At 36.9% G+C, this 72,089-nt stretch overlaps 5 protein-coding genes, 1 non-coding gene and 2 pseudogenes across 7 annotated transcripts; 4 read left to right on the forward strand and 4 right to left on the reverse strand.

Moving 5' to 3' along the window:
• The first annotated feature begins 3,930 nt into the window (after positions 1-3,930).
• LOC143621091 (ethylene-responsive transcription factor 12 pseudogene) lies at positions 3,931-4,507 on the forward strand (annotated as a pseudogene).
• Positions 4,508-7,035: 2,528 nt separating this feature from the next.
• Positions 7,036-12,654, forward strand: LOC143621169 (uncharacterized). Its single transcript, XM_077092677.1, has 4 exons — positions 7,036-7,344; positions 10,180-10,660; positions 10,776-11,961; positions 12,042-12,654. The coding sequence occupies exons 1-4, from the start codon at positions 7,077-7,079 to the stop codon at positions 12,069-12,071; spliced, it is 1,965 nt and encodes a 654-aa protein (XP_076948792.1). The 5' UTR covers positions 7,036-7,076; the 3' UTR covers positions 12,072-12,654.
• Positions 12,655-19,585: 6,931 nt separating this feature from the next.
• On the forward strand, positions 19,586-22,433 carry LOC143621170 (dormancy-associated protein homolog 1-like). Its single transcript, XM_077092678.1, has 3 exons — positions 19,586-19,745; positions 20,725-20,923; positions 22,180-22,433. Exons 1-3 carry the CDS (start codon positions 19,664-19,666, stop codon positions 22,214-22,216), a joined length of 318 nt encoding a protein of 105 aa, XP_076948793.1. The 5' UTR covers positions 19,586-19,663; the 3' UTR covers positions 22,217-22,433.
• Positions 22,434-23,982: 1,549 nt separating this feature from the next.
• LOC143621092 (putative E3 ubiquitin-protein ligase RING1b) lies at positions 23,983-29,886 on the reverse strand. Its single transcript, XM_077092615.1, has 9 exons — positions 29,826-29,886; positions 26,784-26,842; positions 26,445-26,526; positions 26,243-26,363; positions 26,101-26,142; positions 25,482-25,970; positions 25,227-25,337; positions 24,950-25,132; positions 23,983-24,158 (listed from the first exon to the last, which is right to left on the reverse strand). The coding sequence occupies exons 3-9, from the start codon at positions 26,498-26,500 to the stop codon at positions 24,123-24,125; spliced, it is 1,038 nt and encodes a 345-aa protein (XP_076948730.1). The 5' UTR covers positions 26,501-26,526; positions 26,784-26,842; positions 29,826-29,886; the 3' UTR covers positions 23,983-24,122.
• Positions 29,887-53,922: 24,036 nt separating this feature from the next.
• LOC143621171 (dof zinc finger protein DOF1.4-like) lies at positions 53,923-55,814 on the forward strand. Its single transcript, XM_077092679.1, has one exon. It carries the CDS (start codon positions 54,269-54,271, stop codon positions 55,235-55,237), a length of 969 nt encoding a protein of 322 aa, XP_076948794.1. The 5' UTR covers positions 53,923-54,268; the 3' UTR covers positions 55,238-55,814.
• Positions 55,815-59,329: 3,515 nt separating this feature from the next.
• LOC143621093 (putative disease resistance protein At4g19060) lies at positions 59,330-61,086 on the reverse strand. Its single transcript, XM_077092617.1, has 2 exons — positions 60,709-61,086; positions 59,330-60,194 (listed from the first exon to the last, which is right to left on the reverse strand). The coding sequence occupies exons 1-2, from the start codon at positions 60,808-60,810 to the stop codon at positions 59,424-59,426; spliced, it is 873 nt and encodes a 290-aa protein (XP_076948732.1). The 5' UTR covers positions 60,811-61,086; the 3' UTR covers positions 59,330-59,423.
• Positions 61,087-61,908: 822 nt separating this feature from the next.
• Positions 61,909-61,980, reverse strand: TRNAW-CCA (transfer RNA tryptophan (anticodon CCA)). The gene has a single exon. It is a non-coding gene; the product is annotated as a tRNA-Trp (tRNA).
• A 2,007-nt stretch (positions 61,981-63,987) lies between these two features.
• On the reverse strand, positions 63,988-66,476 carry LOC143621094 (uncharacterized; annotated as a pseudogene). Its single transcript, XR_013151452.1, has 2 exons — positions 66,137-66,476; positions 63,988-64,943 (listed from the first exon to the last, which is right to left on the reverse strand). The product of XR_013151452.1 is annotated as an uncharacterized LOC143621094 (transcript).
• Between the last annotated feature and the right edge of the window lie 5,613 nt (positions 66,477-72,089).

Below are 72,089 nucleotides of genomic sequence, written 5' to 3' on the forward strand. Positions count from 1 at the left end.
TCACACTTGTTACTATGTTAACACACCAACCGTAAGACTAGACCCTTAACGCTGAGACACGTAGCGTTAGTAAATGCGTTATTCAAAAAGCTCGCAGCTCGAAGTTCAAGCTTGAATAAAAGTAGCTAAAAGAACTTGATTTGAAGCTGTCTGAGCTCTTGACTTTTGTTTGTAACCGAGTTGAACTCGATGACTTGATTTGTTGACTCGATCTTATGCTCGTTTGACTTCATAATCGAGCTCAAACTCACCTTGTCTCGACTCCTGAACTGCCCTATCGACACGGTTTAAATATACGCATACATGCACAATACTAAGGCTATGTGTAGCGGAAGGGCTACAAAATGAGGCGTTTTGCATCATGTGGCGCCCGATCAGCAATATATATATATATATATATATATATTTCACACACACATAATAATAATAATAAAAAATAATAAAAATAAAAGAAACACACATACAGGCGAGTAATATTCATCCCCCTTCTCGCCCCAAAAATCAAAGGGGGGGGGGAGGAGAGGCGGTGTTCACGGTCTACTTCGCCCTACTTCACCCTATTTCTCGCCCACCCGCTACACATGGTATATTGGTCTGATGTAATATCAAATTGTACGAATATAATAAGTTGGGTTGGTTGGTTGTGTGGTTAGTGTTGGTTTTGTTAGGTTAAGTTGAATGTTTGTCCGAATTGAATTAAAAGTGGGTTGGATACGTAAGCTAACGAGTGGAGTAAAGAGTGCGTGTAGAAAAAGTCATGTGACGCTTCGTTGATAAGTCCTATCAGGCGGCGGCTGCCTCCGCAAGGGGTGGTCCCCCCACTCACCTACTTTTTAATAATAATAATAATAATAATAATAATGTTACCATTCACTAAAAGCTTATAAAATCTTCTGTCACAATACCCGACAGATATCTAGATTTTATTTATATTTAATATTAAGTGTGTGCATCAACAAGAAGAAAAAAATAGGTTGGGAATCGAAATAACCAAATTGAAATAAGGGAACCATAACCCAATTATTGCATAGTAGCACGAGGTTTGAGTTATATAATATAGACTTTGATCTCTTACATTTTTTTTTGAGAGATATTGACAATAAAATATTTGAGCTAGACTTGTACAAAGTTATCAGTTTAAATTCTGAGTTTATCCGGGTTTCAGTTATTTTCGTGTGTTACGTTAGTGAGTTCTGCTCTTATGATGACACAACGACTGTTAAGTGGCAGACGATGATATAATTTTTCTGGGAAACGCATAAGCCAAACAATGAAGCCAGCGTCCGTTCGATTAAGACAACATAGTCCGCCGAGATTGGGTAACGAGACTCTCAAAATGGCCGAACATATAAGAAAGTTATCGTTCTGAAAAAAGAAATAAATAACATAACCAAAATAAAACTGATGGTTTGATTTTATGTTTTTCAAAAATCAAGCTTTTATTTCGGCTTTGTTTTGCGTGTAACTAATACAAAAAAAATTCGAACCAGACTTAATAGGATATTTTCTTTTAATTTTAAGAAATTTATAATAGTTAAATATTTAGTTTAACCTAATATATTATCCCCAAACATATAATTATTAATTAATAGTTGACTAGCAAATAAATTTAGGCCAAGCTTCATTTTCTCTGGGTAACGTCTTTTCTTTCCAATACAAAACCGAAAAACCAATTATGAATGATTTTCAAAGACTCAAAGACCATCAATTTAATTTTTTATTCGGTTTTAACTTAAAACATACCGATACAGACTGATCCATACATCAGTAAACTAAATTTCAACAGTAAATGTAATTTCAAAGTGACGTAAAGAACATCTTTATCTAATGTTTTTAATTACTTAATTTCTGACACCCTTTGTTATACCCATAAACATTGATTTCATTGATTTTTGCATAATACTATAATTATTTGTAAACTCATATTGTTTGAATTTTAAAGATGTACTTGACTGACGTTGGCAATGAAACAAAGTCCGGAGACACTGATGGAGCTTGTCTTTGACCAGTGTTACATTTTGAAGCTACCCTTTTCCTGTGACGGGTGAAACTTGTAAGTGTGAAACAGGTAAAAAAATGTTTTCATTATTATATTTAATAATAGCTCATTCATGATGCAATATATAATTTATTAGATATTAGATATTTGTTATAAATATATGATATTGGGTTCTAAACGTCTAAATAAATTAACTTGTTTTACAAGATTCATGAAGGTTTTCATACATTTCTTTTTTTAAAACATGTCAATTATCATGTTAAGGATTATGTATTTGTGTGTTAATTAAAACATTAATGAACTATTGATAATTTTTGTTTTAATACACATGTATTATTATCGTGTCAAGTTAACTTGTTTATAAATAAGTCTGTGTCTAGCACCACAAGTAATCGTATATTGTCGTGTCTGACATGTCATGCCAGTTCAACCTTTGAAACAACGAATCACTAGTTTCTTGTGTATATTTCTTATACCATCTTAAAGCATATAATTTAAAAGAAAAAGTTGATCGTCTGATCAAATTTTGTGTTACCATTACTCCGTATATTCATTTCTTATAATTTTATGGGTAAAAGAAAAAGAAATTATAATAAAAACATAAACCGCATCGTAGAAACATTTTGTTTACCGTCTACCAAACTAGTTGAACACAATAAGTAATATTCTTACCTTTGAACCTAGTGTCCTAATCTATAATACGTACATACCACATATATCTTTATGTTATAGTGTTTTAGAATTAGTTTTAACTTTTAAGTGTTGGTGGTTTTTCTTAAATTATATGGTATATGAAATACAACACGAATGTACTTGCTACTTAGTATAGAAGCTAAAGCTACAAAAATAGGTTTTGGGAAGGACTTCATCGTACCAAGATACCACAAACTCTATGTGTATAAACTATAAACTCAGGTTAGGAAGAATGCAAAATGATAGTTGAGGTACTAAATTGCCCTTTTGAGTGGCACATGAGAATACTTAACATAAAGGTACTAAAATTGTTGGACCCAATAAATAATAGTTTTTACCTAAGGTCCCAATCACCAATATAATATGTACATAACGCATAGACGTATAGGTAATCAATTACTTTGTTTTGTAGTAAAATCTATGGTGTTTTGGTGTGCTAACAATTTATTGGGATATTATGATTTTGACCAAACACTAATCCCTTGAGTTAACCAACCCAAATCCATCACAAACAATTTATAAAGTGTCTAAATATCATGTCACATGTCATGTTAATATTACTATTTACTAATATATATAAAAGAAAACTTTGGCGTCGTAAGTGTTTGATTGTATTACTTGGCGACACCTTAATGGTCACTCTAACTTTTTTATTGTTTATGTTTTTGTTTTTTAGTTCTGGTAACATAACAAAATTAACGTAAATCGATCGAATGCCAATTTGTTTTTTTGGTTTTATTCCGGTATCGTAACAAACGTGACGGTTGTCGACCGAATTCGCGTAGACTCACCATATATTGTTTTAGTTCCAGGACTGCAACGAACGTAACGAAAACGACCAAATGCCAATTTTTTTATTTAGTATTAATTATCGTAACAAACACGGCGGAGACCAACCGAATTTGCGTAAACTCGTCACCTCAACGCCCAAGATTGACAACGTTCATGACCAATTTATGAGTCAACCTCAACTTTTATACTTTTTTTTGTTTTAGTTCCGATATATAAAACACGTAAGCGAAACCGAATAAATTCGCGTTGACTTGCTATCTCAACGCCCGAGGCCGAAAATATTTGAGTTTTACTAACGTCCGGATTTTACCAACATGTCCGGCGCAACGCACCGGGTGACACACTGGTTATTATACATTCATACATTTATTAATCTTATTACTCAATGATACTCACCAACCCACCCACCATTTTACCACCTATATATTAACCACCCTTCTCCTTCACACCACCCTCCAACTCTCACTCTAAAACCCTCCTTAACTCATCTTTCATCCTTCATGTCAACACCATCCCACTCACACTACCGAGGCGTACGAAAGCGCCCATGGGGCCGTTACGCCGCCGAGATCCGCGACCCATGGAAAAAAACCCGAGTCTGGCTAGGCACATTCGACACACCTGAGGAAGCCGCATTGGCCTACGACGGCGCCGCACGGTCGCTCAGGGGTCCAAAGGCAAAGACGAACTTCCCAACACCTCCACCGTCCCCGCCGTCTTTGACTTTGGACCTGAACTACCTTCCACCACACCTCCACCAGCACCACCACCACCAACATATTAGGTGGATGGCCCCACCACCCACCAGACATGTTTTGGTTCACCACACTGGTGTGGTGAACAACGGTGGGGGTCCCGGTGGGAGGGTGGTGGAAGAAGGGGGCTTGGATGGGACCACGGTGGGGTTTTTTGGGATTGTGAGACGTGGGTTGGGTATAGATTTGAATGAGCCTCCTCCGTTGTGGCTTTGAGATTTGCGGTTTTGAATCGGTGAAAAGTAGAGCAGAAGTAACATTTGTCGTTTAGAAAAAAAAAGTTGTGAGATGCAATGTAGGTCTTTATTGTTTTATTTTATTTTTATATTTTGTTTTTAGTGTATGAAACATGAAAATCTTTGTTAATATGAAATCCTATTGGTATTTTTATGCATAGGTGCAATTTTTGGGTGCATTTAATATATGCATTGTCATTACTTATTACTCATTAGAAGTAACATTGTCATTAACATAAAAAAATGGATGTGAGATGCAATGTAGCCCTTTTATTATTATTATTATTATTATTATTATATTTTTATTTTTATTTTTATTTTTATTTTTATTTTGCTTTTAGTGTATGAGACATGAAGCTCTATGTTAATGAGATTTAATTGGTATTTTTATGCGCAGGTGCATTTTTGGGATACGTTTAATATTTGCATTGCAAGTGTATATGGTTATTATTATAGGTTGTAAAGTGTAGTTATATTTTATGTTATTTGGTTCTTTACATCAAAACATGTTTTTAAAAAGTCAACAAATGAACTTGTCTGTTGACCAGTTTCATTTGATTTAATGTTTTCAAAGTGGAAGCAATAATTAAACGGTTTGAAAATGGGGTGCATATTTTATATTTTATAATTTTATGTATACATGTTTGTGTAGATATTTTATAGCTATCTTAAAACCAAATATAAAACTGCATTTATCTTGTGAACCAAATATATAAAGATTTTGGAGGTGCCAATAGTTCTTAAATTATGATTAAGTTAATAAGGGTCAGGTAAATTATTTTTTGGAATTAACAGAGGCCCATTTATACACAAAAAACTAGAACCGAGTTAATAAGTTAACTTACAAATTAAAAAATCTAGAAATTGTTTTGTTAAATAAAAACAGTTTAGATTTTATTAGAAAGCCCAAACAACCCTTTATAACTAATAAGCCCAGTCTAAATTAGGCCCACTTATAACTTCAAGTCAAATTGACCACATGTGTTACAAGTTACAACATTACACAAGGCAAGCAATATTAATGGATCATTTAGTATTCACATAGGGCGTTTTTTTAAGCGTTGGTGTTTAAATTTCTTTATCAACTAATTCAATCTTATTCTTGTTTAAAACACCATTTATTTTGAAGAAAATATTCGTCAAATAAGATTATATTTGCTAAATAACGAATTTATATGACTCACCAAAACAAAATCACATGACATAACTCATGTCTGTTTTACCTTGCTTATGAAACCATAACTCATTTTCATCTCTTATGTTCTATCATGTCTGATAATAAGTTGGTTTATATAAACTCACCATAAGTTGCTAGCCAATACATTTCAAAATTTTAATTATAATTCAATTAGGAAACACAACCAACTATGACCTACTTTTCAATATTAGTTTCTCAAGTTCACAAACTTGTGACTTGGAGTCAATCCAACTATAAATAAACCCATGGGAAATCAACAAAATCGAACAAACCAGTGCGAAAGCTGACCCATATGATACTCATAAACAAACTGAACAATTTATTACCTAACTATTGTCTCGATACTTTGTAGTTGTTTTATTTATTTTTCTTCTTATAAGCAGGGTTGTAATTGAGCCAAGTCAATCCAAACCACGACGAGCTAGTCTCGAACTTAAACAAGCTAGATCGAGCTCGGCTCCTTTAAAATTTTTTTAAATACAATAAGACAAGGGATGTTATACACAAACACCACCTCCAAGGTGTCTATACATGTTTATACGACTCGTATAGTGTTGTGATTGACAAGTGTACATAAGGAACAAAAAAAACAATTATTTTTCCAGCCTATACGAGTTCTATACTGGTCGCATAGATTTATACGGGGCACCGGAAATAGAACACAAAGACACAAGCTGACATAATTCAGATCTTATACGACTCATATAAGCCTCAAGCAGTGTCTGGATAACCAAGGCAGTGTTTGCACGTGACCTTATAAGATAATAGTAATCAAAATAAATGCACATTAAAACATATTTATTTAGCTGAAAACCTTTATATAACAAACATAGAAGAAACATGTTTAAGGGAATTTAGTTACAAATTCAATCACAATAAAAAAAGATACCTTTTATAAGCAGGGTTGTAGTCCAGCCGAACCACGCCGAGGAGGCACCATAAACAAAACACAGAGACATGCCGGCATAAACTAACACAATTTAGGTTTTATACAACTCCTATAGGTCTCATGCGGTGTCTGGATTAGGGATGAGCTCGGTACTGAAAATATCGATCATGAAAATTGTAAATTCTTGATACCGGTACCGAAATATTCGGTTCGGTACCGGGATAGTAACGGTACCGAAGGTAAAGTACCGATCCCAAAACTCAAAACTTGATACCAACAGTACCAAATCGGTACCGAAATTGCTCATCTATCGGTACCGATTTTGCAAATCCCGCTCGTGTTTGCATAACGCAAGCTTAAGAAATAATAAATCGAAATAAACGCATTTATCTGAAAACCTATATATTTAACAAACACAGAAACAAACTGATTTGGGGGAATTTATTAGTTACAATTACACATTCAATCTCAAATCAAACCCTCTCAACCACCACCACAACGGCCACCGCTTCCAATGCCTAGCTCCGCCGCAGCTTCTCCACCGGCCGGCAACCGATCGGCAACGGCATCGGACTCTGAGGAATACGAGTACGAAGAAATCGAGGTGGAAGAGGAGATAGAAGTCGAAGAAGAAGTATCCGAAGAAGAAGAAGAAGAGTATGAAGAAGTGGAAGTAGAGGTAGAAGAAGAGGTAGAGGAAGAAGAAGAAGTAGAAGAAGATGATGATGAACAACACGAGCCGGATGTGCCGCTGTCAATCGAAAACCTAGAAAATGTAAAAGGTGAGCATCTGACCTAATCTGTTATGTTATATTATTTGATTGAGCTATGGTATTGGATATGGATTATGTTTTGTGAATAATGCATGTTAATGTGTGTTTAGTTTATGTGATTAGAGCATTTTAGGTTTATGACATGGTAATTGATGATGCTGAATGCTCATTTGTTTATGAATTAGGGCATGTGTAGTTGTAAGTTTGTTATAGTCAACTGACAAATCAGGAAATGCTGCAAACTAGAAAAATTTGAAAATAATATCATAGGTATCAAATGCGATAGGCTCACTCAAGGCGCAAAGGCTTCGCCTGGGGCCTAGGCGCAAGGCGCTAAAACAACGAGTGCTTGACAAAAAAAAGCGCATTTGAATAATATATGAAAAAGAATACTATTCTTCAAATAAAAAAAAACAAAAGCTATTATATAACATTTAAATTATAATATAGTACCAAAAGTTCTAAACTGGTCATGATTGAAATGTAATTTCGAAACTTTAATAACAAAATGTTCTCATGTTCCTGTCGTAGATAATGCTGGCTTTTATGTTCTCATGTTCCTGTCGTAGATAATGCCGAAGTGCTCGCCTAGGAAGTAGAAGCGCATTTATTGAGCATCGCCTGGGAACTAGAAGCACATTTATTGAGCCTCGCTTGAAAATTGGGCATAGGCGCAAGAAGCGAGGGGTTTTAATAGCTATGAAAAAAATATGAAAAAATTGATAATAGTGCCAAGTGTGTAACAAGTTTAAAAGATCTTAAAAGTTCTATGAAAAAAAGTAAAATGTTGATTTTGTTAGACAATATGTATCATATTTTTGATGTACCAGATTTGGCATCAAGAAATTCAAGTGTAGCTCTTTTCTTTTTTGGATTTGCAATAATATTGTGGTCTAGAGTTTTTATGTTATTTGAATGTTCAATTGAGCTTATATTATGTCTATATGTTGGAATGTTGTTGGCTAATGAACTTAGTGTTCTTTTTTAACTGTCTTAGTGGTCAGGATTACTAGAACCTGCAGAATGTATGAAGCTAAGTGGCCCTAGATATGTAGGTTTTTCATGGAATTCTTTTATTGGTCATAAGTGGCTCTAGAATCAGGTATGAAGCTAAGTGACTGTTAGTTTATTTGGTGGGCTTGTATCTATTTCAAGTGAAGCAATTACAAACGATGGAAAGGCTTTAATATATCTGTAGTTGTGACTAATAGGCCATCATTTTTTCTTATCTTATTTTTCATTAGATAGTGGAAGAAATGCAAGTGTCAAAATCTAGGAGATTGGATGCATAATGCTGATTTCACAGTCATCTGTGAAAATATGGTGTAGCTTTCTGATTTGGCATGAACTGCACACAAGGAAAACATAGTGTATTATATAGAATCAAATTTCCAATTGAGAGAGATGAGTAAATGTATAACCCCTAATAAGTAACACAGACAATGTAAAGAAGTTATAAAGGGTTCTTTTCAAGGGAACTTTGTAAAGAAACAAAGAAACAGTTATCAATCATGTGCATACTATAAACCCAATCTGCTTTAATGCTCAAAGAAGAAAACTGAAGGAAATAAAAGAAAGAAGCAAAACACAATGCTTTATAAACATGATTATACTGTTCAACAGAAGTAATGGCTCAACTGGATCGTGGCTATACAGTCACTTATCTCTTAATCAAAACAACCAGATATGTGTTGTTGTGTCTAAAATTATGCCTAGCTACGTACAACTGTACAAGTATAAGAAATTCTACAAAACCTGACTTAGCTAGAAGTAGCTGAAGTAACCAGCAAAACATTAAATGACACAAATATACTACAGGGTTTAAGGGGGAAACCATCAATTCAAAATAAACGATGTTAAAAATCGATGAATGAGAACACGTAACTAATAGTTATGAAATTGTACAATTATTTGGCATCAGTAAATGATGGGATTTAATTTGATAAAGCTACAAAATACCTAAATGAATTCATACAAAACCTGACATCATTGAAAACTTGGGTTACGTCCTTGTATGCAACAAAGTTACTAAACAAACAACAGAAACAAACGTACCCAGTAAATCCCACTCTTAGCAAGCTGTAAACGCACAAGCGAGCGCCACACGTAGATGCAAGACGAGGAGCTCTTATAACTTTGGCGAGGAGAGGCAAGATTCAGTTTTTCAGATTTTCGTTTTAACCATTTGGTTGGTGATAACCAACATTGAATCTTGCTTAATTTTTGTTTGAATTTTTTTTTTTTTAACTTTTGGTATTTATTTGATGATTTGAATTACCAATTCTATATATATACAGGCTGATATGTAGCTAGTTTATGCTTTTTAATGAGTTGTTTTAACAGACGAGATTAAACAGTGTGTGATTTTACTGGTATCTGAATTTCTTTGACTAAGTTGAATTAAATGAAGTGCAACTTTTGACAATGCTAAGAAATCAGGTGGTGTACACATGTGCCGACATCAAGACATAGGAATTAAGAACTGTGTCCTGTGCTATTTTAGATACAAATTAAGCAAGTGTGTAGGCTGTAGACATTGATGGATATTCTGTGGAAGTCATTAAAAGTTCCATTGGTGTTGAATTGTAAGTTTTATAGGATGACAACTAGATCTGTTTAGGCTGGGAGCATACGGCAAGATGCAGTGACGCACCGATGCAACTTATGTCATGGGCTTTACTTTGTAACTATAATAAGTATTAATATTAATGTTCCTTTTATGCATGTCTTAGATATGCTGTTTTATTAGGCTTAACTTTATTATTAGGAATTAGGAATGTTGGTCGGGATCACGAACTTGGAATCCGATTGCTGATAATAGACATATACTATGGACCCTTGCAGGAAAAGAAAAAATCACATCTGATGATGAGGAAGATGATGAGAAAGCTTCTCAATGCCATGGTGGAATCGTAACCGCTGAGACCACCAATCCTATTAACGAACCCAGTAAACAAGTCACAGTTGGAGAATCTGTTCGGAAAGAAAAAATCACATCTGATGAAGAGCAAGACGATGAGAAAGCTTCTCAATGCGATGATGGAATCACAACTGCTGAGACCACGGATCCTATTAACGAATCCAGTAAACAAGTCACAGTTGGAGAATCAGTTTGGAAGGAAAAAATCACATCTGATGATGAGAAAGCTTCTCAATGTGATGGCGGAATCATAACTGCTGAGACCACTAATCCTATTAACGAACCCAGTAAACAAGTGACGTTTGGAGAATCAGTTGATGAATCTGTCAAAGTTCCAGTTTCTGAGGAACAAACTACACAGTTGAACACAAAGGACGTGAATGCTGCTGATCTAAAGGAGCCCAGGTGCACTCGTGTTTTGATACTTGAAAATCTTGACTATCAGTCAACAAATATGTTGACTTTTTAGTGCCTTTAGTTTGTCTAGAAACAGATACTAATATCTTTTAGGTTTTCTCAGATTGGAAGCTGATGTTTCCATGATAAAACCTCAAAGCTCGTCACTTGCGGTGGAAGTTAAGGAAGTTAACAAAGCAAACAAACCACCGGTTCCTCTTTGTGATTTCTTTGCAAAAGGCTGGTGCATTAAGGGGACTTACTGTAAATTTCGTCATGTAAAAGAGTCACCTGTAAATGTCGTTGACCTACGAAACGGGCATCAGAAAAGTCAAACTCAGGATGTAGGCACAGGAAGAGCTGATCTGGCAACTTCTGCAGCTGCACCAACTCTCATAGCCTGTTCATCTGTGTCGCAGAAAGCTAAGGCTGTAGGCCCTGAAGCCTATTGGGGTTCTGTTGCACCAAAAATGGAAGAATTAGGTGGTAAAGGATACCACTTTGGGCTTCATAATCACAATCATAACTCAACTTATCACGGGCCTGTTTGGCCCAAGACTTCAACTGTTTTCAGCTCACCATCTTGGAAGTCTGATTCAAAGTTTTCTAGTTATGATTGGGAGCTATCAAAGCCTTTTAGGTCAACGTTTCTTTTGTCTCAAGGAATATATCCTCAAGATATCCAGTATGATCCATTTCGTGATAGTATCGAGCAACCGATAAAAGTTGATGAGAAGTTAGCCAAATTATCATCTTCAAATCGCGTGCCATCAGTTTCCGGTACGCATTCACCTTTACAAGAGAAACTAAAAACAGAGTATGGATCTGACAGATTCTCAGTTGGCAGACACGTAAATGACAATGAGAATGCTAATGATACTGATATGGATATGGATAGTAACGAAGTTGCTGATCCAAAACCGGAAAATTCAAAAAATGATAGTAGAGCGAAAAAACATACTGGGGATATAATACAAGCAAGTGAAGTACATGCTAGTGGTTACTCTTCTCTTGGTAGGCCCAAAAGAGAAGTTAATAATTATAAACTAGAATTTGACGCAGAAGGAGATATGAATAGAGAATCTAAATCCCTTAGACACTTTCGAGCTGCTTTGATAGAATTTGTGAAAGAATTAGTGAGACCGAAATGGCGTGATGGTAAATTGAGCAAAGATGCTCATAAACTGGTGGTTAAAAAGGCTGTTGATAAGGTTCTCGCCAGTTTACCACCAGAGCAGGTTCCACTCATCCAAGAATCTATTGATGCCTATCTCACCTCATCACAACCGAAAATTGTGAAACTTGTTGAGGTGCGTTTTCTCACTATCTGTGACCCTAGGGCGTATAAAAATATTAGATAATATTGACAGTTAGGTAATTTTGATTGCAGGGATATGTTGATAAGTATGGAAAAGTATGACATCCTTGTGAGATAACAAGAATCATTGTAAGAAGCCGTGAGTTTCTATGGAAATCTTCCTTTTTAGGTCTTATGGAGAACATGATGGTTTTAAACTTTCGAATGTGGCTTATGTGTATTTGATGTCATAGACCTGATGAATATATGTTGGTAATTTTAGCTAATAAAATGCTGGTTTAGTTTAGATGGATTTGGAATGTGGATCCTCAAACGATTGTATTTAGTATGAATGATAAAAAATACTATTTGGTACACAATCGACATTCGACATACAAACTATCCCTGGTTTATCTTGGTATCAGAGTCAAGTTAACTTTAGCCGCCACCCACAACCACCATAACAGAGAGACTAGCTGACGCCCACAACAACTGCAACAGGAAACTGCATCCGCACAACAAGCCGTATCATGCCACAGAGAGACGAGCATTTTGTTCTCACCTAGTTGGCAAACCTACGACCAAAACATCGTCGACCTCTGCAATCTCACGCGCAACGGAAGTACTTGGCGGAGTATCATATCATGGCCGAACTTATTTTTTTGACGGCACTTTTGTCGTTAGAACCTACACTATTCTTCTAGTTGGCGCAAGTTGACCGAAACCAACATGTTTCAGGTGAATCGCCTAGAGGAACAAAAAATAAAAATCAAAAAACATTTAAACCTTTTTTTAATACCATGGCTTAAAATGCCGCATTTACATCAAGTAAGAAAACCGCCCATAGTGCTCACAAGTTTGCGTTTATCCTATTCCCTATCAAGTATCAACCATGGTTACCGAAAGGCTATCCAACTCCTTGATGCCTTAAACTTATTTGAATACATGGATGGAGCGATACCCCCTACACCTAACACCGTATAACCCTAATTATCCACACCGGATTTCCAATGCTCTACGTGGTCGTATGTTGATAAATTCTTATCATTTTAGAAACTTCTTTCCAACATGGTCGTGTACTTGTCCTTGTTGGACGGGCCTATGCACCTCACACCTCTTCCATAGTATACACCCTAAAGAGAGAACTACTCAAAATTTAGATGAAAGGTGACAAAACCCCAACTGCTTACCTTAGTTGCGCTCAAGAGTATGCATATGCCCTTGCCAACATTGGTGAACCGGTAAGAGATGATCTCGTTATGCTTGTCATATCGAACCTACGTGAAGAATACGGTGGTCTCTCTTCCTTGCATGCCAATTTCGTACTTCATTTAGTTACCACAACCACATGCTTCTACTGCGCTTATTAATCACGCCTTACCAACTATAGTGGTCACCAACAATCTTGAATCCACATCATCTCCAACTTCTCTATTATTTACACAACAGTCACAGTTTCTCGTTAACCCAATAACAACTGTCTCTATACCGTTGACATAGGAACTCTCGTGGCGAAGGTGGCTAATTTGGGCATGTGTCAATTCCAAACGCCGTTTAAGACACATGCTACCGGTGGGGTATCGGTAATGTTCCATCTCATTCCCAAATATGGAGCCTTCCATTATAGTGCTAGATCAACAAACAACTTTACACACAGTCGTTCTTCATCTGTTGCTACATGGCTTGCAGAAACGGGAGCAAACAATTATGTCACACTTGATTTAGCAAGTTTGGACAACTCTGAGGTGTATCTTGGTTAAGATATGCTTTATGTGAGTTTCATCAACACAATTTTTTTTTGTTTTCATAATATTCGCAAAATAGTTTTAATCGCCGTCAACCAACAAAATACGACGGCTAAAGGTTGCTGACGCTCTGTCAAGTGAGGCAACTGCAGTAGAGTGGTGATGACGGGTGGGGGCGTGCCTGGTGGTGAAAGGATGGCGAATTCTTAGGTTTGCAAATCGAAAATGGCTGGAGGTAATGATTGCAGATGTGAGATGAAAAGATGTACTGATTTCGAATAGGACATGAGCGATGAACAAAGAACGAGAATGCAACGACTATGGTTTGTATGATTGCATCAAGCGATATCGAGATACCATGTAAAAGTAATGGGCTACATCTTCAATGAATTGTATCATTAGAATTGAGGGAACCGGGAACCCTTGATATATAGGAAACCAAAGGCCTTAAATAAACCTATAACGGGCACATGGGCTAAGCATAACTAAAACCTAATCTATTTAACACTTTAGTTAACAAATCGGACGTCTTCTTCATCTTCAAAGCCTTCGTCGTCATGGTAGAATAACAGTTTAATATTAAACTTAAAAATGCTCAAGTTTGATTAATTTTCTAACTTGACCAATAAATCATTTCCACTCGGGATAATTCACATATGAGCAAAATGGCTTTGTCGAGCGTATGCATAGCCTTGTCGTTGAAATCGTCTCACTCTTCTTGCTGTATATGGTGTCCCTTTACGCTTCTAGAATTTTACATTTTATATTGCCGTTAACCCAGTTGACCGCATGTCATCTTGTACATCGACCAACAAGTCTTCTTTTTGGATTTCGGTTAACCTCACTTGTCTTTCTTGGCTACATTCTTCTACATCATGGCTATCGATACCTTGATTTATTTGCTAAGCGGCTTTACATTGCTTGCTAGGCTATCGCCAAACCACCCTAACCATCAACAACACTTGTCCTTACACTTCCCCAACATCACCCCATGGCACTTAACCCTCCTCCACCATAACCCCATCCCCTCTCCGCGAGATCAATAAACGAAAGAGAAGGAAATTAAGGAGAGAGAATAAAGTGAGGGATAGAAAAAGATACTATTTAATTTTGTGTTCTCGAGTTTGAAAAGGGATTTTACTCTATCAAAATCTGTCCATTTTGGAAGGAAAGTAAGAAGGGAAAGTAGTTGGGGGGTAATGGAATTGGGGGTGTGGGGGGGGGGGGGTGGGGGGATTGAAATAGAAGAAGGAATGGGTCAGGGGAATGAAATGGATCATTACCATTCTTTTGTCTTGTTTGGTTAACTTAAGGGAGTAGAATGAATTATTAGTGTGCTGTTTGGTAGCAAAACAGAAATGATAAAAAATACTCCTCTAAAAAATGTCAACAATGTCAACAAAAAGTTAAAAATTTCAATGATGAGGGTGGTGGTGGTCAAGCGATGACAGTGGTGTCGGTGGCGACAATGACGGTCAGAGGTGGTGACGTTGGTGGTCAAGTGGTGGTGGTTGTTAGGTGGTGTTGTCGGGAGAGTAGGGTGGAAGAGGAATGGAATGAAAAAAAAAAGAAAGGGGGATGGGAAGGAATGGTTTTGATGGAATGAGATTCCTTGTGTAATCGTTGATTCCATTCCACTATTTCACTGACCAATCAAACACTTCTTTTCTTCGTCTTTTATCTTGAATTCCTTTGGTTACTCTTCAAATAATATCTCCTACATTAGACTATTTAGGAAGATTGAATTCACATCTAGTTGAAACACCTCCCAACCTCTTTTTTCTGAATTGACAAGCTAAACATTTCTGCAGCTGCTTCTCTAGCATTGTATGACCTCTCGCAATATCAACTTTTGTTTTCATCATTCTTTCAAGATGACGGTGCCTGAGTGTCTTGTGCTAAATTTCTGTGTTAGTAGGAAAGCGTATGAACTTATTTTGGATCACAAGGAACACTTCTGCCTCTTATTCTAACCTGTTAATATTTCTTTTCTGGTTGGATCATACACTTGACAGCAAAAATCTTCAAAGTGTAAACTTTTTTTTCTCTAGTAGCTTTGTGCTGGACTTAATCTTGTTTGATTCACATATGATACAAGCAAAATGGGTCATGCTTAAAGTGCAAGGTAACGGTTAAGGGCCGGATTTGGTTCAAAGAGTTCAGGTGCAGTTTGGTCTTTTTGGTAATTAAGGTTGTTAATAAGTTCTGCTCAATTTTTGGCACATAGAGAACATCTGAGATTTTGATGGTCCATATTCCTTTGACTGGAATGTAATCCCCATTTCCCACTTTGTCTTTTTTGAATTTGGCGGGCTTCTACTCCTGAAAATAGATCCATGTCATTGCACATATGGTTCGTGCGACCACCATCAATGGGCCAACTTTCCGAAGAGACTGAAGTTGGATAACACGTGCAACAGCTGGTCTTGCATCTGGTGTTTCTGAGTATTGTTTATGCATATTACAGTTTCATGTCCAGCATTTATCTTGCATCTGGTGTGATTTGAACCGTGGGTGACCCATCTTATTACAGTGCTTACTAGTTACAATGCTGGCATCGCTTTTTTCGTAGCCTCGACTTTGCTTTGATTTTGATTGCATACAAAGTCTTCAATGGCAGTCATCTGAACTTTTCTGTCGGAGCTTTTTTTTTCTGCTTTCGTTCTTCTCGGTGATTGGCTGTCAGAGCACCTTCCATGACATGTTCATGTCTCTAAACGCACTTGGGATGACACAAAAGTTGCTCTATAAATAGCAGTTTTATGGATGTCAACCATAAATGTTCAACAAAAATACTGCCCTTCAATGCCTGAAGCAATGCATGAGCAAGGGATCCCACCGCATATATCAACGTGTAACATGGATAAAACTGTGAATATTTTGCCCTAAACTATTAACCAATGTGTGTAGAATCATGGTTTCAATCATGCAACTACGACCATTGGCAGTGTAGACAAATGAACTCGAAGTAGAATGTGTAGACAAATGAACTTGAAGTAGAATGTGAAAACCTTAGCATAATCTGTGTACGCAGACGATCTTTTAGTACTCTTAAACTAGTACCCTGTTTGAATTTAGATCAAAGTTGTCTTGAATTATAATAGAAGGATACAAAATATGTGAATAATTGAATAATATATCATTAAAACTACAGTTTTCTATTTACTGCCGTTTACCTTTAAAAATCTGGTTATGATGTTCATGGTAATAATGGATTGGCTGAAGAAGCTTATGAATATTGTAATAAAATATGATTTGTATATAATAAATAGTGGAAAAACTTGGTTGTTTTTTGCTTGCTGTCTTCCTTTGATTCAGAAACTTCTCTAGTTAGGAGGCTTTTGGATTTTGAACTATTTGTGGGCAAATATGCAGGTTAAATTCTTAGTTTATATCTTTATATGCTAATAATATTATCTTAACAGTTTTTCTTAAACCACCCCCAAGATTCATGATTTTTGAATGATAATTAATGCATAATCAACTGCTGCAATAACTGTCAGTTGCAGTCTTTCAGTTTCCGCATTGATTAGTTGTACCTTGTGTTATGTTCACAGTTTATGACTGCTGAGGAACCTTAAATTTGCATTCTTTTTTCTAATGGGAAATCATTGCACAGATTATCATCAAACGGAGATTGTGGAGTAACGAAGCTCAAAGTTGATGCAAATGCTGACATAGTTGGTCAACTGGAGAAGTTGACCGGGCCGGCCTTGGGATAAGATTACTGTTCTTGATTGAATATAAGGCCTGCAGAGGAGAGAGAATCACATGATATTGTATCTATTGCCTTTGATCACCATTCAGGTATGTAACTTACCATAAAATTTTTAACGGTGGAGCCCGTTTACTTAATGGGTCAATTCGGGGTTGGTTTTCTCTCTAAAAGATAACCAAAATGACATGTGGAACGGGTTGAAATTGTTCTATATTTAAAGTTTGATTTATTTTTCGGCTATGAAGTGTTTCAGGTCAGGCCAACCTGAACAATTAATTACCTGCTTTGATACATTACCCACGTGCATTTATTTAACAAAAGAGTAGTTACTAAGCTTTTTTTCATTATTAAATGTCTATTGAGTATAGACCAGAGATTTAGGGCTGTAAACGAACCGAACCGAACAAGGCCTTGTTCATGTTCGTTCGTTAAGCTTTCTATCGAACAAGTGAATGGTGCACGAACAACTAACTGAATGAAATTGCTTGTTCTTGTTCATTCATTAAAGAAATGAACTTGTCCGTGAACTGTTCACGAACACAAACAATGTTATTTGATTTGGGTAACCGAGAATGGTCATTCAGTGGTTCGGTCTGGCTACCAAGTTTGTGTTGGTAAATAATCATTAAAATGGATTAAAAACCTTTAATGAACAAACATAAACAAGCAAACATTAACAGATGTAAACGAACACGTTATCGAACGTTCACAAACACACTTGAACTGCCACTGTTCGTGTTCGTTCATTTAGTTAATCGAACGAAATCCTTGTTCATGCTCGTTCATTTTATTATACGAACGAACATTCAGCCGGGCGTTCAGTTTGTTTACAGCCCTAACCAGATTCATGAAGTTGTAACCCCTTTTTTTAAAAAAGAAAAGTTAGCTTATTTTTACTATAGGAATTAGGAAATAGTTTAGGGCTACTTTTATAAGTCTTAAAAACTGAGGTTGCAAAGATGAAAGTAGGCATATATTTAAGGGGTTGTATTGCAAATATGATGACACGTCATACGTGTAAAATAATGTGAAGATACTATTTTTGGGCCCACCTCTTTCTAGTCTCTATCCTTATCCATATTATTTTCTTGAATTCCACTCTCTTTTTCTTTACTTCCACACCCCTCATTATTCAGATTTGTTTTCTAAATTCATGTGAGCTAGTATTAAATAATTGTAGTTAGTAAATACTAGATAGACTTCTAGATGCATTCAAGTACGCGTCATCGGGTTGGTGGCCCAGTGGCAGAGACAAAATCTCTTAGAAGCGTTAAAGATCTTGGATTCAAGTTCCAAGGAGTAAATGAATCCGTCCTCCAAAAATAAAAAAAAGTTTAAAAGAACTTATGGAACTGGATGGGTCGGGTCGGTCGGGTCGGTTTATAAATTTGATTCTATAACTGATTTTCAATTGTGTTATTTTTTTAATCAATCAGTTTTGGTTATAAAAACGATGGTTTGATTAACAGTTTACTTCGGTCGCGAAAGAGCTTAAGCTTATTTCGGTTTTAGATCTATTTTTATCTTGAGAAGAATAAAGTATGGTCAATCATTTTAGTATACAAGGAACATAAGTGAAAACTAAGTTATTATTTATAAGAAAGATAACAAAATTTTGCTAGTGTATAACATATTATCTACAAAGGTAAAAGATATTAATGCTTGTTCCAGTATCGGTCCAGTTAATTCGGTTTTAACCATAAACTCATAAACTCGAAATACTTTTAAGTTTTGTACTAGAAGTCTAAACGGCTAAAATCGTCTCTGAGGTTTAGTCACATCAATTTCATCCATTTTTTTTCAATATGAACTCTTGAGATTTCAAGAGTCTTGTAATTTCTGTTCATTTTTTAACCCCGTCTGTTTTTTAACGTTAGTCGAGGCTAGTTGTTTAACATATTTAAGAGAAAATATGTCTGTTTAGAAAATGACTAAAATCTGGTGTAGCAGCTGACATGACACGTCTATAGAAAGTGGATATGCGATGAAGATGACGCCGGACCTGAGCCTGGTTAAACTTTAACCATAGTTAAAAAGATAACCAGAGATGACTAGAGGCTGCTGTGCCTGGAAATAGTAATTCTAAAAGTTAACCATAGTTTAAAAGATAACCATAGATGAGTCAAGAGGCAATAAGATATTTTAGCACTCACTAGCCTGTCTATATATTGTCACTGAAGTAGCTCAAACTTTCAATACACTTAATATTAATATTAATACAATATATACATACAAAGATCAAACAAATAGCCATGTGGGATGAAGTATTTGCCGGACCTGAGCCTGATCATGGCCTTGACAAGCTCAGGAGAGTCTCCACCATGACTGAAAAAGGTCCTTATTACTCCATGCACCTTCATTTATTACATATGTACATGGTTATAAAAATCGCGCCTAGGTGCCGAGTACTCAACGAGTAATTCTCGCCTAGGCCCGGTGAGCCATCCCAAGTACTCTCCGATTAAGGCCAAGTACTCCCAACTCCCGAGTCGGCCAACTAGGGTCAGCCTAGCGACTTTTGCAACCTTGCATATGTATCACATACATAAACGTCAGTCTATCATGTTAATCACCTTGATATATAAGTGTTAGGATCAAGTACATAAGGCTCTTAACGTAAAAATAACTATAGTAATTACGCTAACATTAAACAATACAATAATTATTATTACTCTACAGTTAAACTTGATTAATTATTATTACTTCCATTATTTGTATAGTATAATTACTCTAGCTATTTGTACGTTACTACGTTTAGTAGGTTAATTTTATTTATGTAGGTTAATTTTATTTATAACGGATCCCAGCCAGATATATAAAATACAAATCTTTAAAATTTAATCGGAGAAATAAAATCGATCGGTGCATAAAAGAGCAACCAAGCCGAGTTACACGCACCGGATCGATAAAAAGCTCAAAACAAGCTGAGCTTTTTTGAGCCTGGGCTCAAATAAAGCTCGTTTAGTTTAGTTATCGAGACGGAGCTCGATCCTTGTAGAAGCTTGTTTTGCAGCCTTGTGTATTTCTAAGCTTTACATTTTGTTTGGACTTTTATGTATTAATTTTACACCGCACAGCCGAACTTGAGCCAAGCTTTGGCTCGTAAGCTCGTTTAAGTTTTTTTTTCAGAATATATTAAAATAACTAATAAATAATAAAGAGCCGAGCCAAGCCAAGCTTGAAAAAACGACTCACGAGCAGAGCTCAAAACTTTTAAAAGAGAGCTCGAAACAAGTCGAAACGAGCCAGCTCGTTTACACCAATTGAAACAGTACAGATCTGAACTTTTGTTTGAAAATTTTTCGGCGTATAGGAGAAGGAAGCAGTAAGTTCCAGAAATCTCTATCGATGCCGAAGAGTCCAACGACGCCAGGAACTCCATCACCGACTGCGCGTAAGGAGAACGTGTGGAGGAGTGTGTTTCACCCTGGTAGTAACCTAGCTACCAAAGGAATTGGATCCAACTACTTTGACAAACCTAGCACTGTTGGATCTCCCACTGTTTATGACTGGTAATGATCTACCATACAACTTATAAATATTTCATTTATTTGATCTAATTATTAATGATTTACGTAGTCTTGGTGTGTGCATGGTTCAGTTTAGGTCGGCTTTAGGCTAAAAGCGAACCAAAAACGGAAACTTCGGTTTTTGAATTTTGAAACATTTAGTTTCGGTTATTCCATTTGAGCTTAAATTTTTTTTCCCCCAAGATGATGAATTTAGGCCTAAATCATTTTACATCATTTTATTATCTAATAACGATTGATTATTATACATTTGTGCTGAAATACTTAGGGGGTGTTTGAGATTCATCATCATCATCGTACTCAGTATATCCCACCAATAGCAAAGCTATGGTAGGGTCTGAGGAGGGTAAGATGTAGGCAGCCTTACCTCTATCCCATAGGGATAGAGAGGCTGCTTCCGGTGAGACCCCCGGCTCGATAGTAGTTTTGCATCAAGCCTTAGACATAAGGCACATAGCACTCAATCATCGGGACGCCGGCTGATCGGTGCATGTACCCTTATCTTTCAGCTATCAACGCCACTACATGATGCCTGATTAACCGTCCGTCACTTTTAACGTTATTTTCACGAGATTAGTAAAATAACGTCAAAATTAGTGCAATTTCAAAAATGCACTAATGTCAAAAATTATTAAAACACCACTAGTCAAGCTCTCATATAGTAGTAGTAAGTAATAACTCTTATCCATCCAACCACCTACAAGGCTTTATCAGATAACCATACACTTCCTTAAAACAAAAGCCAACTTAATTCAAACACACACAAGCAGACAATAACGCAGGCTCTACAGTGGAGAAACAAGGAGAGTCAAAATGTCAAAAATGTCCTTCCAAAAACACCTAAAAGCACCAAATTGGTAAAAGTAAAAAAACGATCTATAAATTTAGTTGGGTTCGGTTTTTATTAAGTTAAAACCAAATTAAAACCTTAAAACCAAATTAAAACCGAAACTGAACCGTAAGTTTGAATTTTATTGAAAAACATAATCCAAATTATTATACATTTGTGCTAAATACTTAAAAGTACATATTCATTATTTTTAAAAATTGCTAAAATTAAAAATGATATCTAATGTAAAACGAAAACTGAACCGTAAGTTCAGATTTTATATAAAAACATAAACACAAAACCAACGGTTTTTGTTTCTGTTTGTTTTTTTTTTTTTTCATTTTCATGCACTCCCAAAATCGTATAATAATATTAAAAGATATAATAATGAATCTTGATATTTATGCAGGCTCTACAGTGGAGAAACAAGGAGCAAGCATCGTTAAACAACTGCTAAAGTAACAAGCCGGTGATGTAAACATGCAACTACTATCTTGTTCTAGATCGCCACGCGTTATTGTCTGCTTGTGTGTGTTTGAATTAAGTTGGCTTTTGTTTTAAGGAAGTGTATGGTTATCTGATAAAGCCTTGTAGGTGGTTGGATGGATAAGAGTTATTACTTACTACTACTATATGAGAGCTTGACTAGTGGTGTTTTAATAATTTTTGTTTATATTAATATTATAATATATGATAATGGTAAAATCTTATTATTAATGTTATCTTTCGTTTGGAGATGATTACGATGTTACCTTGCAATTATGTGTTAATTTCAAACGACAAAAAGTAAATAGTAATATAGAGGTGACATACAAGGGACGTATCAAATATAAGATTATTATTGATGTGGACTAATTTGTCATTGATTGAATTGGACTTTAAAAAGTATTGAGGTAGATAAGATGTCATTGTAGATAAATTTAATATGGTTAAAGTTAGATATTTAAGACAATTTTCTATACAACAAGGTACAAACATCATTACCGTCTTTGTTAAAATCTTTTGGACCGAAGACGAAAAAGTTTTTGGGCGTCTTTAATTAAAAGAACTTTTTTATTGGATCTGAACAATTAAATTTTTAGATGGTCTTAATGGTTATGATTTGGGGTGTGAAAAAAAAATTGTTTAAAAAAAGACTTAAATTAGCAAAGTAATTTGATTTAAACATTAAAATATATAATTTTATTTTAAAAATTTTCCGAGCCTAATAGGGTATCGGGCCGTGTCGGTCGACCACCCTGTCCTCCTTGAGAGCCGGCCTTGTATAACATGCTAATGGTGTCTCAATAACACTTCATTAATATTTGTTCTTTCATTTGGTTTGGCTCGAGTCGTGACAAATCATACGTTTGATAAAAGAAACGACTTATTGACCATTTATTTGTGTAAGTATTTTTCGATCTACCAAATGTCCTATGATGGATGATACATGTGTAGAGTTTATTTTAATTATATTACAAATATGATATGACAGATAAACTGATGTATATAATTTGAGAAGAATTTAAATGTTTGGACTATATTACCCTTCAATTATGTGTAAATTTGAGAGGGACATACTCACATATTAATTTAGAGGTGACCCTACCATGGCAATGTATTAATATAAAACAACTATTTCTTAGGACTAATTTGTCCTTAACAATGATTAAATTAAGTGGGTAATAAAGATGAACAAAAAAGTTGTATGTAAAATAACCATATGTTCAACATCATGAAAATAAATATTAAACTTAAATGAATACAAAATAATATCTCAAATAGTATTTTTGTTGATCATACTCTCCGTATGATGCACTTCTCAAGACATTAAACATGAAACCAACTATTTATTCACGTATCTAATGACTATAGACGTCATTATATGCAAGCCGTACTTATTAAAATCCTACCCATATCTAGGCTATTGATACGGTCTTGGGATGATGGGATGTAAGCAAACGGAAAACCATACCTCCATTCGAGGATAGGGAGGTTGGTTTCATTAAGACCCTGACCCCAAAACCATCTCCGGACGTAAAAGTATTATAGAAACATATAACCCTAGTAGGGGAATCTAAAAGGCCAGAATACAAAGAGTACTAACATGGTAGAGACACGACAACTAAAGGTCGAAGGTAGCATGTAAAAACCATTGAAAGATAAAAGAGAATTATACGCAAAAACCGAGAATTGGTCATTTTCATGATTTTTTCTTACACCCATCCTTGCAACATGACATTTATGGTTGACCTTTTTATTAGTAACCATTTTACTGTAATATAGATAGATAACTGATGTAATAGTTAATTTACTCCAAAATGACCAAACATAAGTTAAAATTCCATCATGATTTATATCCATACAACGACCTTATGCGCCAAACGACTTCTTCCTGTAGGCTATAGTCTGGAAAATAAAACACTAGATTAAAAACAGATGGGCCAAGAGGTACGTGGAGCGGTCAAATGGGCCAAGTCGTGTCATTGCACCACTACTTTTCTAGAGTAGCAACCTCTGACATGACATGAACCGAACACGACACGAAAACAATCTTGTTTTGTGTTTTATATCTAACCCGTTTAGTAAACAGGCAACCCACTAACCCATTCAAACCACTTTTTACACCCGTCAACTCGATAACACATTAACAATTTCCAACACGAACCGAGCATATGAAAATAACCAGGTTTTGGGTTGGCATATAACTTATTTAAAACGGGACGTGTTTGGTTGGCCTGTATATAATCCGTTTAGTAAACATGTCGACCCACTAACCCATTAATGAACCGTTTAACCCATTTTTTTACAACGCAACTAATACGCTTACAACTTGATAATTACCCGCCAACCCGTTCGACATGTTTAGAAACATGGGTTAAATGGATCGTGCTCGGTTACACGATTTTAAGTGTGTGCAGGTTAGAGATAATTTTTCATTTTTTCAGGAATAAATTTTGGGTCATGTTCAGGTTGAGCAATTAAACCCGCAATCTGTCAATCCGACGATTGATACCCCTACGGCCTTACGTTTTCCCGAGTTTTTGAATGTTACACGTAACTAATATATTAAATATGATTACAGATATTATAATATTCCAATAACAACTTTACCCATATAAACCGGTATACGAGGTTTTAGCAAAGTGTGAGCTTACGTGTGCACGCTAACTCTTATTATTTGGTTAAAGAGAACTTACCAGATTGATTTGACTGGAATTTTTGGCCACATCTGACATGAACCGATGGCCTTCCAGTAGTTGCAATTCACCCGTATCGAGTTCAGCAGTTGAAACACTTGACGAGCTTATTGGAATGATGTCCTTCACTACCAACAACAACTCAATCTCATCAGCTTGCAAACCGTTTTTACTAGCAACATACTGATTAGAATCACATCACCATACCAACATCAGTTACCAGTAAGAAACAGAAAAAAAACAAAAAAAAAACAAAAAAATAGAAAATATGTTTAACCTGACGGATATTACTAGTCGTCATGGTTGGCTTGCAGCAAATATGTAATAAACTCTGCAAATCGGGTGCATTTTGCTTGTTCAAAGATACGAGCGCGAGATTAATATCTAGCTGGAAAATAACATATCATGCAAGAAAGTCAAACTTAGAAACATAATGCATCTGACTTTCGAGTTTCAAATGTGTTGCTTTTAAAATTCAAAAGCAAGAAAGCATTGTTTCATTTTGTTGAACAAATAAGAAATCAAAGTTTACCTCATCATCATTTTTGGGTAACTTTTGGAGATGATGAATCAGCTTTGACTGCTGACTGTTCTTTGCACTCTTACCAGCACCACACTGACCACCACCATGGCGTGTATGACTCCTCATACCGCCACCACCCCAGGCCAAATTTTCAGGCGCAACAGGCCCACCAACCGGTTTTCTAGAACCTTCTGGTTTATTCTCACCACGTCCTACATTTGCACCACTTGATCTCTTGTATCTTATCAGTTTCACTTCTGTAGCGGGCTCGGCTTCATCTGTAGAAGATGAATCTTTACCTTCATTTCCATTATCAGCATCAACCTCATTTTCAGAATCTTGAAGCTCAATTGACCATTGACGTTTTCTTCTCCTGAGATTCCGGGTGGTTGACTGTGACCTTCTGACATATGCATTCTCTGTAGCTTTGCCAGTTGCCTTCTTTTTTCCAAGTGCTTCTAATTGGCGACGAGAAGTTTGTTCAATCGATGCTTGGATCTATAAACATCACTCACGATAATAATAATAATAATAACAATAATAATAATAGTAATAATAATAATACAAGAGATATCAAAATAATAATAATAATAATACTCGAAATAAAGTATATTAATACTGAATGCACCTGTTTATTCCGAGCCTTTTCATCAGTAGAAAATGCAGCTTCCTTTGTTCCAGTAAAAAAAATATGTACATTTAAATTTTTAGTATCATAGTAAAAATAATATTATACAATCAAAATGAAAGGCGAATTGGTAAAAGTTTACCGCTGCCTCGTATCCATCAATGTCAGGATACAACAATGCAATCAGGGCATCAAAGTTTGGGTCATCCCTCAAGGAACGACGGCTTGCACAATGAGCACGACACGCAGGGCATTCGTTATTCCTGTTGCATATTGATCCAAACAAAGTCAAAGATTATATAGGCGAAGTTGACATATGTTATCTAAATGCTTTTAATACCTACCCAAGTCTCATGGATTTGTCTATGCACTCTCGACAAAACCTGTGAAGGCATTCCATAACTTTTCTGGTCTTCCGAATTATACCTATAACATAAGTATAAATGATAAAACTATGATAAAACGATAATATTTAACTTAAATATCCAAGTAGACATATGGAACATATGGAATGACCAAGACTAAGTTATATATATGAATAACACATTGTATTTTCATATTTTAGCTTGCTAGTAATCAACATATTCTCTAGGCCAACAATATCACAATATATTCCTGAATCTTGCTCGCCCGTAATGAGATACCCATATTATATTAAGTGATTTTGTAAGCGGAAATAGTACCTAAACAAATTGGGCATTGCACGTCGTCACGAATATCAGCCAACTTTACATAAACAAACCTGCAAACAGAACAAACAGCTAAATACATACTATTGAAAACATGATTGCAGCCCATGTCTATTCACTAGCTTGGCATACACTTTTGGAGAAGAAAATGAGACTACAAAAGGACTAAAAACGAACTAGAAGAAGACTGCAAGAGTGGTTGGCACAAAAAGTGTGGATTTTTTATATTATGATTACGAGTAGTAATAATAATTTTGTAGGGGTATAGTTAAAACTTTTCGTCTCTTATCCTAATAAACAGCCTTTATCCTACATACGCACATGAAATGTGAATTGAGAACTTATAAACCTTGGTTTCCAACAGAAATAATGAAGTTGAAGCTTTAATATACAGGACTTTAACATTTCAAGCATTTTTAAGCAGTTATCATTTTCATTACCCAATTATAAGATAGGCCATATTATCAGCTTGTATGATAGAAACATTTCATGACAGGATATGCAACAGGATTATGATAAATGGAGAGATGTTTTGCTGGCTTGCCTACTGACTACTGAAGAATGTAGTATTAACACTTTTTTACAATACAAATACCTCATTTCTTAAGCGAATTGAAAGATAACTATATACCAAAACTCATATCAAGGATTCCACCACTATTAGTACATTATACATCTCTCCAACTATTTAACTTCTCCCTTCAAATTCTTCCATATTGATCTTTTCCGTATATAAGGGAAGATAAATTATTTGTACTCGTAAAGTTCAATTCCTATGCAGTTCCTACAGCATTATGAGTTTATGACACATACCTATATGTTTTCTTACCTTTCAATAGTTGTAAATAAGACCTTTCATACACCGTACAGGAAAGTTTTTTTAGGAAAAAAAGTTGTCTATAGACGACACAATATGCCACATTCATAAATGGTGGTTATCTGGCATGTTTGCAGAGAGTGTTTACAGAAAGCAAGCATATCTATCTTTTGCATAACATATAGAAGATTTCGGAGGAGTAAAGAGACAGAGTATAAGTGCATACAACTACAAGGAGTTTTGTGTTTTTTTTAAAAAGAAACAGAATATAAGTACATACAATAAGGAGTTTTGGGGTTTTTTTTTTTGGAAAGGAACAGAATATAGGTAGAGAATGAACAGAAAGCCAACTACCACACTACTAGAGACATACAGATCCACTGCAACAATTGATCGTTTACTAACTTAACCTACTCAAACTAAATAAAATGCAAATCTTCAATCACAACCGATCACACTACAAAACACTCTAAACAGAATCAAAACCGCAACTCGAAAAACATAACACGATCGCAAACAGAAGCGATAAACACTCAAACTAAGGCAAGTTATATGTATCTATAAGCAGAGAACGAACAAAAAGCAAACTCAAACTCACTAGTCTTCGTTTCTAGTGTAAGAGCTTCTGTCCAACTATCATGAATTTAACATTCTTACACTACGCTTCATACTCTTTACACAAGTCAACAACTGATCGTTTACTGAATTAACCTACACAAGTTTAAAAAAATGCAGATCTTCTATAATTCAATCACAGCCGATCACACTACAAAACAAACTTAACACAATCAAAATCGCAACTCGTAACAACTAACAGAACAGAAACAATAAAACTAGGGCAAAATATCTGTATCTATAGCATACGAACGAACAGAAAGCAAACTCACTTGTCTTAGTCGCCAGCAGAAGGGCTTCCGTCCAACTATTATGAATCTAAAACCGCATTTGGAGTGGCCACTATATAGATGACTACTAAACTTCCTTATACTAAGCTTCATACTCATCACATTCAACTACTACACTAGTTTGATTGCAACTGTTCTGTTTCGGTTTGCGAATGTGTATTGTTAGTTGCTACGAGTTGTGACTTTGATTCTGTTTACTTGTTTAGTGTGTTTGTGTAGTGTTGTCGGTTGTGATTGAAATATTGAAGATCTGCATGTTTTTTAATTTGAGTGGTTTGATTCAGTAAACAATCAGTTGTGGCATTGGATCTGTATGCCTCTAGTAGTGTAGTAGTTGAATCTAAAATCGCGGTTGGAGTGGCCACTAGAGCAATGACTAGATAACTTCCTCACACTACGCTTCATACTCATAACATTCAACTATTACACTACTAGAGGGCCGGCATACGGATCCACTGCAACAACTGATTTTTACTGAGTTAAACCACTCAAATTAAATTACATGCCGGTCTTCAACAGTCCAATCACAACCGATCACACTACAAAACACTCTAAACATAATCAAAACCGAAACTCGTAAGTTGTAACATAACAAAATCGCAAACAGAAGCGATAAACACTCAAACTAGAGCAAATTATCTGTATCTATAAGAAGAGAACGAACAAAGAGCAAACTCATTCGTCGAGCTTCTGTCCAACTATTATGAATCTAACATTCTTACACTACACTTCATACTCATAACATTCAGCTACTAGAGGCATACAGATCCAATACAACAAGTCAACAACTAATCGTTTACTGAATTAACCTACTCAAATTCAAAAACATGCAGATCTTCAATCACAATCGATCACACTAGAAAACAGAATCAAAATCGCAACTCGTGACAACTAACATAACAAAAACTAGGGCTAACTATCCGTATCTAACTAGCTATAGCTTCCAAACGAACAGAATTAAAGCAAACTCACTCTTCTTCATCGCTAGTGTAAGAGCTTCTAACATTCTTACACTACACTTCATACTAATAACATTCAACCAATACACTACTACTAGAGGCACACAGATCCAATACAATTAGTCAACAACTAATAATTTACTGAATTAACCTAAACCTACTCAGATTAAAACACATGCATATCTTCAATAACTCAATCACACTACAAAACACACACTAAACATAATCACAATCGCAACTCGTAACACCTAACAATACGCTATCGCAAACCGAAACAGAACAGTCACAACTCACAATAAAACTAGGTCAAAATATCTGTATATATATATATATACATATATAGCTGCAAACTCACTCGTCTTCTTCATCATCGCTAGCGGACGAGCTTCCGTCATCATTATCATTATCATCCGACTCTGCTTAACACAAAATGATGTCATCATAGCAAATGCATAACGCTGAATCACGTAATCGGAACGTATAATTAGACGAATTAAAGTCAGTTTATTATATACAAACCTTGCGGTGCCTGTTGTTCTACGGCGTCGTTTTGGTTGTTACGTTGCAGGTCCACGTCATCGGATGCTGGACGGTTATGAGCAGGCATTGACTCTAGTCGCCGGTGGTTCAAGCACCGAATAATAATAATATTACGGTGACTCTGTGTGTGTGTGTGTGTGTGTGTGTGTGTGTGTGAGTTTGATTTTGGTACTACGATTTACGAATTACGATTTGAGGGGTTTTTGTTGACGGTAATGTCCTTGGGTTGCACGTTGTGAATGGGTGACACGCATGCATTTCTCAGGGGTATATCGGTACTTTTCGATGAAGGAATGTTAATAGTTATTACACTCGGTCAAAACTTGTTTGAAGTGGGTATTGGTTCGGTTCGTAACGGGTTGGCCTGTTCATGAGTCGAGCTTGAGTCGAGTTAAAGCGGGTTCGAGCTTTATTTTAAAGTTAAACGAGCCTAACATTGAGCCAACGAGCCGAATCTTGTTCGAAGTGGTATTGGTTCGGTTTGTAATGGGTTAGAGTTTGAGCCGAAGTTGATTGGCCCGATGGTTAACTTGTTCATTTGATTCGTGACAAACTGAGTTTGAGCTCAAGTTTTCAAGTTAGTTTAAATTTGAGCTGACTCGAGCATGCCCTCACTTGGTTTGTGAATAGGCGTGTAAACGAGCCAAGCCACTCGAGATTGGCTTGTGAAAAAACTCAACTGAGTCGAGCTTAAACGAGCTCGAGCTCAAGGCTAAAAGTAAGCTCATTTAATAAACGAGATTGGGCTTCACTTATCGAGCTCGAGCTGGCTTGTGAGCCTAAACGAGTATTTCATATATTTAATTTTAATAATATATATTTAATAATTATTAATTAATATATATAATATTATAAAATAATTAAATAATATATATTGTGTCATATGCAAAATTACAACTGAAAAAAATATATATATACAAAAGCTAATTATAAATAATAAAAAATAATTAAGAAACAGTAAAGAGTCGAGTCTGAGCTTGAAAAACTACTCACGAGCCGAGCTCGAGTTTCATGTAAGTTAAACATGTCAACCTCGAGTCTAGTCTAGCTCGGGACGGCCCGGCTCGTTTGCACCCCTATTTGTGAACAATTTGACACACGGTTGTATTATTTTGCGGTTATAAAGCCTACATCTATAGTCATAACTACATAATAACGATCTCTCTCAAGATGGGTTTGAATGAGTTTAAGAATTAATGATGCTCATCATCTAAACATCTTAAGTAGTAAACGGTGTACATTTCATGATAATATATATTACTAATGTGTAACATGTGTTAATTTCATGATGATTTGTGTCCATGTACATTGATGCTATGGCTTATACACCATCTTTATATCTATTTGTGTTAAAAACAACACTTGTTTACACATGTTTAAAATCACATAATCCAAGCACGATCCTTGTAAAACATTGATACATACAAGTTAAACGGATTGGTGAGTCAAAATGTGTTGTCGAGCAGCAACTTAAACGGGTCATGAACAAGTTGTAATGAATTTATGACTTATTTAAACACGTTGTAAATGGACTAGTGTTATTAAATGATGGACCAATTTGACGGCCCAATCAAAAAAACCCATTAGTGAACAAGCCGATGGGATTGATGAAAGAACCCTTGTCAGATATAAGGCTAAAGAGAAGTAAATCAAGGAATTATGAAAAATGTTAGAAATCGGTTGTATGTTCTTCTCATCTCTTTCTTATAATCTGTTTCTCATCTACTTCTACGTTATTGTTTTGATTTCTCTTTGTAATCGTTCCATTTAATCAATCGAATCACACATTATTTGATTTTCTTTTCGTTTTGTCAATTTGAATAAACAACAGGCTAATACGTTAGTCGTAAAATATGTTGCTACTTGGGACGAATAGAATGGCAGAATGCTATAGAACAATGTATGTTTCATGTTTGTGTATACACGCTGTAACATAATTGTTGATGGCCCAAAAATAACCCAACAGGTTAAGGCTTTATGCCTTTATCTAATATTTGGGCCTCAAAAAACTTCGCGGTACCTGGCCCAATTCACCACCATTTCCAAATTCCAATAGACATGTAGACATTGTAGAGTACTAGAGTTTGATTCCAAACCAGTTCGCGTTCAAAACTGGTCCGGGTTGGTCGATCCATGGTCGAAACCAGTGTGGAATCGGACCGGGTCTAAAACTGGTTTGGATTGAGTTGAAACCTGTTTGGAAAAAAAATAGTTTTTTTGACATGTTTTTCAAATTGGGCCGTGTCCAACCTGGTTCATCAGGCCCAAACCCTTTTTTGTAGATGCTTAGTTTTGTTAATATTTAATTAATACTTGATTAATGTTATTTACATATTATAAAAAGTATTTTTTTTATTAATTATACTATTAATATGTTAAACACACTAAAAATTAAAATAAAAATACAAAAATAAAAGCCCTAACTCTAATTCGCTCGACCACATTTCATTGATCTCTTTCATGTGTTACCCACTCAAACCATCACATTTGTCGACTCGCAAATACTAGGAATGACAAAAAAGCATGAAACATATAGCAAACTAAAAACATCCAGGGTGGGTAACGGGACAATATTAGAAGATTGGGTGAGTTTTAAAAGTTCCTTTCTTCGGGTTTAGGAATAGTATGTGATTAGCCAAACCCACCCGATTACTCAAACTGTTTTACCCGCATCAAATATACTAGATAGTGGTAAAAATGTATATAAAGGTAAAAGTTATAAAATTGTTAAAAGTTTAACCAATATTTTGTCTGAAGTTGACATCCAACTGTTAACTTCTAATTACATAAATTATTATAGCAGTGATATAAAACTGTTTATAATTTGTGTAAACAAATGGTCATGTTGAATTCAACTTTATCATGATTTTATATTGCTATTAATTCATTAGCAAATAAATTTTGTCAACAAAAACATGGGTCAAGAAAGCTACATTTTGAATTGTTTTAACAAATTTCCTTTTATACTTATAACATTACTTACATGCATTAACCATAATACAACTTTTATTTTATTAAGGGGTTGTTTGATATCCTCTTAATAATATCAGTCAACATTTAATTATGTTTGATTCACTAGAAATGACACCTCTATGTTGAATAAAAATTTTATCTTTTTTTCCTTTTAAATGTATTCATAACCTTCAGTCTGTCATTCACGTACCACCTTCTTGACCGACTGCCACCAATCACCGCCACATCAACGTACTAAACACTTACTGGCATTGAGTATGCTAACTATTCAAACCTCTCTTACGGATTCAACATTTAGACAGTAGTACGGGAATCTAATGCAATCTTTCTTTTGACAACCAAAGACCAAGAGATCACGACTCGTAGGGTACCCAGTTACCCACTCATATTTCTTCTGTATTTTAATAATAAATTTTTAAATAAAATAAAGTTTTCAATGTCGTGGTGTAATTCTATATATTTCTTGAATTATTGAATCGTTTTTAATATTTATTTATTTCGTTGTATCACTATCACCATCAAAATCTTTAGTTTTGACTGCATTATGCATATACCATTTTAAACATGTTTTTGATCATTATAGGTTTTTTTGTTTTCCGATTATTAGTAAATGATACGTAAAAATAAATTGAACTATATATGATGTTTAATGCGATCGCAAGAACGACATATACATTAACACCTATACCGATATGTTGATATGTGGTATATACGAGCGATTTGTATATGTAATTCTTTCGCGTCCACTACATATGTACACATGTGTGTATACAACCCATACTCTATTAAATTAGTTACGTGTTGAACATGTCCCATTTACATACACAGAAATATGTGTACGTATTGTACGTACCAATAATATCTTTTTTTTAGCAACTAAACATCTTTTTGCTTGTACCCTTGACTGACCATATATGTTGCAACATTATTTATAATTGTGTTAACTTTATAAATAAAACATGCAGTACAATATTATTAATAATGTTATGCAAATGCTATTCATACACTCTTTTTTTTATTCGCGTTCAAAAAAGCATAATTTTGTTATTTCAGTTTTCTAATCTTACTATACTATTAAAGAAATACAAGATATTCACATGACATTCAACTAGCATGTCCACATAAGTTTTCAAATATCTGGTTTCCATCTATCAAAATGTCACATAATTCATTAATTAATATTTATTAGAATCATAACCTCACTAATTAATATTTTCTATAATCATAACCATCTATTTCCTTTCAAATGATTTAAAAACCGATTTTGACCATAATTAATTATTTTGTTCCATTTTTTATTATGAGTATTATTTTAGCAATTTAATGATTTGTAAAACAGTTTCTCATTCCACAATTTATACATACATCTTATGGTTTTGAAGAGAACGATGTAAAGAATTCTTATGATATTTACATATATATAACGTTTGAAATATTTTCCACCTATGTGTAACACGAGTCAACAATTCAGTTACTGAAGAGGTAGGTCCCAGCAGAGCCCAGTTGGACCCGCAAGACTCACCTTGAAGAGGGACGTCTGCGCAAGGACCAGCTGCTTCCGCAGGACCCACCATGCTCAGAGAAGACCTTACGCGTAGTACGCCAGCTGTTCCCGCAGGGAAAGCCTCCCAATGGTGAAGTACCCCGCTTGTTCCCGCAGCTGCGGATACAAGCCATCAGGGAAGGCTACCCGCACTGATAGCAAGGCTACACGCACAAGGCACTAACTCGATACTTCGGTAGTCACCTGAAGGAATGAGCAAGGCGGGAATACTCCCGCCCAAATGAGCCAGTCCGTATGCTTCTGGAAGATCTTTTGTACTATACCTGCCAAGATATGGGCAAAATAGACGATCTGACCAAAACAGCCCATGAGCCAATCACAGGGTGACAGCTCACCGACAACAGTACGAGGAGGAGCACCCTCTAGTACTGTTTGTCACTATTAGCCGCTGCCTACTCACCAACCCTCACTGTGGGACGTGCGTAGCCTACAGTTGGTGGAACAGTGCAGCCGGCCTTGTCACTATCGGCCGCAGCTTATCCACCAACCAGCATGGCTTGTGCGTAACCAACTGTTGGTAGAACAGGGATACTATTCAGCCGGCTGTACCTTCTTGGAAACCTACCTTCGGCTATAAATACTCCAACACCTTGGAATGGTAAGGACATCATCTGATATCTCATTATCTTATCTTCTCTAGCAATCTCTTAATATACACTTATATTCAGAGCAGCCTAGTCTGATTCTCACGCCGGAGGGTGGTCACAAGGAGGAACCCCCCCTTCTCAGTGACGAGCTTACGGTGTCTGTTTTGCAGGTCACCTGAAGAACAACCTTCTTTGCTGGACCTCATCCTTGTGGGAAACATTACTTAACCCCCAGATTATCCGTAATCTGCCCAGGGTCACTTAGTGTTTCTTCATTGGCGCCATCCGTGCATAAAAGCTAGAACTAATTCTTAGTTTTTTTCAAAATTTCTGAAGAAATGGTTAACGTTACTCCGGTCCCAAGGCCAGTAAGCGACCAAGAAACCCCGGTAACCACAACCCCAGCAACTGGGGGGAACACCGGCGGTTATACAAATTTTACGAACACTACCCCGGTTACCCAAGCCGGGACAAGTGCAGTAAACAATATTTCACTGGGGTTCACTGATGCCCAGTTGGAGAAACGGACGAGGGTCCCTCGCCAAACACTCGATCAAGTTAAGGCGTGGGCCGAAGCACGTCAGAAAGAGTTCCAAGCTGAGTTGGATGAACGCTTGCGTTCACTTCAACAGGCTGACGAATTCGGCAGTACTCGCCAACATCTCAACATGAACAGTGAGTGTGAGTACTCGGACGATGAGCGGGAAGAATCCGATACCGACGCAAACCCTCGCCATAAGGCAAAAGGGAAGCGTAAGGAAGCGGACTTCCAACCGACAAGGAATTTTGGAGAAACCTTTAAACCAACGAACGCGGGGAGAAACCCACGTGACTTCTCCAAAACCTATAGACCAACTGCAGCAAATACAGGAAAGTCCAAGTTTGCAAGGGACATTGCGGAAGCAATCGCCCCGAGAAGTGCCAAACAAATGTCCAACATCGGCACTTACGATGGTCTATCCGACCCAGACGACCACTTGAACAGATTCATTGCGGGGGGAACCGTCAGTAACTGGACGGAACCCACGTGGTGTTATATGTTCCAGATGACTCTGGTTGGAGCGGCCATGGCATGGTTCGATCGTTTACTGGTCCACCACATCTATGATTGGGCGGACTTTCAGAACAAGTTCAGCCAACACTTCAGCCAACAGAGGAAATATACTGAAGAACAGTGGACGATCCTCAACTGCGTTAGAGAGGAGGATGAATCTTTACTAGACTTCATCACTCGCTTCAACTCCAAAAAGCTGAGTCTGGGCAACATAAGTGAAGATCTTGTTCGCGCCGCTTTCATCCAGGGCGCCGAATACCCAGAGCTTATCCGCACATTGACGGGTAAGGACGGCATGCCGTCCACATGGGATGCCATCATGACGGCGGCCAAGCGCTTTGCCGAGACGGAGAAGCAACTGGGAAGGGATCTTCCCCAGAGTACACACCTCTACACGCAAAGGACTAGAGAAAACAATGTTCGGATCGCCCGGCAGAACAAAAAGAGGAAGCTAGGTATTTGGCAGTCAAGGGTAAACTTTGACACCTCATCCAGCTCTCGCCCTCTTGTTGGCGGAAGGGATAACACACACCCTTCAAGCCGAAAACACCGGTGGACGCCACTCACCAAAAGCGTCACGGAGATATTTGCCACCGAAAAACTACCATGGCCAAAAGCTCCAATGATCCGGCAGCGACCTAATGCGGATCAAGGCAAATCCTGTGACTTCCACGGGACAAAAGGTCATAGTACGGAGGAGTGTACATCCTTGAAGGATATTGTTGAAACATTCGTCAAGGATGGAAGACTTGCACACCTTGTGGCATCAATCAAGAAGGGAGGAAGGAATGATAACCGGTACAGGGGCAACGGACGAAAGCCCGTTGACATCAGCATCAACATGGTTCATGGCAACATCAGAGGAAGAAAAAGGCGAGCGACAGAACCATGCGCGTGGAAGGAAGCTGAGGTGCGCTTCCCGCGAGTGCCAGGAGGACCCAGCAAAGAAGGCCCTATTGTCATCAAAAGCCAGCTGGGGCACTACATCACTTCTCGCACTCTTGCTGATAACGACGCCTCGTCAACGGTGATGTACAGGTAGTTCTTTGACAAGCTAGACGACGAAGACAAGGAACGCCTGGAAACGATCTACGCCTCGATGGAAGGGTTCGACGGCAGCACCAACACCCCCCTGGGTATCCTATCTTTCCCCGTCACTCTTACTGACGGGAATCACTCACGCACTGAAGACGTGGATTTTGTCGTGATGAGGAAGCCACACCACACATACGACATTCTCTTCGGAAGAGACGGGATGGCAAGATTCAACGCCGTGGTATCTTCAGTCCACGGCATGATGGGATGGCCAACAGCTGAGGGTGTAGCGATGATCACCGGCATTCCCCAGGTATGCATCGCATCTGTCTCATCTAAACCCAAACCAAAGATGGCTAAACCAACCATCACCGAACCGGAAAGATGGGCCTTCAACGGCAAATACCCTGACCAGGCCGTTACCATTGGCCCAACAGTTGTTGATCCCACACGCACCTTACTCAAACGCTTACTACAGAAAAACGCTGACATCTTCGCGTGGACACCAGCTGACATGACTGGTGTACCCCGAAGTAAGGCAGAGCATAAGCTCAAGTGCGATCCGGCTGTTACGCCAGTCGTACAAAAGCGCAGAGTAATGGGGCCAGAACAAACTAACGCGTGTAGAACCCAAGTCAAGGAACTCCTTGACGCAGGCATCGTACGCGTTAGCAGATATCAAACATGGGTTGCAAATCACGTTATGGTACCGAAGAATAACAAACAATGGCGCATGTGCATAGATTTCAAGGACTTAAACAAAGCATGCCCCAAAGATTGTTATCCGTGGTATCTTCAGTCCACGGCATGATGGGATGGCCAACAGCTGAGGGTGTAGCGATGATCACCGGTATTCCCCAGGTATGCATCGCATCTGTCTCATCTAAACCCAAACCAAAGATGGCTAAACCAACCATCACCGAACCAGAAGAATGGGCCTTCAATGGCAAATACCCTGACCAGGCTGTTACCATTGGCCCAACAGTCACTGATCCTACGCGCACCTTACTCAAACGCTTACTACAGAAAAACGCTGACATCTTCGCGTGGACACCAGCTGACATGACTGGTGTACCTCGAAGTAAGGCAGAGCATAAGCTCAAGTGTGACCCGGCTTTTACGCCAGTCATACAAAAGCGCAGAGTAATGGGGGCGGAACAAGCTAACGCGTGTAGAACCCAAGTCAAGGAACTCCTTGACGCGGGCATCGTACGCGTTTGCAGATATCAAACATGGGTTGCAAATCCCGTCATGGTACCGAAATCAAACAAACAATGACGCATGTGCATAGATTTCAAAGACTTAAACAAAGCATGCCCCAAAGATTGTTACCCGTTACCCGAAATTGACCTTAAGGTGGATTTGTTAGCACCGTTTCGCCTTAAATGCTTCCTGGATGCGTATAAGGGATACCATCAAATCCACATGGCCGTTGGTGATCAGGACAAAACCGCTTTTTGGACGCCCGATGGTACATTTTGTTATCAAATGATGCCATTTGGACTTAAGAATGCCGGGTCCACATACCAACGCCTGATGGACAACCAGTTTCATGCCCAAATTGGGAGGAACTTGGAAGTCTACATGGATGACTTGGTCATCAAAAGCCCTGACGCAGAAGCGATGTTGAAAGACATCGAAGAAACTTTCAACACGCTCAGGAAGATAAACATGAAGCTCAACCCGAGCAAGTGTGCCTTTGGAATGGAAGAAGGGAAGTTCTTGGGGGTCATCGTCACTAAAGATGGCTTCAGAGCGAACCCTGAAAAGGTCGAAGCCATTATCAAAATGGAATCACCTACTACCATCAAACAGGCTCAGACACTGAATGGACGACTAGTCGCACTTAATCGCTTTTTGGCAAACCACGCGGATAAGTCGTTTCCTTTCGTGTCAACGTTGAGAAACTGTTTAAAGAAAACGCACTTCCGCTGGACACCAGAAGCGGAAGCAGCTTTACAGGAGATTCGGTCACGCTTGATCGAACTCCCAACGCTCACGGCACCAGAAGCGGGGGAGGGGTTAATCCTATACTTTTCCGCAACAGATAGAGCAACCGGGGCGGTCCTGCTAGTTGAACGGAAAGGCACCCAGATGCCAATCTATTATGTCAGCCGTATCCTAACAGACGTAGAAACCTGGTACTCTACCCTCGAAAAATTAGTCTTAGCACTTATACACGCTTCACGCAGGTTAAGACGATATTTCCAGGGTCACCCAATCACCATTCTCTCCAACTTCAAACTTGCAAACGTTCTACGCAAACTCGAGTTATCGGGACGCCTAGCCAAATGGGCAATTGAGTTGGGGGAATACGCGATAAAGTATAAGCCAAGACCAGCCATAAAAGGCCAGGTTTTGGCCGACTTTATTGCGGAAGTGCCTGCATCGCGGGAAAAAGAGTGCCAGGAAGAGGCTCAACCCTCTCCAGCACAGGACATCAATGATGTCTGGCGACTCTACACTGATGGAGCAGCCAGTAACGAGGGTTCAGGCGCAGGGCTGAAACTAACCAACCCAGCAGGCCAAGAATACACTTACGCTATTCGACTGGATTTTCCAAGTACGAATAACGAAGCCGAGTATGAAGCATTCTTGGCCGGGCTGAGAATTGCGCGTAAGATGGGAGTGAAACACTTGGAAGCCCACGTGGATTCCATGTTAGTAGCCAATCAAATCAACGGGATGTACACGGCCGTGAACGACACAATGGCCCTGTACCTCGCACAAGCAAAAACCCTTATGCGCGATTTTAACGATTGCAAAGTCATACACGTCAAGCGTAGTGAAAACAAATCTGCGGATTCGTTAAGCAAGCTTGCATCATTAGTCTTCACCCACTTGGGAAAGGACATCCGCATTGAACTCCTCGAGGCACCTTCGGTCCCGCACAAGGAAATTTGTGTCATCCAAACCGGCACAGAAACGTGGATGACACCAATAATAAAATACCTTGCGGCAGGTACACTACCAGAGTCAAAAAAACAGGCAAGAAAACTACGCTGTAAAGCACTGAATTATCAACTCATCGATGACATCCTTTACAGACGTAACTTTCTTGGCCCACTCTTAAGATGCGTGGACAACCAAGATGCTGACTACCTCCTAAGGGAAGTACACGAAGGCATCTGTGGAGTACACGCAGGTCCACGCGCTGTTGTAGCTAAGCTAAATAACGCGGGATACTTTTGGCCGGGGATGCATACGGATGTGCTGGCATACATCAGAAAATGCAGGTCTTGTCAGCTCTACGCACCCAACACGCACCGCCCGAAGAATGTACTTGTTCCAGTCACCTCTTCATGGCCATTTCAAAAGTGGGCCATCGATGTGACAGGCCCATTTCCTACAGCAGCAGGAAATGTTCAGTTCCTAGTGGTAGCCATCGACTACTTCACCAAGTGGATAGAAGCAAAACCCTTAGCCCAAACAACCGCGAAACATATCAAAAAATTTATTTGGGAATTTATTATCTGTCGTTTTGGACTTCCACAGAATTTGGTGAGAGATAACGGCACCAACTTTGCTGACAAGAAGCTACAAAAGTGGCTGGAAGAACTTCAAATCACCCACACTTTTACCTCAGTGGCGCACCCGCAGGGTAATGGCGAGGTAGAAAGAGCAAATAAGAGCATCGTCGAAGGCATAAAGAAAAGACTCTTGGAACACAGATCCGGCTGGGTGGACGAGCTTCCGCACGTCCTTTGGGCAAACAGAACGCTGAAAAAGGCCAGTACGGGAGAAACCCCGTTCAGTCTCACTTATGGCACTGAAGCCATGGTCCCGGTCGAAATTGGTTTACCCTCACCAAGGGTCTTGATTCAGCCAGAAGACAATGATGCGGAAAGACGGTTAGACCTTATGCTAACCGAGGAACGCAGAGACTTAGCCGCAGTGCGTGAAGAGAACTACAAGCGACAAATGCAAAAGTACTACAACACGCGGGTAAAACTCTGCAACTTCAATGTAGGAGACTACATACTGCGTAACAACGAGGCTTCGAACCAACAACGCCCAGGAAAACTGGCCCCAGTCTGGGAAGGGCCATACATTATCAAAGAAGTTCTGGGAAAGGGCGCATACCGGCTCGAAAGGCTCGATGGCACTCCCATCCCAAGAACATGGAATGGAGCTCAATTACGCAAATGTTATATGTAGATCAATTCCAAACTTGTAAAGAAAAGGCCTAGAGCCACTTCTAATGGAAATGATTCTCCTTTCACAATGTGTTGATAGCCTTACCCTTATGAACTTCCCACACTGATGTGCCGGTATTCACCGCATAAATATGGGAAGAAGTAAGTCGTTACGTGTGGAAGGCGGCAAAACCCGCATAAACACAAAACGGTAAAAATTTCAAAAGTTTTAAGGAAAACCTCCACGCAGGTCAGATGTAGGCAAAGTTTAGTCATCCTACTAAGTGCAAGTGACGGTCTTATCCGCACAATCACGAACAAGGAGGCAAAACTTCAACCTATTATCTACCACGTTCAAAGGTTAACTTATTCTAAACACTTAGAAAATTTCAAAGGAAAAGATGAGGAAAACTTCCACGCAGGTAAGATATAAGTAAAGTTAAGCCATCCTACTAAGTGTAAGTGACGGTCATACCCGCACAATCATGAAAGAGGAAGCGAAACAAACTTATAATTTGCCACGTTAAAAAGTTAACTTATCTAAGTACTAAAGAAATTGCTAAGTTAAATCAAAATATGCGTAAAATAAACAAGGCAAGGAATTAACACAATCTTTATTCCATCAAAATTCAAATATTACAAAGATTGATGGGTGCATACCCGCATAAAAAAGAAGCTATACAAAAACAAAAATCTACGCTAATGGTGGAAAGGGATCTTCAGGATCAAGCTTCAGGACCACTTCCACTTGGACCCGCACCATCAGTAGAGCGTGGCGGTTCAAGGAAAGCTTTAAGGATAGCTAGCCCATCATCAGCAGCAGCAACTTCGTTCACCTTCTCCACCACCGGATGCGGGAAGGCGGCATACTGGTTCACTGCTTGGTCATAAACAGCTTCAGTATCCACATCGTACAAAGGGAAGTTGGAAGGCGGGACGCCTTTCTCAACGAACCCTAGACCAAGCAGGAAGCCGGCCTTTTCCCCATCCTCATGAGAAGCGTTGAGGGCTGCGCTCATGGCATCGTCGTATGATGTGTCTGTGAAGACTCGATGCACAACCTACAAGAAAAAATACAAGTATCAAAACCTTTTCTATTTAAAAAGAAAAGCGTAAAGACATTATGAAGTTAAGCTTACCTGAGACAACGCTTCTCGAAGAAGCCATTCCTTGGTAACCAGAGCTTCCTGGAGGGCAGCTTGAGCTTGGGTACGGGCGCGTTCGGCTTCACTTTTGTTGAGGTTGGCAAGCAACACTTCTTTAGCCGCAGCCTCTTCAACGCCCTTTAGCTTCCGCTCAGTCTGGTCAAGCACCCCCCTCTAGTCCAGGATCTCTTGGAGCTTCTTCGCGTCTTCCATCGCCAAGGCATCATGAGCCTGTTGGAGCGCCTCTAGTTTGGCTTTAAGTTCCTCATTCTCGAGGCGTAGAGGCTCAGCAACAGCTTCAGCCTTGGTGGCCCTTTCAGTTGCGTTCCGAGTAGTTTCCTTAGCCAGCCGAAGCTGTTCGTTAACAGCTTGGGCAGCCTTGGAACGGGCCTCGAGACGGGCCTGAACTTCAAATTCAAGGGCCTTGAACGCCTTCTCCTTCTCCGCAGCAGCGGCGGAGAGCCTCCTATTCTCCTTCCGGACAGCCCGCGCCTGAGCTACTTCTTGGATACGAGCTGCTTTTAACTTGTCGTTTTCACGACAAAGCAGCTCGACGCGCGGCTGCATCCGGGCCAGGAGAACCCAAAGCTCATTGGTTAGCCTACCCTCCTGGTAGCTAGCCATGGCTTCCCCCAACGCACCACTGGGAGCTGCGTGACGAGCCCACTCCACGCACTCCACAGGTGTGCGAAGGGTTGTTCCTCGGCGGATGTTCCATCGTGGAACATACACTTCATTGGAATCCGACACTGCAAAAAACAAAAAGCAGTTAGGAAAAGATGATATATAAAAAAAAAAAGAGGCCAAAAGAACCCTACGCACCTGTAGGGTCAACAACAGGCCGATAGCCGCCAAACCCATCACCTGAACCCAAGGGAAATCCGTCCAAGAGGTCAGGTAGATGGGAAGGAGGCAGAGGTTGGCGAGAAGTCCCATGCATACCTGAAGGATCGGCCGTCGTTGCCGATGACGGAGGAGGCATGGTGAAGGCCGCCGCGGTAGTAGAAACCAACGGAGGTGAACTCACAACCGTGGTCGCCGCTGCGGAGTCCGCAGAAAAAGTAACCACCGGCTCAGTTAAAGATGCGGTAAATATGGCACTGACAGCCGGCGGTGATGTCATCACAGTTGGAACAGTTGGCTCAACTGGGTGAGCAACTGAACCAACTGAAACAGGCGCAGCCGCCTGAGTCGTCGCCTCAGGTAGGCTGACCAAGCCTACCGTCATGGGTCAGGAGGTACTCCTCCCCGCTCCACCCTGGAATGCGGTAGCATCCACGCCTGCACAAGGAAGATAAGTATTAATGATGGAAAGCTATGAAGTTAAAAGTAAAGGAAGTTTGTACTTACGGGTTTTCTTGAGCCTAAAGGTGCGAACAGGCGGGGACGAACCCGATGGAGCCGGCCTCTTTGCGCCGCTCACCGTCGTCATCCGGGGCTCTCCGGAGGTGACAGACGTCGCAGCCTCCGGAGCAGTGGCCTTATCACCACCAGGGTTCCCCGCCACCTCCTCGCTCTCGGTCTCTGAATCAGACCGAGGCGTCGGATCGGCAGTGGAGGCTACCTTCGCCTTCCCCTTCCCGCCGGCAGCCTTCTTCTTCCGCACCAACGGAGGACCATCTGCGGATTCCTCATCAGAACACAAGATTAGAGGAATTCCTGCAGAGGTTTCAGCATTGAGGGGTCGAGGGTTGAATAACGCCTTACCTGGCCGCCTGGTGCTCAGGATCTCGTGGCCTGGCGGGTAGACCTCCACGAACCGTTCCGCCGTCTGTTCAAGGATGGGCAACTCGTTCTCATCTAGAGCACGAGTACCCATCCGAGCGGGACTATCAGCCTCCCGCGGATACAGGAGCGACTGCAAGTCGTTCCCCTCTGAAATAGAAGAAAAATAGTTAGAAGACAAACCTATATAAACAAAGAAGACAGAGCATACCGTAAGGGACAGAGTTCAAACCGTATTCAAGGACGATCGGGATCTTTTGCGCCTCCGCATCCTTCCACACCCGGCTCATCCCGAGCATCACCATTCCGGACTCCGCAAAGCGGTAAACCGGAGATTGGACTCGGGATATCTTTGAGAACCATTCCGCCTCCTGGTAGTTGGAGGCGTGAAGGCTGGGGAGTGCTTGCCCATTCTTGAACTTCATGGCAAGGGGGATGGCGCGAGCGGAGATAAAAAAGAACTCCCGCTTCCATGAACGAAGACTGCGCTCGGTTGCGCAAATCTTCAAACCCTTGATCCGGGTTATCAGAGTATATCACCCCTGGATGCACCTCCAAGAGTAGAAGGTCATCAGGCGGTCGACGAAGGGCTCAACGCCCAGAATCCGGCACACCCACTCGAAGTGGCGAATCTTCGCGATTGCCATCGGGTGCACCTCGGTCAGGTGTACACCGTGCCTCTCTAGGACACGGTACACAAACTTTGTCAAAGGGAACCTGAGATTCCCATAGACAAAGAATGCGGCATATACCCCGATCTTGCCTCTGGGGGCATCATACACCGTTTGATGAGGTTCAGGAAACTCAGGCTCGAGAGACTCGAGCATGAACTTCCTGACGATGTACTGATATAGATCGACAGGCAGAGCACACTAGCACTCGCCAGCAGTACTCTTGTCATCCTTGTCGGACGTGGATGACGGGTGCTCGGCGTACACCCCAGCCTCCTGGGCTGTAGCCTCAAGATCGTGAGCAGAAGACATCTTGCAGGTATGAAAAAGAGAACGATTTCAAGAGAATGCACGACTGAAAAGATGAGTATTCGCCAGAAATCGTTCTGAAGATGAAGAGAAAAGTGAAAGTGTGGATTACAAAGGACCCTCTCCCCCTTTATATACTAATCGCAATTAATGCGATGAATTTAATGCGGAAGAGAGAGAAATCGCAGGTGCAATGAAACTATGACACGTGGCAAAAAGCAAGCTGGTAACAGCTGTTGAAAGGACGCGTGTCAGTAATTTCGCGGCCACGCGCCCGAAAAGTCGCGCCCACGCGCCTGAAAAAGCGCCTGGAATGACCATATACTGTCACGTCGCCATAACTTCCTGCACGTTCTGACACTGTCAGAAGAAACCGTCAGACGACGTTTCAATAGTTTGGACTGTTCTTATCCTTTCACCAACTCTTAGAATTTCAAAATTTCAAAAAGATTCAAAAGCGGGAAAATACCCCTTACCTTGGCAACCAAGTAACTGTAAGACGAGTGCGGGTACAGTGTCAAGGCAAAACCCTTCACATACTTAGCACCCGCAGGGAATTGACGCCAGGAATACCTTGGAAGTAAAGTAACCGTAAGACGAGTGCGGTACAGTGTCAAGGCAAAACCCTTCACATACTTAGCGCTTCGCGGGGAATTCAAACCAAGAAGGATCTTCTGGGCCATGCTTGCGGAAACGGGAATAACATCCCCGCATAGCGGGAACGTCGAGAACTATATTGTTGGAAACTCCAAGATGGAATTGGTGGTTTTAACATAATTGATCACTATGTTCAAAACTACCAAAACCCCATGGAGAATTCACACAAGTGGGACTCAACGCTCCTGACTTGCGAGGAGGTTACAGACCTACCCGCTTCATACCCAAAGATCAAGCAGAAAAGTCGGGAATTTCTGCGTGACATTAGGAAAACCGCGGGAAGAATTCCCACGGAAAACCTTAAAACTAAACCCTTTTCAAAACCCCTTGCTAGTCCAAAAGTTCACCTCACTTATTAATAATTCATGAGAAGAACATTGGACTGGGGGGACTTGAAAAGGTAGGTCCCAGCAGAGCCCAGTTGGACCCGCAAGACTCACCTTGAAGAGGGACGTCTGCGCAAGGACCAGCTGCTCCGCAGGACCCACCATGCTCAGAGAAGACCTTACGCGCAGTACGCCAGCTGTTCCCGCAGGGAAAGCCTCCCAATGGTGAAGTACCCCGCTTGTTCCCGCAGCTGCGGATACAAGCCATCAGGGAAGGCTACCCGCACTGATAGCAAGGCTACACGCACAAGGCACTAACTCGATACTTCGGTAGTCACCTGAAGGAATGAGCAAGGCGGGAATACTCCCGCCCAAATGAGCTAGTCCGTATGCTTCTGGAAGATCTTTTGTACTATACCTGCCAAGGTATGGGCAAAATAGACGATCTGACCAAAACAGCCCATGAGCCAATCACAGGGTGACAGCTCACCGACAACAGTACGAGGAGGAGCACCCTCTAGTACTGTTTGTCACTATTAGCCGCTGCCTACTCACCAACCCTCACTGTGGGACGTGCGTAGCCTACAGTTGGTGGAACAGTGCAGCCGGCCTTGTCACTATCGGCCGCAGCTTATCCACCAACCAGCATGGCTTGTGCGTAACCAACTGTTGGTAGAACAGGGATACTATTCAGCCGGCTGTACCTTCTTGGAAACCTACCTTCGGCTATAAATACTCCAACACCTTGGAATGGTAAGGACATCATCTGATATCTCATTATCTTATCTTCTCTAGCAATCTCTTAATATACACTTATATTCAGAGCAACCTAGTCTGATTCTCACGCCGGAGGGTGGTCACAAGGAGGAACCCCCCCCCCTTCTCAGTGACGAGCTTACGGTGTCTGTTTTGCAGGTCACCTGAAGAACAACCTTCTTTGCTGGACCTCATCCTCGTGGGAAACATTACTTAACCCCCAGATTATCCGTAATCTGCCCAGGGTCACTTAGTGTTTCTTCAGTTACTAATAAAATAATAAACGATATCACCCCCCCCCCCCCCCAACCCCCCACGTAAAATAATACAATTCACATCCTTAACTTTTAAAACTAAATTAATTAGTATTACTATTTTATTAATAATAAACAAATAATTTGCGACCAGAAAAATTGTAGTGGGCCAGAGAACAATAAAGAATCAGAAGAATTCTAAAAAAATAGGCCGCATGTGAAGGGAATGATGATGAAATTAACGTTTGAAATCCATTTTTTCAACAAATTAAATTATATTACCGAAAGAATGGTTCAATCTGTCTCCTTCTAGTCTTCCATTGTGCTTATTTTCTTTTATGTATATATTAAACTAATTATTTACAACGTAAATTATTAATATTTGTATTCTTACTTGTAAATTAAACTAATTATTTACAACGTAAATTATTATTACTTGTAAATTAAACTAATTATTTACAACGTAAATTATTAATATTTGTGCTTATTTGTATTAAACTAATTATTTACAACGTAAATTATTATTAAAACTATGAGAACCGCGTAATGTTTGTATTCTTACTTTGAAATTTGAATGTGGAGGGCGGCGCAACTTATTACCCGTGTCTTTCATATGTAATAGCGATGTTTAAGGTTTAAATTAATGAAAAAATTGTTCATGTTAAAAAAAAACAAAAAGTAGACGTGAGAACATTCGATCACGTGCACGCTAACTAGTAAAGCATAAGTTAAATAAACTTATAAGGTATTGCAGACGAAAACATTATAACGAAAACCGATAAGTACATTTGCAATAGGTCTAAATGTCACCTATAGCTTATTCCTATAGTGTTGTTTTAATCAATCATAATAAAATTTTGAAAGAGATAAATTTGATTGTAAACTACAAATGAAAATACCATATTGTCGAATGAATATTAAGTATATGTGAAAAATGAAAACTTATATTTGCTATAATAATAATAATAATACATTTTTTATGAATTATACACATCATGACATCAAGATAAGATGACATTGGGTTGTTGTAGGCTATAAAATGGTTGGACTTGCTGTTAACCGACTTTTTCTATGAAGGAATGTGTGTTACATCAAATATTGCGATTGTCTTAACTTTGCACTAAGATGATAAACACGTTTTTAACATACTTTTTTTTAAAGAATGGTTGAAATCAATTTGATAACACTTATTAATATACATAAAAACTAATTTAAAACGATAAATTTTAAGGGAAAAAAAAAAGCAAACTACTTTATTCACTTAAACTAGTAGGAAACAGGTTCGGCTTCGAGAACGGTTAAAAATTTTTGGGCCGAAGGCAAAAAAAAAAATTTGGGCTTTAATAAAAGAGGTATATTGTTGGGTTTAAACAATTTAATTTTTAAATAATCTTTAATTTTTTCGATCTTATAATTTGGTTGTGTCAAAAACTTTTTTTTTATAAAAATAGATTAAATGTCTCAAGTGAGGTTAGAACTCACAACCTCTTGGTTGAAAGTCACACATATTTGCCACTAAACCAAGCTAGTGGTTGTGTAATTAAATTTAAACATTATATATACATATTGTTTTTCATAAAAATATATAAATATTTATTTTATAAAAAAATTCCCGGCCTATCGGGATGTCGGGCCGGGGTCCGTCGACCACCCGGCCCTCCCTTATAGCCGGGCCTGGTAGGAAACATGGAAGTAAGGCTATGTGTATTGGAAGGAGATTAAGGGAGACGAGGGGCAATTTAGGGGTGAAACCCCCCCCCCCCACCCCCCTTGTGCGATAAAAAGGGGCGACAGGTGCGGGGGGGGGGGCTTCTTTTTGTCCCCGGATTGTGTTTGTGTTTATTATTATTTTTATTATTATTATTATTATTATTATATGTGTGTGTGATATATATACATACAACACCATTACACCCCTAAAATAAAAACACATCATATGACATAAATCGTCCTATTTTGTAACTTCTCCACTACACATAACATAAAGATGTGAGTTAACATAAAATGGATATAACTTAAAAACCCAAAGATAAGTTATGTGTTCAAGGCATCACGTTAATAACACACATAATAGAAGTATGATATGAATAAGCTCAATACCGGTACCTTGTATGTAAAAAGATATTTTCGATGACTCAAACTAATGACTATACATAAGGTCATGATATATGTCAACAACCCTTAATGTCAAATAAGTTTGTAATTTCTTTTTCTGTCCATTTAAAAAGCTTATATGTATATATTACATGCATTATGTTTGTACTCATATAAACTTGAAGATGGGTGCAATTAACGTGAGGTGTATGTTGAGATCCTTTCATGGATTCATCTCTATGTCCTTTGGGAGGTCTCACCCACATATATTTAATACCTCACTTTGATTTCTTTGTCCTTTTTTGCTTGTCTGTTCTTTTTTTTACCTTCATTCCAAAAGTAACAAAGTGTTTGCAAAATCAAACGTTATGTTTTTACATCATTTATCCTTATTTTGTGAAGCCCTTGAAATTCTATATTTTTTATAACAAAATACACAGCCTTTGAAGTGTTTTATAATTAGTTGATGTTTTTCACATTCTATTTCTTAAGAGTTTATAGATCCAACATTTCATAATTTTGAGTAGCGCTAATTTGAACTAGTGAGTAATAACTCATGGTCCGCGGTGGGTCAGGCATTCGAGCGGTATCGGTTCATTTGTCACAGTACTGATACGTATCATAAAACCCAGTATAGCAACCGAAAGAGAAAATTTGAAAAATAAACTGAAAAAGTACAAGACCCGTATATAACAAGTCAAATTTAGCAAAATCCAAAAACAAATAAAATATAATCAAGATCAAAGAATTGATTAAAAGTTACTTACTTTGCTTAGTTATCACTATTAACAAATCAAAATCCCCATTCAAGATCTAGTATCATTTTCTAGAAATACAACCTTAAACCTTAATCTGAATACACACAAATTGCATACCGGCCCCGTGGTAATCCAATGAAGGAAGACCGACATCTTTGTGATCTTTGCGCGATTTAATCTTGAGGGTGTCCGGGTCTTATCATCAGTGGACCTTTGGGCCGACGATGGTATTCCCCTGGAAATGGAGATAACTTTGAGACAGTTGAGGGCTCCGTACAGTTAGTTTGAGCTTAATGGTGGTGGCCTTTTGCCAATAGGTCACTCCGTACAAAGTATCTAGACATTTCTCTGTTTATTGGCCGTTATTATTTTTTTTTTATCAATTATTGGTTTAGAAATTATGCATTCAAGATTCATTAATAACAACATATCAATATTTTTAAATGATAGTATATACTCAAAACAAATAAAAATCAAGTTATAACATGATAAAGACAAATTTTTGTTAACGTAGGCGAAAATTCTGTTAGTAACTACCGAAATGTGTTACTATCTACATATGTATATGGTCGTCCACTAAGTTCCTGTTTTACCACTTGCTACGTCATGTCCCTTTCGTTGGAAGGTTCACCATGATCACCATATATACATAATCCCCCCATACACATATATATGTGTACGTCTATACATGTGTATATGTACAAGTACACACATATCTGTATGACACTTATAGGTCAACTGTGGATAGTGGCTTAATGGCTGGTTTTTGTAACTTACCACCTAGAAAACAAATGAAAATATCGTTTTAATAATAATATCGAAAAGAATTACTGAATATACAATAATTTACAAGTTTAGTGTGGTAAAGCCCCTATCGAACCACTTTACGGATCCTATTGATAAGTTTTTTATTTTTCTTTTTTAGACTCAGCTTGTAATAAACGTAATGAAAACCTATCGAACGTGAATTTTGTTTTAGTTACGTTACGATGCCGAACGGGACTAGAACCGACCGAATTCTCATCGACTCACCGCGTTTTGTTTTAGTTTCAGTACCATAACGAAAACGGACTGAATGCTAATTTTTGTTTTTAGTTCCGTTACCGTAACGAATATGACGAAAACTGACTGATTTGCATAGACTCAACCGCCTCAACGCTCGGGATCGATTATGGTTGGGTTTTAACAATGATCGAGCTTTACCGACGCCACGCCATTGATCGACCCCCAATTTTTATAATTTTTTCGTTTTATTTTTGTCTTAGTTCTGTACAATAACACACGTAACTGAAACCGGCCGAATTCGCTTCGACTTTCCGTATCAACGCTTGGCTTTTACCACCGTCCGGGTTTTACCAACCTGTTGCGCCGAGAAAAACAGTAGTTATATATATTTTATACGAACTAAAAATCATCTTAAAATTTGTTAATTCTAGTTTCATGGGTTCTTAATTTAGCTAATCTTACTTTTATAGATCTTTTAATCATAATTATAGTGATTTATAGCCTTTTCTCAAGGAACAATAACAAATTCTTGTAAGTTATTTCTATAACAAATCCTTGTAAGTTATTTCTATAGTTATTTAAGAAAGAAGACTTAATGATCTAATAGCCTAGTGGTATGACGTTCGACTTTTCAAAAGTGAAATTGCGTTTTTAAACTTTTGCGAATACAAGGTTAGATGAACTTTAGATGAAAATACGAACCGTCAATAACCACATGTTAGTTCTTAAAAATTGAGTCAGTTATAAGGGAGAGAAATCAAATAATTTGGTTTTAAATTCCGTTACATAATGTCCATGATATAAAAGGCTAAGTAGAGTAGTAGTAGCTAGTATGGTATTATTGTTTCATTATTAATATTTAGTTCTAACGAATTAAAGAGTTAACTGCTAAAATAATTTATTGTTTCATTGTTAAGTAATGGTGTAGGGGCCTCCGATTCTTTTCCTTTTCCTGCTACGGAATTGCTTTAAATTTAAATTTATAAATATACAATCGAGCAAATTTTTATTTTATTTTTTATAAAAGACGTTTTGAAAGCTTTATAGGATAAAAGAATTAAACCGAAAATAAATATCAAGATTAGTAACAACTTTCTTAAAGGTGTTTGAAATCGCTTATTAGTTCTAGACCTGACTCAATTAGGTTTTTCCACAATCTCATAATTCCCAAATATTCATTAGTTCCTATATCTCTACTAGGGGTGTATGTGGTCCGGTTTTTAGGTCAAACCGTAACCAAACTGTTAGTAACGGTTTTTTATCTTCAAAAACCAAAACCGAACCGTTGAAAGTTATAACCGAACCAAACCGTTACTAACGGTTTGGTTTCACAGTTTAGGTTTATTAGTCTTCGTTATATGAAAATCAGTTGTCACTCTGACTGCCATAAAATTACATCTATGTTTTTATTTGAATCAAACAACTAGGAGAACAATAGTAGTGTAATGACTAGTTTATAAGTCTTGAAGTAACTGCAATGTATAAGGAATAAAAACTCAGTAAAGGATTAACAACAAACAAATGATATTGTCAAAGCTAAAATGATATTGTCAAATTTATACCAGTACATTCCAAATAAACTACTAACCTTAGATTTATTTTAGTTAAACCCATTATAAACAACACACAAATGAATATAAAACATATATGAAAATCTAAAATATATATTGTCAAAACTAACGGTCCGGTCCGATTATATAGGCCGGTTACCGCTATAAACCGTAAACCAAACCGTTTGTTACGGTTTAAAAATTCTAAAACAAACCGACCGAAAGTTAAACAAAAAAACCGACCGCAAAACCAAATCGATGTCCGGTTTAGCCGGTTTCACGGTTTAAAATCAAACCATGAACACCCCTAATCTCTACAATCTGACTGTCTCCTAGTTTCACTAGACTTTTACATACATCCTTAGGTAAACTAGTTGTGTTAATATATGGTAACACGGTAGTGGTCCTTGCGGACGTAATCTAGACAAATAACCTCTGAATTTTCAGATTAAGTAAATGGTATATTAAATTTAATAATGTAAACAAATGATAACACGGTAGTGGTCCTTGTGGATGTAATCTAGACCTTTAATCACTTGAACCTAATTAATTAAAGATGCCTCAATTTACTGAAATTAAACAACCTCCTTCAAGGTTGCAATATTAATCATACGTACTCTTTGTCTTCTTTCTCTTGTATCCATGCATGAATCCAATTTCTTAGAAAATGAAAATTAACAACTGATAATTAATATGGTCTATAATAAATATAAAGATGGTACACATTTTCTCTTCCCAATTCATGTGAAAATAGACGATTGCATGTAGAAAATCACGTACAATATTTGTATAATTTATGCCTGACAAAATGTATAAAAGATTCACACTCACAAACATGTAAAGATAAAACAAAATTGCATGACAACATATATAACCAAATTTTGTACATTTTTAGGTGTAATAATTTTTAACATTTTATCCGTTATTTAATTATAAAGTTGACACTCTCGAGCCGTTTAAAGTGGTCCAAATCGTTAAAACTTCACAACTAAAAATTAGGTTGGGTTCCATCACAGTCCAAAACACGACATGAAATAATCGTGTTTAATTCTACAGATCGACCCACTAACCCATTATAATATGTTTTAACCTATTTTTTACAACCTGCCAAGGCGTTTACAACTTGATTAATATTACAAATCGATCTGTTTTACACATTTAAATAAATGGATTAAGGTTGATGTTCTTGACATGAATAAAAATATAGATAGTATATATTAGGATTAAACAATTCAATCAACTCCACAACCCTTCATATCTTACAAGTTAAAAAAACTTTTTGAGAAAGAGTTAAAAAACTCTTTGTTTTAGGTTTTTGTTGTATATATATTTATTTCATTGAATCCTTTTAAACTGAGTATTTTATTCACCATGAGGGTTTTGAAGAATAGTCGGATACCCATGCCTACAACTCGTAACGAGTGGCCACAAGTTCTCTCACTGTCTCAATTATTAAGTCTTTAGACAACAAAACATGACCCATGTCTTTTGTTTTCTAGCATTTGGAAAGAGTATCTATCCCTATCTCCATCTTCTTCTTGCTTTCCATCAAATTCCTGATCACAAACCAAAACAAAAGACACTGCAAAATTCTTTCCATTTTTGTTTTTAATTTTCACAACATTTTTAGCACTAGATTGGTCACAAGAATATGACTTGATGGCTTCTCAAGTTCACATAATGGAGAAACCAATTCCGCTTCATCCGCAAAAGCAACATCAACAGCAACAACAGAAATCACATGACGCATTAAAGTGTCCGCGATGTGATTCATCAAACACGAAATTTTGTTACTACAACAATTACAGTTTGTCCCAACCAAGACATTTTTGTAAAGCTTGTAAGAGGTACTGGACCCGAGGTGGTACCTTGAGGAATGTCCCAGTGGGTGGTGGCTGCAGGAAGAACAAACGAGTCAAGCGGCCAATGGCCGCTTCTGTTCATGTTCCTGCAGCCACCACACCACAGGTTAACCGTCAAAGAAACCCTAACCCTAATACTAATCTTGATCAAAATCCCATCCCATCTTCTACTACTACAAATAGTAACCATCATCTCAACCCTTTGTTTAATTATGGGTTACTTTCCCAAAACCCTAATTATCCAAGATTTGATCATACTAGGGTTTCTAGTGTAAACGAAACGCCTGTTGTTTCCGGGTATGACCGTCTTCAACCTCATATGAATGCATCCGGATTAGTGTTTTCGTCTTCGGGTTCAAGTTCGGTTATGGCTAATCATGGTCATAATATTAATCAAAATTTAACCTTTTCAAGCTACAACTCATCCATGTATGGTGGTGGTTCAAGTTCTAGCTCCACTAGTGCTCCAACCATAGCTTCTCTCTTAGCTTCAAGCCTTAACCAACAACAAAGATTCATGGGATTCGCAACATACGATGGTGGTTCGATGGTTAAAGATCTGAAATCCGACGAAACACAAAACATTTTGGAATGGAATAGAATGAATACTAACAATTTTCATGACCGAATTAAGAATGGTCAAATTGAAGGTGTTGTTTCTTCTGATCCAAGTTCCATTTTATGGGATACTGAAGGGGGAGGTTGGCTTGATCCGAGTATTAATAATATTAATAACATCGGTTCTTCGGTTCCTTCCTTGATTTAATCCATAAAACCTCTACAGAATTTAGTCTCTCATCCGGTTTCTGATCTGTTTTTTCGGTTAACTTTCGTTTGTTTAATTAGTTAGTATAGGAAACATTCATGCCAAAGGTAATTTGATGGATGGGAGGGGATTGGATCGGAGCGATCATGTCAGCTAGCAAACTTATAATATCAATTCCAGCATCTTCAATTTTACATGAACAAGGCTGGAAATTAAATAAAAGACCGGTTTGCGCTGAGAGGAACCTCGGATCCTCTTCGTCTCGTCGGCCCAAGTTCGGTCATCAAGCAAGCAAGCAATAAATTACCAACAAGAATTTGGGTTCAGTTTCAATACTTCTGGTGTGTTCTTCTATCTTTTCTTTTATATACAAGTATCTATGCTTCATATAAATTAGGGTTTGTGGTGGTTTTGTGATGAGGTGGATATATTTCAATAGTTTTTGTATTTTTTTTATGGATTAAGAGGGAAAGAGTGGGGGTATATTGGCATAGAAGAGAGTGGGATATGTTTAATTTTTAATCTTACTTTGTAAGGTAATATTTAGTTTGAATTTTATTTTTATATATCTTGTTCATTGTGCTCATCTTTTTGTTTTGCTACATTTATGGTTTTTGAATATTGATTGATATGATAGTATTATTCTTCTATTATTACTTCATAAAAGTAGCATTGATGCAACACTACATAACACAAAATTATTAATCTGATTAATGTAAATGACATGTTTTATCTCTCACAGTATAATATTAGGACACAAATTTTCTAATTAAAAGTAATGGTGGTTGACATATCTGATGTGTTTATATGAGTTAACCAGGAATCTTGAGACCTGCTGGGAACATGTCTCAGTTGAACTTTATTAGATTCTTTAAACTGTCTCTTGGAATGTGGATCACAAGTATGATGCATTTCAGCTTTGGGTTATGTTCCATGCAATCAATTAGTTGGTAAAACAAATTCATATATGCTATAATATAAAGTAGATAAGGTTTTGAGTTTTGAGATTAAAAATTTTAATGGTAAGGTTTGAGTTTTGAGATTTTTTTTCAATGGAAGTTGGCCATTGAAAAAAGTGAGAGGGAGTGAGCGATGTAAACGTGACAAAGAGAAAGAATGGTTGCAAATTGTGGCCACTGACTTTATCCAGACAAAGTCAATATCTGTAAGTGGACGTGAGAGAAAAGATGCACAGTCCGTTGGAGATAAAAGGGAAACCCAAGGTTCGTGGAACAAGCTTCGGACTATCTGACGTGAAGACTTCTTAAGGTTTTGAGTTTTGAGATTCTTTTAAATGAAAGTTTGTAACTTCGTTAGTAGCATAATTAGGTTTTTGGCTTCATGGACGTTTAGATGGAAGAGAGAAGGAGCGAGAGATGCAAACATGATGAGGAGAGAAAATGGCTACAATTTGAGGCCACATTTTGTGAGAGAACAACTTCGTCGATTTGTAAGATGACCAGAGTGAGAGAAAATTAGATGTGCGTTCATTGCTTAGGAAAAGGACGAAATAAGGTGCTTGGGACATATTTCGGATATTGTTTGGCATGAAGACGTCCGCAACTCTCCTGACGGTAAATAATCTCACGTGTACAACACATTCCAACTCTATACATAAAATTTAAAAACCCTTAGGGAAAATTAACTCTTCTCTTAATTGGTATGCATTGTGATATTGTTGTATAAGTCCTTGTGGTCCAAGTCTACCTTCTTAAATCTGTTCATGTGCAACCCAATGAACTCTCTTTCTTAAAGCTGTTATTGCACGTGACTCTTCCACTCATGTCGAAAAACTTTAGTGAAAATATAACATAGTTATCTAACCTCTTAGTAACAAGGTTATAAAATGATATCATCTTACAGAGTCTATTTATCATAATATTTTAATTAGTGGTGTTGCTATGAATCATGATTTTGTTATTAGAAAGACTTGTTATCACTTATGAGCATTTTGATATTATTCAAGGACAAAAATGATTTGTGTATTATTATTATTATTATTATTCATTGTAAATTAATTTACATCACAAGTTTAGAATAGAAAAAGGGTTAGCTTTATGCTCGTGCATGTTTTGTGTGTGATGCTTTAGCTTTTGTGTGGAGCATGATGACGATCAAACATCTGTGCACCGAAGGTACAGGATATATTGTGTTGTATTTTTAAAACCATTTTGTGTACATGTACATGTTATAACATATATTAAAGTTGGCTGTCGATAGTTTAACAAAACAATTGTTGGTGAAAGCAAACATATCCTCCAATATCTATTTTTCTATATTTTTTTTGTGATTAGAAAAAAGAATTATTAATTTGAATTGAAATTGATTTGGAGAATGAGACGTGTGAGTTTTAAAAAATAAGTAATAAACTTAGAATATGATGTGTTTAAGTTAAATGATAATTAAGATGGACACATCAGAGATGGATTGTGAATGCTCTGAAAGTAAACACCTTCATATTTAAATGACTCAGATCCTTTGTTTGCAACTTAAGTTTCCAAGTAAGTATATTTTTATCAAATATACCTAGTAAACTGTTGCAAAAATCGCTCCTAGGCGTCAAATATTCGACGAATAATTCCCGAGTACTCCCCGACTTGGCCGATTACTCACAACTCCTCAGTCGACCTAGGTGGTAGCGCCTAACGACTTCTATAAACATGGGCCTAGCATCTTAGTTATATTTATATCTGAACTGTGTAGACTGTTAGCGAAGTCTTGCTTAGAATGAATAAAATGCAGTTTTAACATAATTCGATTGAGCACGTCTTGTAATTTATATTGCACAATGTTATATAATCGATCAGATTTGTATACTTTTGTGTGATAGCAACTTTTAGATTACTCAGTGGAACAACTTATGAGTGATCACCCAAGATTGATCAAACATTGAAGATTTTACTATGTTTGAAGTTTAATTAGATGTGGTGCAATTGCTTTAACAATAGTTGAAAACCAAACGGTCAAAAATAATATCAAAAATATCCTGTAATATGTTTCACTATAAGCGTCTTATGTTTTAATTCTTTTGCTTGTTATAAAACACACTTATTATATACTAAAATAAATCATACTAATCCTATTCAAACTAATTTAACATACACATTCAAACAAACTAAATAAACTTGCTAAACGTTCAAAAACCTATTAACCACATCTAAACTTTCAAACTATCAATTAAATTAAATCTAACACTTTAACCCCTTCAACTTTCTTTTTAACTCGTTTCAAGATTATCTCTCCCCACTAAATACATAACATATAAATCCATAAGTTCAAACAACTTGGGAAAACAATACTACAAGAAAGCTTCAAATATATATTAATTGTGACTCAAAGACTAGTCCAAACAGACGAAAACCGAGAACTCCCTTAACATATCATAAAGATACAGATGGATATTATTGCAAAAGAAACACATTCAAGCTGGACAAAAATATATCAAAGTCTAGAGGTGTGTTAGTTTATTCATATATAGTAACTTATAAGGCAACTACATGTCATGGTAGTTTCAAATTAAGCTAGTTAACCAACTGCAGCCTCTTCTCTAAGGGGTGCAAATGGTACAAAGTCTCTTGTAACTTGCTGGACTCCTTGCGTTTTGTAAGTTGCCATTTTTTCTTTTAATTAATGATATTGGCCGTTCAAAAAAAAAACTAATATGAATAAACAAAGTGTGGCGAATTTGTATAATCTATAAGAAACATAAAAATTATATTTACCAATACATGTTCAATATTTTTCAAGTGTTCATTTGTCACAAAACATTTATAGGAATATTCCCTCAAAGGGTGTTGGCCTGTATTTCCAAAAACAAAAACAAAAACAAATTTATCTATATATCTTAAACTTAGATTACAGAAACATGGTATAGCAAGCAAAGAACATAAATTAATTTGGTGATAATTAATTTTATCTATTATTCATGCAGTTGATGTGTAAGCAATGTGTTCTATCATGTGTGTATATATATATATATATATATATATATATATATATATATATATATATAATTCCACAACATTCTCATTTCAAGAACAAAATCAGTTGTCTCCCAACAATAAGTAAAAAAGCAATATTACAGACGTTACAACTTACAAGTTCATTTATTCCCTTACATATAAACACACAAACACATACACACACATACTGAAAACAATGTGTAGAATGGAGCTTAAATTTTCGTTCACTTATTGTCGGTCGAAGTGGATGCCATCTGATTGTGTCTGACCATAGGGAGACCGATGTCATGACTACCCACGTCGACACCCTTTGGTTGCTGCGATTTTGGCTTGATCTCCAACTGTTTGCAAGCAATTTTAGCAAGTAGTTTTGCGGCAAATGGGACCCCAGCGCACTTTGTCAGCATTTCGTCCTTTAATGAATCCAAATCCGGCAAAAACTCCCTCTCTTCTTCATCATATCCTATCACCGCGTCTTTAAATATGTTGTAAATAATCTCGTCGTCCAACTCCTTCAAATGCTGCATTTTAACATCTTTCCCGAGCATATCTTTTAACAATGCCTCCGATGCACTTGACGAAATGATTGTGCCACCACACCCCTTTGGCAAACCGTACGCCAAAGCCTCACCCCAAGTATCATCCAAAGGGTCCCCTTGGGTCAAATCGTGGAAGAATTTGTTATCATTCCATGCATCATCAACAACAATTAGATATCGTGTTTCGATTAGTTGTAACCGAAGAAGAAGAATTAGTTTTTTGAGTCCATACTTCTCATCCTTAACTGCATCATCAATGGCTTCATCATCTATTCCCAAACACTTCAAGATCCTAACAACAATCTCTTTTTTGTAGTCACTACTTCTGTCTTTAGGTTGCTTGGATAAACAAACCCAAATCCTCGGCGAATAACGTTCTTTCACTGGATCCCGGGCAAAAAGGGCTTGACAAAGAGTGGTTTTTCCGATTCCAGCAACACCCACAACCCCAAACACCTTAGAAGAGTTAGAAAAACAAAAAAACATTGATGAATGAGTTTCTATGTATTGATATGTATTGAATAAATGAAAACCATGTATTTTTATGAAGAATATAACAAACTAATGATACTTGTCACTTGGAATAACATATTTCAATATTGACGCGACAAATTTTAATGTTGGCGCGACAGATCTATTCTTTTACGCTCTAGGTAATCCAGTGCGCCATGTCAAAACTTGTTGCGCCGACGCAACAAGATGTGTCAGTTGGAATCTTCTAATTGGTTCAACACATTCTTAACTTAAAAAAGTCAAATGATATCTTCCTAAACGAAGAAATTAAAGATTATTTCGTCAACTTTATAAGTTAAAATCGAAAATAGTCATTTCGATGACATTCCACTATAATCATTCAAAAACTATCATAATATTGTAATCAAAGATAAAATAAACCTATCAAACAAACAAAAATATACATTATACATTAAATAACAATAAATAGAATAGATAATAAACTCGGTTAACACACCTTAAACGAAGCGTTCTTGTTTCGTAGGTAAGTTCTCTCTCCATTGCCAATACAATGTGCTGAATACCATGAACTTTCCTTGGTGGAAATCTTGAACTCCATCTATGAACCTCCCCCTTGTGTCTTTCAAAACTCTCGTCTTCGGGTTCTTTACGCTGAGAAAGAGAACCCTCAAGATCACCTTTAGAACCGGATTCACCGTAGACTTCATTCTTGATTTTCTTCAAGCTTTTCTTGATATTGTCACAAACATCAAAAACTTCTTTGGCGGTGAACGAGGTGTGACTCTTGGTAATCTGCCATTCGTTTACCAAATTGTTGAGGGTGTAAAGATTTCCCCTTCTTATACTTAACCAATCACCCTTAACTTTCGGGTTTGGTTTTGTATTTCGTCTCAGATCGGTTAATAACCTCAGGAATTCATCTTTGAATGAGTAAAAATTGGCCACTACATACTTTGGCTCACCTGGTTGATCAATGGCAAGGGCGATTTTATCAACTAGATATCGTTCGAGCTCTTCTTCTTCACTCTCAACTTCATTCTCAAGAGCCATTTTCGTCACACACACTCGAAATATTTTGGAAAGACTAAAATTTGATTAAGGATTTGGAGGGAATGGTGTATTTAAAGGGCTTAAGATTCTTTTCTTGTTGAAATTAAAAGTAAAAAAGAGTGTGATACCTCTTCTCACTTCTTTTTTTTTATACTTGATTATTTATAAAATTTATAACTATTTTTGTTATCATTATTAATAACAAAACTCAGATCTTAACTAATTCTATCATATAAAAATAAAAGATTATTACAAATATTATTAGTTATTTATTCATATTATAATATGAAATATTGTTTATCACATGTTTGAAAACCATTGTTTTTGTTGGTAATATTTTTGTGACATTTGCTAGTTTAAAATCTTATTCAATATCACATTTGACTAAAAGTGAACCTCAGCATAATAAAAAGGAAAAGAAAAAGTCCCGAATTTGTACCAAAACTACTACTCAAGATAGGAATAATAATAATAATAATAATAGTGTTATTTCAGAAAATAACTCAAAGACAAAAACCTTTCAAAAATAAAAACAGATGACTTATTCCCTTCGCTCAAATGTCACCTAATAAAAAAAATACTATTGACGACAGTGTTTCGTCACTAATACTTCACAAATAATAAAAGAAATAGGACCAACAGGGTTTGAACCTGACGTGAATCGAACACGCAACCTTCTGATCTGGAGTCAGACGCGCTACCATTGCGCCACAGATCCTGATGTTGTAAAAAGCTGTTTTTACATATTTATTATTATTATACTTTACTACTTTGAATAAGTATGTTTATTATTAAATAAGAATAAATCTTGATTTAGGAAATCAATTGTTTCATAATATCCTTCAAAACTATATCTAGATATAAACAAGTTTGATTGAAGATCAACCAAAAGAAATATACTATGGTATAACTACATACATAGTAACTAGTTCATGCTCACCCATATGTACTGTTAACTTATTTAACACGATTGTGTCATTAGTGTGTGACCCATTTATGACCCAAGACTCTAACTCATACGTTAAATTGTCTACTTTTGTGTAAGTTATATCGTGTTAAAGGATATGTATTCGGACATTGGCCACAAAGTTAGATTTTAGTCTTAGCACTAATTCACATCAACATTTCTTAATGACTAAGTTGAATAAACACAGGCATAATTTGAACGAAAATTTCTTTATTCAATCACAGAGACCTTTCTAATGAATTTTTTATATATTATAAAAGAAAGTGTAATCGTGTTACATATAAATATTTGAAATAAGAAAAATGATAAAAAGAAGTCTTTGAATTGGCATGCCGCGCTTATAGATTTGCTTTCATTGTTACAAAAGGGAAACATTGATGAGGAATAATTAAGTGACACAAAATCAAGGGACTTCTTAGAGAAGTTTTTCGAGTAGTCTTTATAAACAACTTCCTTATATCGAGCCACACCGTTCGTTTGTTGGTTTGTAGCGTTGAAGTTCAAATACATATGTGGCCTCCACATCACCACTTTTCTCCTCGTCCAAAGCTTCCACACATGACCATCACGCAGACAGCATTGTGAATGCTCTAATAGTCCTAAAAAGTATGAACGAACATAAAAACTATCAAAAATTAACAATTGACAAACCTAAACAAATGAAAAGTAAATGAAAATTTAAACCCGCCCCCCTAATTTATAAAAATTTCATGCGTATTAAATCCCCCCCCCCCCCCCCCCCCCGCGTTTTTGTCGATATAGAGGTAAATCTGTAAGCACTAAATACCATAATCCTAAAATCTTTGCACCGCTACATTCCATAATCCTAAAATCTTTGTGTTGAAATATATGTATAATTTCAATTCAACAATAAACATATTTTATATCATTTTATTTTTCTATTTGTTGGGTAACTTGTTTCGTTTGTTTATGTTTCATGAATTCATGTTATATCGAGAATACAGGGTTCGATTGTGGGTTGTAGGTTGTGGCTGATTGGGCTTAAGGATGGATTGTTGGTTTGTGATTGAAGTTGGAGTTATTATAACTGAAGTTTGTGGGCTTGGCTCATTATGTCTAAAAAGGTTAGTTGGGTTTATTGATCCTTGTCTCATAAATGTAAGTAAAGGAAGAAGAGTTATATATACCAATATATAAGAATATACGATTAGTCTTCATCTCTTCTTCGGAATCTTTAAATCATCGTCTTCATTGTTTTCATCATTGTTTTCACTTGTTGAAACTTTCTATTTGTTATATTTGTATTTTGACATTCTTTCAATCATCGTCTTCATTGTTTTCGTCATTGTTTTCACTTGTTGAAACTTTCTATTAGTTATATTTGTATTTTGACATTCTTTCAATCATCGTCTTCATTGTTTTCGTTATTGTTTTTCACTTGTTGAAACTTTCTATTAACTAACTTGTATTTTGACATTCTTCGTTTCTTGGGTAATAAAGACTTGAATAGATGTGTTTAAATTCAAGAAAATCGGCTAGCCTAAATCGTTTTAACAAGTGAAACCGCCTAGCCTAAATCAACAAGTGAAACTCGTTTTAACAAGTGAAACCGCCTAGCCTAAATCGCCAAGGTATTAGGAAGAAGAAGAAAAAGGAAAAAAATATTAAAAAGAAATTTATGGTGACATCTACTAAATGAATACTCCTTCCAAGGTTGAGATGAAGCAGAACAAAAGATTTTTAATTGAAAAAATTACACAAACCTAGTCAAAGAAAGAACTGTTTTTTTTATGGTATATAACATTAACAAAGAGTGTAAATTAATCATGAAATTTTAGCGTATGTAAACTGTAACATATATATAGCCACAACAGGCAAAAACCAAAAGGCCAAAACATGCCAACATCAACATTATGTTAAAAGCATTAAAAAAAAAACAAAGACATCAACAATTACATAAAACTAGTAATCCTTCTTCTCATGATCAAGATTCCCAACCTTCCTCCTCAAATTCTTCACATCCGCATCTATTGCCTTCTTCGGCCGTCCGGTCCGATCATCCGCCCAACCACCGACATCATCGTCATCAGACGAAGTCCCAACAACACTCTCCTTAATCTTATGGATGTCGTCATCAGACGAAGTCCCAAACAACACTCTCCTTAATCTTATGTTTTCTCCACAACCGTCCCAGCCGCATCCATAGTCTTATCCTTAGCCGCCTTCGCCATTTCAGCCGCCTTACTCCTTCCTTCCTCCGCTTTATCCGCAGCCACGTTGGCCGACTCCTTAGCACTTTCTTTCATCTCCCATGTCTTATCTTTCACCTTTTCTTTCATCTCACCCGCTCTATCGGCCATGTCGTCCGCTTTATCTTTCGCACTTTCTTTCATCTCCCAAGTCTTACTATTCACCTTTTCTTTCATCTCACCCGCTCTCTCGGCCACGTCGTCCGCTTTATCTTTCGCCTTTTCTTTCATCTCCCAAGTCTTATCTTTCGCCTTTTCTTTCATGTCACCCGCTCTATCGGCCGCTTTTCCAACCATGTCGTCCGCTTTGTCTTGTAACTCACTAGCTCTGTCAGCCGCTCTCCCCGCGGCATTATTCGTTTTGTTTTTCCACTCACCTTTCATTTCTGAAGCACCTTCTTTCATTTTGTCTTTACCTTCTTCCATTTTGTTCCTTGAGTGCTCCGACCGGTACATTTCGTCTCCATTATACGTGCTGTTGGTTTCTTCACTTGCATGCTTTCCCTAAAACAATAACCCGATGTAACCCTAATGTTAGATGCAAGGGGAAGCTTGTATTGTGGCATGGGTTGGCTCAGGCCACCCGTTCTTTCCCAGTAGTGTAAATTTACGAGTTTTCGTTCAAAACTTTAAATTTTCCCAGTAGTGTAAATTTACGAGTTTTCGTTCAAAACTTTAAATTTTTATACATAGTGTAAATTTACCCATCTGCAAAATTTTGAGGCTGGCAATCTACGAAAAATTTTTATTTATGAGTTTCGCTCAAAAATTTTATACTTAGGTAGATTTACCCATTTTCATATGTGGAAATTTTTTATTTGAGTTTTTGTTCAAAAATTTTATACTTAGGTAGATTTACCCATTTTCATATGTGGAAATTTTTTATTTGAGTTTTTGTTCAAAAATTTTATATGTATGGTAGATTTACCCATTTCCGTAGGGTAGATTTACCCATTTTCATCTGAAAATTTTGGGGCCAACAACTCTGGTCTATGAAATATTTTGTACGTATTGAGTCAGATCACTCGGGCATTTTCCCAAGCTGCACCACTAGTTAGACGTTAATATAAGTTGATATAATGAATTAATTAATTAGAATAGGTTCATGCTACATCTACACCCCTCAATCCAATTTCACACCTTCACAAGAATAATTAAACTTCAAAAATTACTGATTTAACAAGAATAATCAAGCTTCGAAAATTACTGAGAACAGCCGTTTTAATAATATCCACCGTTTTTATAATATCCAGACGCCTATTTAAACCATACAGAGGGGGTTCTAACTTCTAACTTCAAAAATTATTTGTTGTGACCGGTCCGGTTCTATGCAATTCGCTCGACTCCTAGAAAACCAGCGGATTTAACCGGTTTACTATGAAAAAAAATATTTTTTTGTTTTTGAAAAGAACATTTTTGTCAGACCTAACATTTTAAGGCAAAAGCAGTATGACCAGTTAATTAAACCGGTGAACCAGTTACCCGTTCAAGTTACCCCCGGTGAACCAGTTACCCATCCAGTTCACTGTCCAATCAAGTTATAAAAACATTAAACATTCCAAATTAAACTATGAAAAAACAAAGTTTTTTTTGACAAAACAACTGTCCAACCTCTATTCAGAGAGCCGTTTGAAACGAATGATGCGTGTATAGACGACCCCTTAGCTAAAACATAATTAATTATTACGTGATTGTACCTGAGAGTGTTTGGAAGCAGACGTGAAGCAAACTCTAGAAGCCTTTTGAGGGAAAGACAAAGAACTAAAACGAGGAATGTTTGTCTTAGAGATGTTGAAGATTGTAGTTCTTGTGAAATACACTGCTGCCATTGTTCTTCAAAGTTGCAAGTTCTTGTGTTTTGCTTCTTATGTTTATGTTTATCTTCTTAATAATTTCCTGTATTGTTGGCGGTGAGATGGTTTTGTATATATGGTGAAAGTGAAAAAGCTGGCAGCTTGAATGTGTGTACACGTGTTGGAGAGTGTGACACGTGTGAAGAAACTTATCCATTTCGTTTACTAAACCATGCATGTCACCGATATGTTATATGTCTCGAGATGGAGAAATAAAAAGGTAGTATTAAAATCTTGGTTAGAAATTAGAATAACTTTCTTAGATGTGCACAAAATACCAGGTTTTAACTTTACAATTAATAATTTTTAACTTTTGTAAATAAATAAATATAAGTTATACAAAAAAGTCATTTTAACTTTACAATTAATAATTTTTATGGTGACGGTAGATGTGCACAAAATACCAGGTTTCGGACCCGACCCGGTGTATTTGATCAGGAACCGGTTTCTACTTGTACCTGACTTGCAAGTATGACCTGGTATTGGGGTTCTTCCAGAATTGTACCCGGAACCGGACCCGACCTGACCTGCCAGAACTGGTTTCACCTTTACACGGTCAAAACCCAACCCGACCCTACCGAATAAAACACGGCCAAAACTGAAAACCCGGTCAAATATCCGACTATACCAAAGCCGGTTCCTGCCTTACCCGATTTTTATTTTTGTTAACCATACCTAGAACTAATTTTTACCCAGTTTTGGTTTTTAAAACTACCCGATTTGTGCATCTCTAGGTGACATATGATAATGACATGCATGACATTTGAAAACAGGATGAACTCATGAGGCCTAAGGCCCAATCCAAAGTATCTTAACTGGGCCCACTCAGAATCATGCATAAAGCCTAGGCCCAATATACTTTTAATCGTAATTGAGAGGTGAAAAGTAAATTGACTAGTAGACGGATTCGGTATTGGGTCCGATATGACAACAACCGGTATGGAACCGGATCATAGATTCATATCATTACCATTTATATTTTTATTATCATTTATTCTCTTAGAATGTCGTTTTTTATTCAGTATGGTTAATTTCGATTAAGAACCAAAATCAAACTTAGGCTAAATTTTTTTGCTTAGAAATACATGAAAATGAGTTATAACTGCATAAAATTGAAGTATAAATACATGAAATTGATGTATAAATACATGAGAAAGGGTACAGACCGTGAAATATATGGATATCTACTTTAAAAAAGCTAGAATTCTAGAAATATATGAAAATATGAATGTTCAGCTCGGTTAATTTTGATTAACTTGATGACTAGTATACAGAAAAAACCTATAACTAGTTTTCAGATAATTTTTTGGGTTAATCGATTTCAGTTAGTTTAGTTCGGTTTCGGTTATTGCTCACCCGCCCAATACATACAGGTCATTGAGATTGCTACTAGATAGGTGGATGCTACGTACCATTGTACCAAGGCTTTGAGTTGCTACTAATTGAGAGGTTGGAGGGCACATCAACATGTGGTGTACTTTTATATTCATGGTTTTGAGCCTCCCAAATCTTGTTGGATAAACCAATATACTTTAAAGTGAATGTAGAAGTGATTGAAATAAGTGCATGATAGAAGCATCTTAGATATGAAGTGATATTGGTACAATGAAAATAGTGGCATTTTGGAGATAGAAGGGTACTAATATCTTATCATATTTTTCAGTTGATTCTATATGGTACTTAACTATTCGCTTCTACCCTTTGTATCATAGTTGGTGTGACATCTTTTGGATAAAAAAGTTATACTTATAACTTATAAATGAATTGTGCCGAATGTATGAAAGTAGCCTTTTATTATATACCGTAACAAAATTATAACAAATGGTACATGAATATGTATGGGCTTCGCCTCATTCAAAATGGGTTTTGGGGTTTGATGTCGGTAATCTATGAGCATTCTATAAAGGTGGGCAAAAACCTGGTGGACCCGACCTGAAACCAGTATCCACGATCCGTTTGTATGAACAATGTTTCAGTTTATTAGAGAAATCGTACCCGGATCAGAACTGACTTAATCGACCGAAACTAGTTCCTCTTCTACCCGGTCAAAACCCAGACCCGGTCAGGTCAAAACCCCATAAAAACCAGACAAAACGGTCAAACCTGGTTAAAACCCCCCGACTTCTCATATTTTTACTATTCAATCAAATAATTCTTATTTTCTTTTTACATTCACAACAAATATATGGAATCACTATATAATCCATGTGTCTATATCATATTTTAAGGAATCGGATGTAGTGCAACATATGATAAAATCCTTAAACTTTTACTTAAATTACCCGTGACCCGTTTATTTTACTCTTTTTACTATAAAACTGTTTTTTAACTATAAATAATATCTTTAAAAAAATTCAGATATTAATTTTTAGTATATATCCCTATTTTATATAATTTTATTATCAAATATTTGATGAGATTAATTTTTTATTTAATGAGATGTTATAACCCGTTTAAGGGCTATTTGGGTTTGGTGTGACCCATACATATGAATTCGAGTAAAATGAATGAGAATTCTCCTTTTACAAATAAAGCAATCTGGTGACTTGAGAAAATATAGAGAAATTTCGTTTATATATATTTAAGATTAAAAAAATATATATCTAGTTGAGTCGAACATACCTTTCAAATTACCCATTCTATAAAAAAAATGCAAGAATACGATATAGACATATTCGATTATAAAAATGATAAGGAAATAAAAACTATACAATTAAATATTAAAAAGAAACAAGGTTAATTATTCACAATAAAATTATTAGGCTTATACATATCATGTCAAAAAAAAAAAAAAGGTGTAGCCTCTATGGTTTTTCAAACTACAAAATAAAGTAAAGCAATTCAAAAAAAGCATCCATGACTTTTTTATCCCTTGCACTCCAAATCAACATATTTCAAACTTACTTGTTCATAAACTTTCTACTCTCATCTCCTAATATGTTCTTTTATGGAAAACTATTTTGTTTTTATTTATTTAAATAACTAGTGATTAAGACACCTAGAAACAAAAACAAAAACAAAAACAAAAACAAAAACAAATACTAGACTCAACATAAAATAATGAAAGACTTGTCCATCAACTAATGGGTACATTTTAATCACATGTTTAAATCCATATAATCGTATTTAATGGATCATTAAAATTTGTCCACTTGCTATGATATATTGTACAATAATATGAATGTCAATTTAATGTAATTGTCCAATTGTTTTTTTTAAGTCAAATATATAGTGCCCATTTGTTAATCTTAACTATAATAAGTTATGAATGTATACATAAAGTATAGTGATTATCTATTTTAAAACACGTTTATTTGTAATATAATTATGCTTTATTATATGAAGAGTAAGCAAGAATAAGAAAACTTTGAAAGTCTTATAATATACCCGTACAGTGTTTTACTAATTTAACAATGAAGGGAGAAAGAAAGTGTGGTAGATGATAACATAACCATTGTTTAAGTATTCTTTTAGGGCTACGTTAGCATATCGTGTATACCCGTACATGATAAGTCACAAACACAAAACATGTATACTTGTATATGACACGAAAACTTATCGTGTACATGTATCGAAAACCTGAACACGTACATGTTAATACCAGGTATACACGATAAGACACGAACCTGTTAATACCAGTTATACACGATAAGACACAGACATGTTAACATCGGTGGCGCCGCTACAACTGCGAGGATGCCGAACTGCCGGAGAATCGGAGATGTGGAGAGGTAGACTGGAGAATTGATGGGCCGTGACTACCGGAGATGTAGAGAGAAACCACCAAACTACCCTAGATTCAGAGAAGAAGAACCAGATAAAGAGTTTATGAGCTGTTTGTTTGAAGTTAGGTTTATATTAAAGAAAACATTAAATAGCATTCACTATATTAAAACTATAAATTTTTTTTGAACAACAAACGAGTTCTCCAAACGAGTTACTGGCTAAATTCATCATATTAAGATAAATTCGTCTTTCGAATAAGGGAAAACTTTACCTAAGGTCAACGTTCGTGAACATTCATCAGTGCGGTGAGATAAAACATGTTAAGTTCAATGATACAACTAGTGAAAACCACATACTCATCTTGTCTCACATCACCAGTTCACCACTCTAATGTCTCTAAAACTAAATGTTGGGGGGTATGAATCGAACCTTTCGCATATAACACCAAGTTTGTAACTTAACACTCCACCACCAGCTCATTACCTTAAAATTATTGAAGACTATATATCTATCTAGACTCAAAACTTTTAAAATACGTATCCAGATACTTTATAATACAACATAAATATTAATTTCATTCAAATAAAGAAAGTTGATTTTGAAGATAATATAAAATAAGTTACATAATTTCTAGATCACAAGCAAGCAAAGGGCATAGTGGGTAGTACTTTTGTCCTGGCATCTCTTTCGTCATCTAAAGAGTCAAGATTCGACTACCATTTCTTTACTATCAAGCTAGTGACACCTCTCACTTTTTTCACGGATCGGTTCCATTATATACCGTTAGTATTTCATCAATTTATTTATAGGTTTATGTGGATATAAATTAAATGTCCATTACTCAAAATTACTTAAAAAACACTTTAGATATATAAAATATTTAAATATACTTTTAATAACTTTTAGAGTTTTAATAATCATTTCAAGTTTCTCACAACTTAAACATATTATTTATTATTATGATCTTAAGAAATACTATATATTATTATTTTCGGTTTTGATACGTTATTAGATAACCAACAGTCATTACCTAACATATTAGGTCATTTAAAATATGTACTCCCTCCATCTCATTATAAGTGTCATGGTTTGAAAAACACAAAGTTTAAGATGGATTAAATGATTACTTACTGAATGACAATAATGTCATTGGAAAGTGGGTCTATCAATATTGTTTATTAATATTAGTTGAGTGTTTAAGGATAAACTTAGAAATTGGCTAATAAATTTTAAAATGGACATTTGTAATTGGACAAATAAAAAATGAAATAGAGACACTATTAATGGGACTGAGAGAGTAACATTTTTTAAATCACTTGTTATGGCAAAACCATGTTTTAGACAATTAGGTTCCCCTATACAAATTTTTCAAGTGTTTTTAAGAAACGTTTACGAGTTACGCTTTTAATACATAGCTAATTTAAATAAAGAAAACCGATTACATATTACAATTGGGATAACCTATGTTTAGGAAAAAAAATTCCGTGAAATGAAATAACCTTACGTATTAATGTTACAATTCTTAATGTTAAAATATAAAATGCTATTTAAAAGGGGGTTGCGACGCAGCTTGTTGCCAGTTTGTCTGCCACTTTATTGTAATTGTTTTGTTCTTATGAAAGTTTAAATAAAAATGATAAAAAAATGTAGAAAACACAAGATACTCCTATATAAAATGATTATAATAAATATAATACAAGTTATAAAAAAAACTATGGAAAAACACAAGATATCAATTTTTATTGATTTTAGTTTTGATTTTTTAACAAACGCATATTAAAAGGTAGAAAAACACAAGATACTCATTTTTATTGTCATGTGTAACGTACGTTTCCACCAAATACCACCATTTCGAATATTCGAAACCTCATTGTCAAATTTTGAATTCTATATTCTAATCAAACAAGACATAACATTTAACTATTAATCACCAATGGATGAGTGTTCTATCGTTGCCCTGGTGACCTTGACCTTCTAGACTAGTTCGTAACAAAATGCGCGAGTCACGAGTTTACCACAACGAGCCTTCAGAACGTGGGTTTTCACCGGAATTGGTGGCACGAGGACCTTT

This window comes from Bidens hawaiensis, unplaced genomic scaffold, assembly GCF_021521415.1.
Source record: "Bidens hawaiensis isolate Kalapana, Puna unplaced genomic scaffold, B.hawaiensis_p1.1 tig00002772_1, whole genome shotgun sequence".
Taxonomy (NCBI): Eukaryota; Viridiplantae; Streptophyta; class Magnoliopsida; order Asterales; family Asteraceae; genus Bidens; species Bidens hawaiensis.

What these genes read in the sequence shown, in the direction of transcription:
- LOC143621169 (XM_077092677.1), top strand. Translation starts at nt 7,077, where the DNA reads ATGCCTAGCTCCGCCGCAGCTTCTCCACCGGCCGGCAACCGATCGGCA. An exon ending in AAACCTAGAAAATGTAAAAG is followed by an intron (nt 7,345 to 10,179) that starts GTGAGCATCTGA and finishes GGACCCTTGCAG; the next exon opens with GAAAAGAAAAAATCACATCT. An exon ending in AAATTGTGAAACTTGTTGAG is followed by an intron (nt 11,962 to 12,041) that starts GTGCGTTTTCTC and finishes TTTTGATTGCAG; the next exon opens with GGATATGTTGATAAGTATGG.
- LOC143621092 (XM_077092615.1), bottom strand. Translation starts at nt 26,500, where the DNA reads ATGGAATGCCTTCACAGGTTTTGTCGAGAGTGCATAGACAAATCCATG. An exon ending in TACCCAAAAATGATGATGAG is followed by an intron (nt 25,338 to 25,481) that starts GTAAACTTTGAT and finishes GTTATTTTCCAG; the next exon opens with CTAGATATTAATCTCGCGCT. An exon ending in CGACTAGTAATATCCGTCAG is followed by an intron (nt 25,133 to 25,226) that starts GTTAAACATATT and finishes GATTCTAATCAG; the next exon opens with TATGTTGCTAGTAAAAACGG.
- LOC143621171 (XM_077092679.1), top strand. Translation starts at nt 54,269, where the DNA reads ATGGCTTCTCAAGTTCACATAATGGAGAAACCAATTCCGCTTCATCCG.
- LOC143621093 (XM_077092617.1), bottom strand. Translation starts at nt 60,810, where the DNA reads ATGGAGTTCAAGATTTCCACCAAGGAAAGTTCATGGTATTCAGCACAT. An exon ending in ACAAGAACGCTTCGTTTAAG is followed by an intron (nt 60,195 to 60,708) that starts GTGTGTTAACCG and finishes AACTCTTCTAAG; the next exon opens with GTGTTTGGGGTTGTGGGTGT.
- LOC143621170 (XM_077092678.1), top strand. Translation starts at nt 19,664, where the DNA reads ATGTGGGATGAAGTATTTGCCGGACCTGAGCCTGATCATGGCCTTGAC. An exon ending in CTCCACCATGACTGAAAAAG is followed by an intron (nt 19,746 to 20,724) that starts GTCCTTATTACT and finishes TTCGGCGTATAG; the next exon opens with GAGAAGGAAGCAGTAAGTTC. An exon ending in TCTCCCACTGTTTATGACTG is followed by an intron (nt 20,924 to 22,179) that starts GTAATGATCTAC and finishes ATATTTATGCAG; the next exon opens with GCTCTACAGTGGAGAAACAA.